This window comes from Thamnophis sirtalis, unplaced genomic scaffold (assembly GCF_051295495.1).
Source record: "Thamnophis sirtalis isolate CommonGarterSnake01/CBP01778 unplaced genomic scaffold, rThaSir2_p1.2 scaffold_1, whole genome shotgun sequence".
Taxonomy (NCBI): Eukaryota; Metazoa; Chordata; class Lepidosauria; order Squamata; family Natricidae; genus Thamnophis; species Thamnophis sirtalis.
The window spans coordinates 13,900,824-13,970,544 of record NW_028261381.1 but is presented as its reverse complement, the minus strand read 5'-3'; the positions used below and the strand labels follow the sequence as shown (position 1 = coordinate 13,970,544).

The 69,721-nt window shown below is 39.9% G+C and overlaps 2 protein-coding genes across 5 annotated transcripts; one reads left to right on the top strand and one right to left on the bottom strand.

Moving 5' to 3' along the window:
* Window positions 1-20,422: 20,422 nt before the first annotated feature.
* On the bottom strand, window positions 20,423-55,754 carry WDR75 (WD repeat domain 75). 2 transcript variants are annotated; one of them, XM_087707958.1, is made up of 21 exons: window positions 55,634-55,754; window positions 54,614-54,743; window positions 53,444-53,509; window positions 51,809-51,908; window positions 50,479-50,603; window positions 49,029-49,099; window positions 45,157-45,273; window positions 41,599-41,687; window positions 39,634-39,792; window positions 38,240-38,299; window positions 38,018-38,133; window positions 36,293-36,468; window positions 34,390-34,553; window positions 32,888-33,071; window positions 30,816-30,910; window positions 27,957-28,052; window positions 26,701-26,870; window positions 25,112-25,171; window positions 23,430-23,570; window positions 23,246-23,331; window positions 20,423-20,706 (listed from the first exon to the last, which is right to left on the bottom strand). In XM_087707958.1, the coding sequence occupies exons 1-21, from the start codon at window positions 55,717-55,719 to the stop codon at window positions 20,499-20,501; spliced, it is 2,499 nt and encodes an 832-aa protein (XP_087564084.1). In that variant the 5' UTR covers window positions 55,720-55,754; the 3' UTR covers window positions 20,423-20,498. The 2 variants fall into 2 exon arrangements, with proteins under 2 accessions (XP_087564084.1, XP_087564091.1); XM_087707965.1 differs by having other exon boundaries at window positions 32,888-33,068.
* A 324-nt stretch (window positions 55,755-56,078) lies between these two features.
* ASNSD1 (asparagine synthetase domain containing 1) lies at window positions 56,079-69,040 on the top strand. 3 transcript variants are annotated; one of them, XM_087707937.1, is made up of 8 exons: window positions 56,079-56,247; window positions 57,148-57,365; window positions 58,767-58,944; window positions 60,146-60,199; window positions 61,767-61,842; window positions 63,356-64,903; window positions 65,572-65,753; window positions 67,718-69,040. In XM_087707937.1, the coding sequence occupies exons 6-8, from the start codon at window positions 63,449-63,451 to the stop codon at window positions 67,971-67,973; spliced, it is 1,893 nt and encodes a 630-aa protein (XP_087564063.1). In that variant the 5' UTR covers window positions 56,079-56,247; window positions 57,148-57,365; window positions 58,767-58,944; window positions 60,146-60,199; window positions 61,767-61,842; window positions 63,356-63,448; the 3' UTR covers window positions 67,974-69,040. The 3 variants fall into 3 exon arrangements, with proteins under 3 accessions (XP_087564063.1, XP_087564076.1, XP_087564070.1); XM_087707950.1 differs by lacking the exon at window positions 57,148-57,365; XM_087707944.1 differs by lacking the exons at window positions 56,079-56,247; window positions 57,148-57,365 and adding an exon at window positions 57,725-57,901.
* The last annotated feature ends 681 nt before the right edge of the window (window positions 69,041-69,721 follow it).

Here is a 69,721-nt window from a genome sequence, read left to right as displayed (position 1 = left end):
GAACTTCTGCATGTGGACCTGGTTTTTTGTGCCTGACAAAAAGTTTGAGAAAGAACAACCCTTTTCCCCATCCTTCTTCTTTTGAGTTCATTTGGTGTGGGGAAGTTAGAAGCCACTACAAAACTTGTGGAAAGTCAAAGTACCTCTTGTGGATTCACAATCATTCTAAAAAATAACAGGAACGTTTGGTATATTCTTGCCAATATGCTATCTAATTGATAGGAGCAATATTTGGAAACAATTCTTCTCCTTTTTCTGTAATCAGTTTTAGTTGGTGTTGGGGGAAGAAAATCTAACCCCAGACCCCTGAAAGGTAGAGTGCCTCAGAATTCAGATCTGAATAAGATTGCTGATCCATTTTTTACTGATTGTCCAGCCTTGTCTATTATTGTCAGTAACTCTCAAAGATCTGAATTGATCTGCTACTTGTTGAAGATTAGAAACCTGATTAATTAATGCTAAAGATCAGAAACCTGAGAACTTTTGCATGCATACTAGTAAATATTTGTCCCAGAACATATGGCTGTAGCTACAGCATATTCAGCATTCATCCAAAAAGGCAGAAAACAGCTGTGGTATTCTGAAATGATCATAATGCAAAAAATAAATGTGAACATTGCACAATATATTGTTTTGCTTCATAATCCTCCTTCTGTGGGTAAGACAGATCACATTTTTGGTCACCTTCCCAGCCGCTTAAGTATTTGCTGCTCCAACTCTTCCTCTTGTGAATCCTGTTACTTTCTTAGGAAGCTACAACTAACTGATTAAAAATATTGCTGCTGAGGATGCATTTATTGGTGCTACAGAACAAGTCCTTCACTAGTTTAACTGACAATTAAAACTGACAATTAAAGACTGACAAAACTATTGAGTCAAATATTCTAGTAGTATACAGTTAAAATCTACAGGTAGTCCTCAATTTAAGACTACAACTGAGCCCAACATGTATGTTGTTAAGTGAGAAATTTTACAACTTTCCTTGCCACCTTTGTTAAGACAATCCCTGCAGTTGTTAAGTTAGTAAGACAATTGTTAAGTGAATCTGGCTTCCCCCATTGACTTTACCTGTCAGAAGGCTGCAAAAGGTAATCACATGACTCCAGTACACTGCAACTATCATAAATATGAACCAGTTGTCAAGCATCCAAACGTAAATCACATGATTAGGGGGATGCTGAAACAGTCATAAGTGTGAAAAATGGTTGTACGTCATATTTTTTCAGTGCTGTTGTGACTTTGAGCAGTTACAAAATGAACCGTTTTAAGTTGAGGACTATCTGTATTTTGAAAGTAACAATAGGTTAAAAAAAATCAGAATATTGATTTCATGTTTGAGTTTGAATTTTATTTAGCTTGTATGCTGCCCTACTCCCGGAAGACTCAGGGCGGCTAACAATAAGAAGGGAAGGGGGGTACAAAAATAAAAACAACAATTAAAAATTCAGCAACAGTCATAACATAGGATGGGGCTGGATAATTCAACAGCCCCAGGCCTGCCGGAACAGCCAGGTCTTAGTTGATTTGCGGAAGGCCGGAAGGGTAGTAAGGGTCCGGATCTCAACGGGGAGATCGTTCCATAGGGCCGGAGCAGCTACAGAGTTTAATCATATTGCAGTTTGATATCAGACTTTACTTGAGAGACCGCCTGCTGCCAATTACCTCCCACAGACCCATTAGATCTCACAGGGTTGGCCTCCTCCAGGTGCCATCTACCAGCCAATGCCACCTGGCTATTACCCGGGGGAGGGCCTTCTCTGTGGCAGCTCCGGCCCTCTGGAATGAACTCCCCGCAGGGATTCGGACCCTCACCTCTCTCCAGGCCTTCCGAAAAGCTGTCAAAACCTGGCTTTGCCGACAGGTCTGGGGGTGATGAGTTCCCTCCCCTCTCGACATGTATGGTTGTGCGACTGTTATTTACTTTTATTATTTGTATTTTGTTTTTTATGTTCCCCTTTTTTCCCCCTTGAATTGTTCGCCGCCCTGAGTCCTCCCAGAGAAGGGCGGCATACAAATAATAAAATTCTATTTTATTCTATTCTATCTGGACGTGGTTTTTAATTTTTTTAAAAGAAGCTTTATTAAACATGCTAACAAAAGTCATTACCGTATTTTCACCCATATAACCCGCGGGTTATATGCGTTTTTTACATGCACAGCGCCCCCCTGCGGGTTATATGCGTGGGCGGGGTATACAGAAAATATTTTACACGATCGGAGGCTTACACGATCGGAGGCTTGCTTCTTTCTCCGTTTCTTCCCCCACCCCGATCTCAGCTGTTTCCTTCTCCTCCGTTCCTTTCCTCTTCCCCAGCGTGCGCAGGCTTCTTTCTCCGTTCCTTCCCCCACCCCGATCTCAGCTGTTTCCTTCTCCTCCGTTCCTTTCCTCTTCCCCAGCGTGCGCAGGCTTCTTTCTCCGTTCCTTCCCCCACCCCGATCTCAGCTGTTTCCTTCTCCTCCGTTCCTTTCCTCTTCCCCAGCGTGCGCAGGCTTCTTTCTCCGTTTCTTCCCCCCCATCTCAGCTGTTTCCCTTCTCTTTTACTCGTCGCGGGTTATATGCGTGGGCGGGTTATATGCGTGGGCGGGTTATATGCGTGGGCGGGTTATACGGGAAATATTTTACACGATTCGGAAAACCCGCGGGTTATATGCGTGTGCGGGTTATTTGCGTGGGCGGGTTATATGGGTGAAAATACGGTAGTAATGTTGGAAGAAAAATCTGGTCCAGTTCCAAGCCGGGAGAAAAATGCTGAAAATAAAATGGAGGCCGGCTGCGTTTTGGAAGGGATGTTTATTTAGTAGCCAGAAACTTCAGTGACAGCAGCATGTTTCCGGGATGACTGACAAAATGGGATTGAGATAGGTGAGCTCTTTATACATTCTTTGGGCTTTGTGATTGAGATGCCTGTTCCTGTTTAAGAATGTATCCTTTTATATTTTAATGGTTGTTGGCAGATTCCTATGGGATCATGTAGGGGTTATGGCTGGCTACAAAGAAAATCAGAAAATCATAAGACTCAATATACACCTACACACAACACATATCTAGGACTCAAAGTTCAAGTCTTAAATCTTTTTCTTATCTGTTCTAACTGTATGCTATTCATTTTTTGACTGGGAGAACCAGCTAACATTTGTGCATGTTGTTACAAGGGGATTAGTCCACACTCAAGCCTTCTGATTCCAATATAGTCCAATCTAACATTTACTGATGCCCAGGGCCAGATTTAGATGAAAAGAGGCCCTAGGCTATTCCACTTATGAGGCCCTTTCACCTCCCATTTTTAAGTTTGTATATTACATGAGAGACAATAAAATACATCATTACTGTGATATATCAATATATATCAATATATATCAATATATATAGCTGGCCTCCCGACGAAGGGCGGCTCTGCTCTGCGGCAAAGGCAGCGAAGCCAGCCGCCTCCCCTGCTGCGCTCAGCTGCCCGGCTCGGCCCCCTCGCCCTCACCTGCCTGGCTGCTGGTTGGCTCCGCGTCGACGGGGTGGCTACTGGGAGCGGCTGCGCCTCTCGCTCGACCGCCGGTGCCAGGAACGTGGGCGGGCTCCCCAACTGCCGTGGCACTGGAATGATCTTAACCAATACATTTTTATGTTTGTTTATTAGTCATATGCGTAGAATTTCTCCTTATTTTCGGTTCAGTGTTTTAGTGTTCACTGTTTTTAGAATAGTGTAATTTTAATTTTGCTAACAATTTGAATGTAGGGCCCTCTTGATCTTGAGGCCCTAGGCTGAAGCCTAGTTAGCCTATAGGAAAATCCGGCCCTGCTGATGCCCTAGAACAACCTTTTTTTAGCAGGGGGATGATGGGGCTTGATTTCCAATGTATCTGGGAGACTTCAAGTCCCGTCATCCCCTTCACAGGGCAGTATTTACAGGAGCCAAAGCAAATGCACCTGGAAGATGGTGCTAGATCAGTGATGGGCAACCTTTTTGGCGTGATGTGTCAAAAATCGGCAAAAAATCGAGCATAACTCGCGTTGTGTGTCACTTCGACAAAAACATAATTTTGCGCAATTTATAGTTTAAACTACAAAAATGTATAATTGCAATATATAATTGTATTTAATAAACCAAAAACAAATTATTTAACATACCTGTTTAGTAACTTCTTTGTTCATCAGTCGATTTCGTATGTTGCCCTTGATATTATTGAACTTGTTTGGGGTGCCGTGAACCAGGGCTGTGGAGTCGGCTGCTTCCAGCTCCACGTCCTCATCAACATGCCGCTCCAGCCCACCCCTGCTATGAATATTCCTAGTGACGCGAGGGCGAAGAATATGAATATTCATAGCGGGGGCGGGCCGGAGCGGCATGTTGATGAGGACGTGGAGCTGGAAGCAGCAGACTCCACAGCCCTGCTGTGAACTGAGATAAGTGTGGTGCGGTCGTAACCGACAGTCCCAGGAGTAGACTCTCTGTGCCGGCCTGACTGGACAGAGGCGCGCACTGTTCCCGCGCTCCTCTCCTGCGGGTCCTCCCTCGCCACGCTGATGACGTGTGTGCGCACGGCACGCACGCCTTACCAGGAGCCCCTGTGCTCAGAAAGGGGCGGCGATACAGTAAGTGAGTGTGGGCGGGGGAGATCACATGTCCCGCCCCCCCCCCGTTCCTCCAGCACAGATTCTTTCATCCTCGGCGGCCGTGCAGGAGCCGAGGATGAATCGCATGAAATCCTGTGCGTGTCACCCCAAATGGCTTCGCGTGTCAGCACTGACACGCGTGTCATAGGTTCGCCATCACTGTGCTAGATCATATGCCATATGACAGGGGTGATTATGACATACTTTAAAAAGATACTATAAAAGATGGGTAGTAGATGGGTAGTAGAAAGGAATCAGTGGTGGGTTTCAAAAAATGTTGGAACCTCTTCTGTAGGTGTGGCCTGCTTTCCGGGTCCACTGGTGTAACCTCTTCTAACCGGTTCGGTAGATTTGACGAACCGGTTCTACCGAATAGGTGCGAACTGGTAGGAACCCACCTCTGAAAGGAACATTCCCCGATTTTGAGTTGGCATAATGCTAATGAAAAAATAGTGTATGGACAGAGGTTTTTCTTAGCCAGTGGCCTTAATCTTGAAATGGGATATGGATTCCCATTCTGGAACTGCAGGCTAATTTTTTGAAAGTTGGCACTTTCTTTTAGAAAAGGGGTCTAAAACTTTAAGAGTTGTGGACTTCCAACACCCAGAATTACTCAGCCAGCCAGGTTTGGAGAGCCCTGCTTTAGAACAGTGGCCCCCAACGTTTGGGCACCAGGGAATGATTCTGTAGAGAAAGTTTTTTTCATGGACAAAGAGGGAGCATGGTTTTGCATGCTGCCTGCATCCTACGGACGGGGCTTTGCCTGTTTGTGCAGCCCGGCTGACGGCATTCTGCAAACCAGTGCCGGTCTACGAACTGGGTTTTGGGTATCCCTGTTTTAGAAGATGTGTTTTAAAAAATCAGCCTGTTTTATTATGGAGAAACAGACCTTTTCTTGTCTTTTTGCATGTCAGGTTTAAGTTTTCCCTACCTTTTGTTAATCTTTCTAGAATTAGTTGGTTATATTGCAGTCACTGCTTTATTAATTCATTACATACAATTCATGTTCTGTGTTGGTATTACTATATCAGACCAGTTCGCACCTATTCGGTAGAACCGGTTCATCAAATCTACCGAACTGGTTAGAAGAGGTTCCACCAGTGGACCTGTAAAGCAGGCCACACCTACAGAAGAAGTTCCCAAAAATTTTTGAAACCCACCACTCACACACACACACACACACACACACACACACACAGAGACTGACAAAGAGAGAGAGAGAGAAAGAGAAAGAAAGGAAGAAATAAATAAAGAAAAAAGAAAGAAAAAGAGTGAGAGAGATGAAAGAAAAAAAGAAAAAAGGGACAGAGACAAAAGGAAGGAGAGAGAGAGAGAGAGAGAGGGGGGGGGGAGGGAGGGAGGGAGGAAACACATGACCGGCAAGCCACTCCCACCAGATCACATGGCCGGCAAGCCACTCCTACAAAGGAGGCCACACCCACAGAGTAGGTTCCAAAAATTTTTGAAACCCACCACTGTACTGTATTGCTATAAGCAGTGTAGGAAAATGTCTATTTGGAGAACGAGAGAGATTATTGGTCTTGTGAATTGTAACACAAAAAGGGGAGGGGATATTTTCTATATTATAGATAATCTTAGTTCTTACAGTCTTTTAAAAGAGAAAAAAATCTGTCATTAAAGAAATTAATTGAGTACCAGGTGCAAACTCAGAAAGAGAATGTGTTTCATGGCTGAGATCCCATCATGGGTCATTCTATCCTCTCATAGTTATTAGGCATTTTACGTGGGACCATTGGGGCTGTTGTTAATAGAGAGCAGGGATGTATTGGGGTTTCCATTTGAGGAAAAAAAAGCTGAGGCAGCAGGCCTAAAGGTCTGTAAATTTCCTTTCAAACCCAAATACAACATATTTTAATGTTGATGTTGCTTATTGTTCACCCTAGCACTTAACATAAATGACTTTAAGTGCTTCTCAAATAATTTTTAAAGATATTTGCTTGTTAAACGCCTTCTGTTGCACAATAGTGACTAAGATTACGCATTGAAAATTTTCAGATTCAAATCCAAGTTAAGCAATCCATTTTCTGAGACTGTAATCCTATACCAATTTACTTGGGAATAAGCACAATAGAGCTTAACTTTTTTTTCTTCTTTGGGGAAAGTTTACATTGTTTTTTATTACAATAAACTGCATTGTAGCTGATGACACAGCATTTCCTACTAATTCTTCTACATACTCATTCATTCTCCTAGCATTATCTGATATAGCCAAAACGCACTCTTCAACTTTATGAGAAGTTCTGGAGAAAGTACAAACATACTCCATACTTTCAGAATTGTATTTTTTTTAATAAATGTATTTTTATTAAGATATTAATAAACATCCTACTCCTGATATAGTGTCTCTTAAACTTTTATCTCTCTCTCAGGACCTCTTCCCACTTTTAAAAATTATGGAGGGCCTCAAAAGAGTTTTTGCTTGTGTATTTCTATCTATTTTCCATATTTAAAATTAAAATGGACATATTCACTGCCACTGCTTCTTATAATTCTTCGATGGGATTTAATATTGTTTTTCAACATAAACTGGCAAATAATTTTAACTTCACAGACCCCTGAGAGGATCTTGGGGAATCCCCAGGGATTCTAGAACCTTCCTTTAAAAACTTTGCTCTAACGCAGGGGTGTCAAACTCACATCATCACAGTGGTGTCATGTGACATATCAATACTTTTTCCCCTTTGCTAAACCGGACGTAGGTGTGGGCATGGCCAGTGCATGATGCATCCAGCCCACAGGCTGTGACTTTGACAGTCCTGCTCTAATGTGTTGCCCATCTGCAGATTTTAGAACCTGAAATGCCAAAATACAATATGAAACCTTAGTCTGAAATGTACAGTATGTCCAGGGATGGGTTTCTCGCCCCGTTCCAACCGGTTCGGTTGGAACGGGGCCAGCAGCGTCCTCGTGCACGCGCACGGTGCACGCATGCGTACTAGCATCTGCGCGACACTCCAGCTGTTCCTGGATGATCGCGCAGGCACTGTATGCGTCCTGCGCATGCGTGGAAGCACAGAACTCGTCAAAACCGGGTAAGGACTGCGGGCGGGCGGGCACACCCTTTGCCGTTCCCGGAAGTTACTTCCGGGTTCGGCGACCAACCGGTTTGCAGGGACCGCCGCGAACCGGTTGAAACCCACCCCTGGTGTGGGCATGGCCAGTGCATGATCCATCCAGCCCACAGGCTGTGGGCTGGATGGATCATGTGTGACTTTGACAGTCCTGCTCTAATGTGTTGCCCATCTGCAGATTTTAGAACCTGAAATGCCAAAATACAATATGAAACCTTAGTCTGAAATGTACAGTATGTCCAATGTCATAATTGATGGCTTTTTAGATTTGTCAGCCAGTGTGAATCTAGATGTGTCATCATAAAGCAGGTTATCAGACATTAAATGAAGAAAATATCATCATCCGTGTTTTATAAAATCGGTGCAGTGAAAAACAGTTGGAATTGTCTGTAAAGAAAATGACACCCTGTTTCTATTCTTGTTCTTATTATTCCATTGGATCAAAAACTCAGCATCTGATAACTGCATGGCCTAAAATACGGACACATAAATAGTGTATTAAAAGTTTGGTAATTGTGGGTTGTTAGCAATCCAGGCGCGACCAGTGTCCTCCACATGGTCATCCAAATATTGTTCCTGGCCAGTTTAGTAGAGAGCCTGAGAACCTCTTCGCAGAATTAGCTGATTCTTCTATTTCACTCACTGCTGAGTTTGCTGGGTGGGCACTTTCTAGTTTCATAACAGGAACTTGAGTCACAAGCCTTGCGATCTGTGAGCACCAACTCAGCGACTTGAATTTTTTAGGAAAGCATCGCCTAGAGAAAAAAAGAAAAGGAAAGGGAAAAAACCAGCACCATGTGCTTATACACCATGATATCAGGTTTTTTTTTCTGTTATGTGTATAACAGTTGTGTATTAACCGATCAATAAAAAGATGCATCTGCTGCTGAAACCCTTAGTTTTTATTCAGTTATTATAGTATCAAGGTCCTATACAATGCAGAGAGAAAGATGCTAAGGAGAACCAGATAGCAAGGCTACTATAAATTGTCATGGCATTTGCTGCCAAAACCTTCTTTTGCAAACTGTAATGAAGCTATGAGGTGGTGGATGGGATGAGTGAAAGCTGATATCTGCCAAAATGTCAGACTAACAGGTCATTGGCATAATGTTTTCCATACCTTTGTCCTGTCAGTGAGCTATTTCTAGGACGACAGTAGACCTGTTTTAGTCAGCTTATTCGTTTTCCGAAACAATAAATAAATCTGTGCCCAAAACTAGACTAGCTGAAAAGTCCCAGGCATGAAGGAGGAGTGCATGTTGAAGTGGGAGGTGGGGAAAAAATCTACACTGAGGAAGCTCCGTCCTCTGAACACTGAGGAAACTCTCTCCAGAGGAACCCAAATCCATCCAACTTGGATTCCTCTGGTCTGACAGTGAGTCCAGTTTTTCCTCACTTGATCAATTTTTATTCTATCATTTTCTTCAGTGTTTCTCAACATTTTCTTCATCACAGGTTTAGGTTTAGGTTTATTAGATTTATATGCCGCCCTTCTCCCAAGGACTCAGGGCGGCGTACAACATTAAAAGAAACACATAATACAAAAGTTTTAAAAAAACACAGACCCCCCTTTAAATATTTTTGTGGCCACGGACCATGGCCACAGACCACCAACACTTACGTAACTCAAGATTTAAATTATAACATTTTTTTCAAACCTTCCTGGACTCCCTGCGATGGCATTGCAGCCCCCCCCCCTCAGTGGTCCGCGGAGCACAGGTTGAGAACAGTGGTGGATTTCAATTTATTTTACTACCGTTTTGCTCGTGCATGTGCAACACTTCTGCACATGCACAGAAGTGTCCAGGCAGGTGGGCAGAGCCTCCCACTGCTGCCACTACCTGTTCACCCGATCTGGGCCAATTCCGCAGAAACCCACCTCTGGTTGAGAACCACTGGTTTACTTCATTTACTTTTATGTCGTTCAACTTTAGTTCCAATGAAGAAGTGTGAAAGGGGCTGATGAAGGAAAGTTTTGGCTAGACAGATCATAATGGTCTTGGGTGCAGAAAGGATAATTCAGAATCCACTGTGGCATTGGGTTAACCTAGAGAATCAGGTCTAGGAAATCCCATCCATCCAATAACAGACCCCTTTTCTTTTTAAACTCTTAAGCTTGAGAACCTAAAAATAAGGGGGAAATCTAGATGAGTGATGTCTTAGGGTCCCAATATCATAAAATGAAAATCCTAGTTCAGATTCCAGGTACAGTCTGATTCTTTTTCCAAAACAATGAGAGTTTTCAGCAGGAAGGATATAGAGGGGCACAAGAGCAACATGTTACCAAATACAGCAAGTTCTCCACTTGAATAAATTTGACATGCTTTCTCCCACACCTTTCTATGTTTAAATATGTACGTAGCTACTTCAGAGCTGCAATCACAAGTAGAGTAGTACAATGCATGGATTACAGGGAGGGATTAAGAAATGAAGCTAAGTGAGTGGCATCATTCACAAATTCAAACTTTTATGGTCAATGAACTGTTTCAACTTGTAAAATAGAGACATCACTAGTTAGAGTTCTTACATTCTCTGGTTTATGTTAAGTCTTGTGATACTTATAAATAATATTATGGAATACTTTTCCTCTTTTGAGTCAAATCCAGGAGAAACATGGCCTTTTCTGAATTTCAGCAAGAACATTTTCAGAACACACACAAAATACTCTTTAATTCATCTTAAAGAAGATAAATTGTCCAGCTGCAGAGGAAGACAGATATCTTATACTTCTAATTGCTGCGCAGGAGTTTTGGCAAATACAATTTGGCATGGGTAAAAAAAAAATATGCTGTAATTCCCTTTCCTGTCCTTTCAATAAAACTTGCATCTGATCTATCCAGATGAAAATCAGAGGTGGAATTCAGCAGGCTCTGACCAGTTCTGGAGAATTGGTAGCAGAAATTTTGACTAGTTGAGAGAGCCAGTAAATACCACCTCTGACTGGCCCCGTCCCCATCTATTCTCTGCCTCCCGAGTCCCAGCTGATTGGGAGGGAATGGGGACTTCAGTAACCTTCCCCTGGAGTGGGTGGGAATGGAGATTTTACAGTATCCTTCCCCTGCCATGCCCACCAAGCCACATCCACCAAGCCATGCCATGCCATACCCACCAAGCCATGCCCACAGAACTGGTAGAAAACATTTTTGAATCCCACCGCTGATGAAAATGTAGAAATTGTCACATCCAGAAGCAATTGTGACCAGTATTACCATCACTAATTGATTTGGTTATAAAATGCAACTCCTGAGACCATGGAAACTAGTGCACAGTGATGGAAAGTCCAGCACTTCTGTTTGCTGGGGTTTATTAGATAAATTGCTGTGGTTCGTTTAGCAAAGACATCATTGGCAACCTTCTTTCTTCTTCCCCATTGACTTTGCTTGTAGAAAACCAGCAGAAGTCACAAATGGCAACCCTGTGACTGCAGAATGTTGTGGCATTGTAATTATGCTGTGACACTGTAATTATTATGAGCCAGGTGTCAAGCACCCAGATCACAGTCACCTAACTGTGGGATGCTGCAACAAATTGAATGAGTGGTAGTTAAGCAAGGACCAACTGTATGGCATATATTTCTATTTGGAAACATTTTCAAATTTTGAATGTGTCTTTTTATGAATCTATATAAGAATGTAAAATCTGTGACCTTCCGAGTGTTATTGGACACCCAACCTCCCATTTTCTCTGACAAGAAGGGACCTAGAGAAATGCTTATAATGGTTGGGGGAAATTTACAGCATTGGTTGCTACAACACTTGTATAAATTTCCCTCTGGGTACAGTTGTCATTTAGAGTTGTGATACTTCACAACTTATGCAGAGAGGCAAAAGCTCTTGGGAATTTGAACATTAAATCTGAAGTGTACTATAGACAAATTTTATGGAGGACAGAGATAATTGAATTTGCACAAACACAGAACAATAAATAGTTGGATAAATATAATGCACACATGGGATATTTTTTAATATTGCCATCCAAAGAGATACTAAGTTAAATTTTGTTGTGTTCACAGCAGTTCATATAAACCTACCATTTGTGGCAAAATATATATAAGCAAACTGTGAGTTAAGGCAATGTATATCTAGACCAGGCGTCAGCAACTTTAAACACTCAAAGAACCATTTAGACCTGTTTCTCATAGAAAAGAAAACATTGTGAGCCACAAAAGTCCTAACTGGAAGCCCCTATTCAATTCTGGAGCTGATTGGAAGTTCAGTTCCCCCACCATAGAGTCTCCTCCTAGCGTGGTGTCCTTTTTTCTCTACTGTCCTGTGAAATCGAAAACCCTATCAACTGTGGAGTCGACCGTAAAACTCGCTTTTTGCCATAGAGTCTGATCCTGATGCACCATGCTTCTCCACACACACACACCCACAACCGGAAGGTCCTCCCAAAATTGTGATGCTGACCAGTGACAGGGAGCCACAGAGAGACAAAGAGCCACATGCAGCTCCAGAGCCGCGGGTTGCTGACCCCCGATTTAGACATACATAATGTGAGTTCCTAAGTATGTGATTCAGATTATATTACTGGTTCAAAGACATGCCACTTTTTTTGCATTCCGAGCTCACAACTTGCTTGCTGGAAATTTATATTGATTTTATTTTGTTTTATTTTTTCCCTGCAAAGTTATAGATGAATACAATATATTCAGCGTTCAACATGGCCTATGACTTCATGGAACAGCCTCCCAATTGAGAAGTCTAGTGTTCGGCTGAAATTTGGTCAATTATGAATGCATTCCAAGTGGAATATTTAAATCTGTCAATTACAATGAGAAATAGGTTTAGTTCTTGTTTAAAAGCATCACTGAATCACCTTTAAGTTTTGGATCATACTGTACCACTTCTTGTTTTCTTTACTGTTGGGTGTAAGTATTCAGGAACCTAATTCAGATTAGGACCACCATTCACAGGGAAGAGGAAGCTACACCTTGGCTATGAATTACTTTTGCATGCCCTGGCAAATTGTAATTTTTAATCATTCAATCAATCCCCACAACCATATAACATAAGGAATACATTTGCTACCTTGGGTGATCAACCTGAATTGGACCAAACATGATCTGAATCCTGAGTTATTTTGCCATCTCCTTTAGAGAAAGGCCCAGGAAGCTTTGATTTGATACTAGTCATAAGGAAGATTTAGTGGAGGAAGTGGAACAGCCAGGATGTTGAGGAAAAATAACCATATAATGCTAGAGTCAGTGGTGGGTTTCAAAAAAATTTTGGAACCTACTCTGTAGGTGTGGCCTCCTTTGTGGGAGTGGCTTGCCATGTGTTCTCTCTCTCTCTCTCTCTCTCTCTCTCTCTCTCTCTCTCTCTCTCCCCTTCCTTTTGTCTCTCTGTCCTTTTTCTTTTTTCTTTCATCTCTCACACTCTTTTTCTTTCTTTTTTATTTCTTTCTTTCTTTTTCTCTCTCTCTCTCTCTGTGTCAGTCTGTGTGTGTGTGTGTGTGTGTTTCTGTGTGTGTCAGTGGTGGGTTTCAAAAAATTTTGGAACCTCTTCTGTAGGTGTGGTCTGCTTTCCGGGTCCACTGGTGGAACCTCTTCTAACCGGTTCGGTAGATTTGACGAACCGGTTCTACTGAATAGGTGCGAACTGGTAGGAACCCACCTCTGGCTAGAGTTCTTCATTTTAAGGGAAACAAAAAGAAGTGCCTTTAAACACTTAACTTGGACTTCTACAGGTTTTGACATTAAATAGCTTCCCTTGTCAAGAGAAACTAATAGCTCCAGATTCATAAGCCTCTGTAAGGGAACAAGGAAGTGAAAATGCACACATAACGCCACAAGACAAATCCCATGACTGACATACTTGTCTCACATCAGGGTGTGAATGCAAAAGGGCAAGGTTTGCACTGTGATATTCTTTCAAGTCAGCCATTTTCTTCATTGTGAAGAAACTTGCAGATACCTACTGTATGTCCAAACTTGACCTAGAACATCAAGTGAACATTCTCTATGAAAGATTGATGGGTAAACTTTGAGGTGGACAGGTGACTAAATTACAGGAAGGCTTTCAAGCACTCCATCCTCTGTGAAGTGAAGTGATCCTGCTAAGACTGAGTCAGGATTCCTGAAGGGTGACATCTAAAGGGAGGCAAAATGATGAAAGCACCATCACAGTGGTGTATCACAAGCCTTGTCCCTTTTGTACCTGCAGACTTTCTAGTCACACATAAAGGAGGTGGAACGTGTAGGAAAATGTCAAAACTTCACTGCAAAATCCCGTGGATGCTGTGTGAGATATGCGAAGAACAGCAGAAGGAAATTATGAAAATTGCCAACCATCTTTTCAGTAGTGAAAAGCCAATTTTAACTGCAGTTCCAATTGCTCATTTTGATGAATGTTAGTGTTCTTAAACTCACATCTCTAGAGGTGACAGAAGTATGGGCAAAATGCCTTACCAGTTCCACACTTTTGATTGCTCCTTTCAGGACAACTTAGTTGTGAGTAATTGGAATGACCTGAGAAATTTTAAAAATATTATGTTCTTAGCAAGATACTGCTTTGGGAGAGTGATAGTGCAGGAACTAAGCATAGATTTGGCATGCAGAAATCCTCAGGTCCTGTCTTCATTGCAGGGAGTGATTTGTGTGGTAGGGTAGATGAACAAGCAGGAACAACCTCCTCTTGAAACGCAAAGAGACACGCCGAGTCCTGGAACACAGGAATGTAACTATACATAGATTTGATAAGTCTATAATACTATAGAAAAGTCAGTGTGGTGTAGCAATGAGGGCACCAGACACCTGGCACATTGCATCTCAATGCAAGGCTTGCCCCTTTTGTATTCACATCATGACCTTAGACTATGAATTCTACTTCTGCCTAACATACAAAACCAGAACTTTGGCTACAATATAGAACTGGAAAAGTTGGGGAAATTTTGGGGGACAAATTTAAGAATGACTATGTCTGTGGCATACGAGGAGAACCAGTATAAAATGTTTTACAGATGGCACTTACTGCCGGCAAGAGTAGCAAAAATATCACCAACAATATCTCCAAAATGCTGGAAAAGTGAAAAGGCGCATGGAACATACTATCATATATGGTGGACTTCCAAGGCGGCTAAAAAAATATTGAAAAAAAGTTAAAAGTTGGCTGGAATTAGTAACAGGAAATCAAATTGATTGGAAGCCTGAGACATTCCTATTAGGTATAACGATGACTAAATATAAAAAAGATACCCCATATCTGATTTTACATATAATTACAGCAGCTAGGATTGCATTCGCACAGTGATGGAAGAATAAGTCAACACCAAGTGAAGATGAAATAATAAGAAAGATTCTGGACTGTGCTGAGATGGACAAGTTAACAAAAGAAATCGAAGGAAAAGAAGAGACAGATTATTATTTGGTATGGGAAACATGGTACAGGTGGCTGGAGAAAAGAAACAAAGATTAATGATAAGTACCTAAGAAAGATAAACATTATAAATAAAGGATAAATGTTATATACATAAAAGAGGGATAAAGTTTGTCTGAGGTAATTAGCCAAAATATAAGTAGATAACAATGATGGGTTACAGGTGGTAACCCCCCCCCCAGTACAGGCGTACCAGTGCCTGCCGGGAGCACCGGGTACCATTCTGGTACGTGCTCCAGAGGGCCCCCCTGCCCCCCCGAGCTCCTTACCTGTATTTGAGCTCTTCCGCCCTTCCGTGGATGCGCATGGAGCGTACGTTGCCTGCGCGACACTCTGCCAAGCAGCTGGAGCGTCGCAGAGCCATCGCGGAGGCGTCATGGAGGTAAGGATGCATGCACGTGCTGTGCGCATGTGCTGCGTGTGTGCTGTGCGCTTGCATGTGGGGGACGCAGGGCCCCGTTGCACTGTATCAGTTGCATCAGGATCCGGAACCCACCACTGGTAGATAGGTAAATGATAGTGAAATAAGAGGGTTAAAAATGGTGAAACTCAATGGTAAGGTATTATGAGGGGAAATATTGTATATAAAAATACGTACTGATCTAAAACTGCTGTAAGAAGGAACATGAAATTCCGGTGTGTTGTATAAATGTAGTCTATCTTTTTGTATTTGTGTTTAAAATATTTTTTTTATTTTAAAAAAAACAGCTTGGGGTGGGGGGAGAAAGAGAGAAAAAGAGAGAATGTTATACAGAGTACTTAACACTTACTTCATTTATCTCCCAAAGTTGTTGATGTAGAAAGAATCAAAGATGAAAAAACTAGTAGCCGCATTTCTTGTCATTAACCATTACATACGGCCTTTCATCTAGTCTGAGAAAATCCTACCCGTAAGACAAATGCTTATTAAATTTCTAAATAATAGTTAATGAACAGGGAGACAAACTCTTGTATATTTTGAATGTCAAAGGCAGTAGTACAGTTGAAAAACATGCAGGTAATGACAGTCATTCTGCAATTAACTCAAAACACAACAGACGCTACCCAATAGCATTTCAATCACAGAACTTGATACACATAACAGTTTTGATAGCATCACACCATTGTCTTAATGCATACTATCCTAGTGTTGTATTTCCTAAATACTGACAAACAAATGAAGCAATCTAACAAACTGAAATTGTTTTATTGGTTTGTAATGTGCAAGGCCAACTACTACAGTATCATTATTTCCTGTGTCAGAAAACTAATTAGTTAATAATATGTTTGTTGAAGGGTAGGAGTCTTAAGAGAAAAGAATATACTGTATATTGCATATTCTATTTTGAAACTAGTCAGAAATTGCATCTTGTCCATCTATAATTCCAAACCCACCGATTAGGCATTCACCTTAATGGTTGAATGTTATTTGAACTCCTCACAAAGCAATCCTGTGCTGTCCATGGGCTTGATACCATATGATGCATCTGAGATTATAGCCCTGGTTGAAGAGCTTGATACCATATGATAAACTCAGATGAAAAGGTTTGGGTGTAATTACGAGTATCATGTCTTGGGACACAGTGGCTCAGACACTGAGCTTGTTGATCAGAAGTCAGTTCAGCAGTTTGACTCCCAAGCGCTGTGTAACGGAGTGAGTTCCTGTTACTTGTCCCAGCTTCTGCCAACCTAGCAGTTTGAAAGCATGTAAAAATGCAAATAATAAAATAGGGACCACCTTGGTGGGAAGGTAGTAGTGTTCTGTGCACCTTCAGCATTTAGTCATGCTGGCCACATGACCCCAGAGATATCTTCGGTCAGCGCTGGCTCTTCAGCTTTGAAAAGGAGATTAGCAATTTTTTTGTTCCAGATCAGTACTTGGGAGATCTGTAATGGAGTGTCTTGGGTGGCTAAAATGTTCTATTACTTTGTCTAACTTGATGTCAAACCTGCATCTGTCATGTTTTATTTAACTTATATCCTGCCCTTATTATTTTTATAAACAACTCAATGTGGCAAATATATCTAATAGGCTTCCTTCCTATTTTTACCACAAAAACTTTATGAGGTAAATTGGGCTGAGAGTGACTGGCCCAACATCATCAGCTAGCTTTCATGGCTAAGGCCAGACTTGAATTCATGGTTTCCTAGTTTCTAGCCTGGTGCCTTAAACCACTAGACTAGACCAAATGCTCTCTGCCTGGTTTGTCCTATAAGATTCCAGATGCAACTTGATGGTGGCATACATCACATTAAAAGAAAAAACATTTCTGGATGCTTCTAAACCTTTATGCAAACTTATTGAAGTGTGTAATAGAGAGAGTGATGTAAATTTTATGGAGGCAAAACAAATGTGACTTTCTTGGTCTATCTTAGCATCATCTTCCAGTTACTTCTGCTTGCTGTGAGAATCTGCTTCAGGTTGGATGGCTGTTTGTATGTAAGCATGGTGCCTGAGAAAGTGTAGATTGTAGATTGTAGATTTATTTATTTATAGGCCGCCCTTTTCCCTGAGGGGACTCAGGGCGGCTTACAATCAAAAAGGAAGGGGAGTGTAGGACAATACGAAAAAATGATATTACACAAGTGCAATATCATTATCCATTTTGGGTTGTAGCTTATTAATACTTTAGTATTTGAGTAGCCTGAGCTGTGATGTCAACACCATAGATCACGGGTGTCAAACTTGCCGCATCACGTTGCCATCACGGGATGTTTTTCCCCTTTGTGGAGCTGGGGTGGGCGTGGCCTGTGCATGACGCATCTGGGCCTTGGGCCACCAGTTTGACACCCCTGCCATAGATGCTACGAGAGTGGTGTATGCTCACCCATAACTGCTTAACTTTTGAAAACCTGAAAATCAGTAGCACAGCCCCCAATAAATCACTTTTATTGACATTATTGATTCACTGAAGACGTGTTTATCATCTGCATTTACTAAAAAGAATCACATTCAGTTTCATGAGACCCTCAACAGCTTCCACCTCGCCATTAACCTTAACTTCAACCTATCTACAGAACAAAGCCATTTCCTTTATGTCACAATAAAACTATATAATGGACATATAAACACATTATACAGTACATGAAACCTCAGATCACCATTCATACCTATAGTTCTAGCATCCATCAGGAACACAAACCAAATCTGTGAATATAGTCTGGCATAATAGGGACATGGTTTGCTTCAAAGCTTGATTCATTTCCATATAAAATTAATACAAAATTCAAACCCTGATTTTTTAGTAAATCATCTCAATAAGTGATAGGTAAAATGTTCAACAATGGAACGATACAATACAATACAATACAATAGCAGAGTTGGAAGGGACCTTGGAGGTCTTCTAGTTCAACCCCCTGCCTAGGCAAGAAACCCTATACTGTTCCAGACAAATGGCTATCTAACATCTTCTTAAAGACTTCCAGTGTTGGGGCATTCATAACTTCTGGAGGCAAGCTGTTCCACTGATTAATTGTTCTGTCAGGAAATTTCTCCTCAGTTCGAAGTTGCTTCTCTTCTTGATTAGTTTCCACCCACTGCTTCTTAGTCTGTCCTCAGGTCCCTTGGAGAAGTTTGACTCCCTCTTTTTTGTGGCATCCCCTGCGATATTGGAACACTGCTATCATGTCTCTTCTAGTCCTTCTTTTCATTAAACTAGACATACCCAGTTCCTGCAACCGTTCTTCATGTTTTAGTCTCCAGTCCTCCTTGTTGCTCTTCTCTGCACTCTATTTCTAGAGTCTCCACATCTTTTCTACATTGTGACAACCAAAACTGAATTCCAGTATTCCAAGTGGCTTTAGAACAAGTTCTTTCTGGTTAGCATTCCTCAAAATTATTTTTATCTAGCTCCAATCATGAACTCATTGGCTGCTTTAAGAAATTATCTTATGATGCAACATGGACTTTAAGTTCATTTTGAATTAGCTATCATCCACAAAGCAGTTTTAAGTCCTAGATTATGCCATGCGATTATCTTCAAACAGGAGACTCTCCTTTCATGTCTCAAGTTACTTTCAAGGCTATACTATTATTAGTGTCAATCACGGCATGTGGAGAAAAAAATTGTAGCTTTTTGGATTGTAGAAATGTTCTCATCTGTGGTATGCTTAAAAATGAGATAAATAAATAGTGGATCAATTATATTACAGGTAGTCAACTTATAATCACAATTGGGACCAGAGGTTCTATCCTAAGCAATGGGGTCATTAACTGAATCACACCCAATTTTTTGCCAGTTAATTGAATCATATGGTCATTAAGCAAATCTGGCTCCCCCCCCTTTGCTTGTCAAAAGCTCCCCTCCCCCCACCGTGCCCCTCTGGAAGGGTCAGAAATGGTAATTATGTGATCCTGGGACTCTGCAATAATTGTAAATACATGCCATTTACCAAGCACTCAAATTTTACGTCTACAGGGATGCCGCAACAATCATTAAGTGTGAAGACTGGTTGTAACATTGAACAAACATTAAGCAATTGGTCACAAGTTAAAAATATTTTTTATAAGAAACCTTTCCACGAGAAAAGGCTGATTAGGAGGAAAAAATGAGTTTGAAGCTTTGACACTAGAGAACTAGAAATAATTTTCCTCTTTTTCTTAAGCTTCTTCGCTTTATAACTGTGAACTTTAATACAAATTGTTTTAAAAACAGTTTTGTTGATGATTTATGCCACTTAGAAACATTCTTGGGCAATCATTTTTTTTGTTTCTAAAGTAGTTTACTGCAGGAAACAGTGATAAGGGGAAACCCATTGTGAACCAACATTGTGTTTACAGTATCAGATTCAGAGTCTCCCGTGTCTCTCTCCCTCTCTCTCCATCCTCCCTCCCTCTCCCTCTCAATGCTTGAATCAATTTTCTTTTCAGATCAACTTTTTTGCACAGGCTGATATTTTTTCAGCATCCTAAATGACCTCTTTTACTTAATTAGCTATTTCATTCCTACTGTCTGCATTTGACAAAAGTGGGTTTGTTTTGAACGTCTTAGATTTCCAAACTCTCCCTCAGGCATCTCTAAACATTTTAGGAATGCAGATTAGCACATACTTCTTCCAGCTCAGAACGTTGGCTGCTTTTCTTCCCAAGCAAAGATCCCCCATGTTATACCACAAGGTTTTTTTAAACACACAAGCACGTAAATGCATCCTATGTCTAAAATAAGATGCATTTACATAAACGCTTTGTAATGCCCTTGAATCTTGGCCGAAAGTAACACATAAAAAGGAAAGCTCTTCTTCTGAAAAAAGTCCTGTTTTCAACACAAAACTCTTTTTTCTAGACAAGCATTCTCAAGCCGATGAAGGATGGTGTCCAAGAATTCCCTGAAGATGTACTTTATATCGATGGCAAAAGTAACATAGAAAGCTAGCTTTTATTTGGCACTTTATTAAATTATTGGAAGAAATATGTAAAAAAGAAAAAAAGAAAGCCATGTCACATGTTCAGAGTCCTGAGGCCCAGCTATAGTCCAATTTCCTTAATTTACGAAGTTCTTTTTCCTTAAGTTTTGATAATTTAGATACACCCTCCCCAAAGCACTCTGTTGTCTGGGAAGCCTCTGGGAGAACTTCAATATCTTCAGATTCCTCCTCAGATCCCTTCTCTTCACTGTCACTCAGCATTTCTACTTCGTCAGCAATTTCACTGATGCTGTTTTAAAAAAGAAAACAGAATTATGTAAAGCGTCTTCTATTTGTCTCAAAAACACATCATTTGTTCAGAGATCCTAATAAATTGTTGTGGCCCGACAGCAGAGCTGGCAGCAGATTCAGACAATGAGGAGGTTGGGGAGGAACATGGGCCAGTCTGGGGAAGGCTCTGAGGAGGACTCTGTGTCCAAGGCAGAAATGGGGCCAGGGCCATCTGACAGTTATCAGCTGCCTTCAGAGTCAGACATCAGTGAGGTAGACAAACAGCTGGAGCCTGTTCCCAGTGTGCGCATGCACAGAGTTGCCAGACAAAGGGAACAGTTAAAGAACAGGGGTCGACTTGGGAGTAAAGCCACAGGTGGACGGTGAATGACCCCTCCCATAGGGAATAAAAGAGCAGCAAAAGGGGAGGGGTTTTGCAGGAGACAATTAGTTCATTCCTGCATTCTTGCCAAGTATTGCAGCTTCTGAAAGATATCGGCATGGCCACTCTCCAAGCCTGATAAAGGTCAGCAATTGTGAACTATCTTGAAAGACTGTAGCCTGGGACTTTGCTGGAGAAGAATTCATTGTAAATTAAATAAAAGGGGTTTATCAGGACAAGGACTCGGCTTCGTGGTGCTGTGGAAGCCTAGGTCAGAACAATCTCCTGGCAAGAGTACATTTATGCAGTGGGAGTTCCCTTGTGCCATTTGTAGTTTGCTAAGAGTTGAAATCGAGAGGGTTGGAGATTGGTGATCTCCTGGGACTTGGAGCAAAATGTCTGCAGAAAATGTGATCAACACGAGATTGATTTGATTACAACCAAATCCAGGGTATGGATCTTACTCTCTGAAGAATCCAACTACTAAATATGCCTAGCACTCCGGGACTACCTGTATTCCAAGAAATCCATGAATTCACATGTTCATTCACCAACCATCTTTAATGACATACTCAAATGATTGAATTCCCTCCTCCCTGAAAAAGCTCCAAAAAGTAAAGAACAATCTGGATGAAAGCAGAGAGAACAGCCCTGAAGGCATTATGGTTATTGGCAGAGATGTCCACTTATGTCCGCGAGCTGCACTGGCTACCCATTAGTCTCCGGACCCGCTTCAAGGTGCTGGTCGCTACCTATAAAGCCCTACATGGCATCGGACCTGGGTAGCTGAGAGACCGCCTCCTGCCGATTACCTCCCATAGACCGATTAGATCTCACAGGTTAGGTCTCCTCCGGATTCCATCTGCCAGCCAATGTCGGCTGGCGACTCCCCGGAGGAGAGCCTTCTCTGTTGCAGCTCCAGCCCTCTGGAATGATCTCCCCGTGGAGATCCGGACCCTTACTACCCTCCCGGCCTTCCGCAAAGCCGTTAAGTCCTGGCTGCTCCAGCAGGCCGGGGGGCTTGTGAAATATCCAGCCCCACGGAAAATGTGAATGTTGCGTATTTTTAAAGTGTTGTTTTGTCTATTTATCCCCCTCCCCTTGTTTATTGTGAGCCGCCCGGAGTCCTTTGGGAGTGGGCGGCATACAAGACAAATAAACTAAACTAAACTAAACTTATCAAAAAAATCAGCATAACAATCACCATGTGATCCAAACTCGAAAAGCAAGACTATTAAAAAAAAGGGAACACACTGACCTGAATGGTTGCATATCAGATTTGGGCCACCTTCCTGCAGATAATTGTTGCAGAGGGGCAGGGGTGGGTTTCGACCGGTTCACACCGGTCCCTGCGATCCGGTTGGTCACCGAACCCGGAAGTAAGTAACTTCCGGGAACGGCGAAGCCCCCCCCCCGCGCGCGCCCGCACACCCGCGCCCGCTCCTTACCCGGTTTTTACGAATTCTGCGCTTTCCACGCATGCGCAGACCGCATACAGCGCCTGCGCGATCCTCCAGGAGCAGCTGGAGCATCACGCAGACACTAGTATGCATGCGCGCACCGCGTGCGTGCACGCGTGTGCCGCGTGCGTGCATGCGCACACTGCGTGCATGCGCGAGGACGCCACGTGCGTGCGCGAGGACGCCGCGTGCGTGCGCGAGGACGCCGCATGCGTGCGCGAGGACGCCGCGTGCGTGCGCGAGGATGCCGCATGTGTGCGCGAGGACGCCACCGGCCTCGTTCCAACCGATCCGGTTGGAACGGGGCGAGAAACCCACCCCTGCAGAGGGGGGAAGGGAAGGGCTTTGGATCCTCAAATTTCTAAACTTTCTAAATGTACCCCAAACACAAGAGAAGCATCACTACCTTGAGCTGAGATTTCATTTACTTTCCATCATTCAGAACAGAAAGGGAAGTGACCAAAGAAGAAAGAAAAACATGGCAAAGGAAGGACATGCGGTGTTTCACATCCTGCACCTTGACTAATCCCAGCAAGGGATTGTTGGGGTTGATTGAGGGGTGACAATAGTTGTTTCATTTTTAGAACTCCTGACAGGTCAGCTGGGATGTCTCGTAAATCTCTGGACACATGCAGCCTATACGGGTATCTCATCCAAAACAGGGCAATACATTTTAGCATTTTATTTCTGGGGGACCTTTTAGGTTTCTTACTTACCTTGTTCGAGGCACCAGCAAAGAGTGAATAAAAAGAGGACATAAGAAAGAAGCTGAAGGTAATACATGTGCTGGAGTATGAAGCAGCTGGGGAGAAAACACAGGCAAGGTGAGATTACAGCACATTTCTTAAGAGGTCATTGTAAATGTATACATTTCTGAGTATGGATTAGATCCATTCTTACTTCTTTAACAGCAGGTGATTCTTGACCTAACAGGTTCTGCACAGGAACCTTCCCAATATCCATTCCCTCTTTCATTTGCTGCCGATGCTTCCCCAATAACAGGTAAAAAGGAGTCATGGAGATGCTCTCCTCAACTGCTAACTATAAAGAAAATATGGGGGGAAAATACACCTACATTAAGGCATTTGAAAGTAATTTTCAAGCAAGGCACAGACATTTACCAAAAGTAGTACAAAACAAGAAAACAGTAGTTTATCTTTGGAGCGCATGCTTCTTCAGCAATCAGGTGCAACAGGATGATAGGCAGTCTTTAAGTAGGTCAGCCTTTGTACGTTGGTGGAACTAGAATATCTATCTATAATATGCTGCTAGCAGAATGAACTACAGAGAGTATCCCTCAACTTGTTTGGGAGGTACCAGATTAGGAAAGCAAGGTTGAACTAGAAATACTTGACCAGAAGATTGGTGCAATTCATGACTGGCTTAGCGCCTCTTCCTTGTGAAAGACAGGTATCCTGTGACGAGGCATGAAAAATGACTTTTAAGAGCCCCAAAACGCCAAGAAAGGTACTGTAAGTCCTTAAGATGAAGGCCAATTGTCATTTGGGATTGCTTTATCTTAACAACCTGATTGTAAATTATAATATATGTTTCAGTGGTGGGATTCAGCCAGTTCGCACCTATTCAGGAGAACCGGTTGGTAACTTTCTAAGCAGTTCGGAGAACCGGTTGTTGGAAGAAATCTTTTGTTTTTTCCCACTTTACAGGGCTAATCCTGTAAGGAAGGCAGGAAGGAAACATTCTGGTGTTGTTTCTAGCCTAATCTTTATTGCCCTGCTTACAGAAACTGCCTCTCCAGTTAACCTTTATTACCATTGTAACAACTAAGGAGAAGTTCCCATCGACCTGAGTGACATTGACTTGGCCACACCCACATGATCACATGACCACCGAGCCCCGCCTACCCAGCTGGTCATTAGGGCAGATAACTGGTTGGTAAATTATTTGAATCCCACCACTGATATGTTTATACTATTTAAAATAGATTTTTAATTTGGAAAAACTAAATATAGTGCCCATCTTGACCATCCCTTCAATGCAGTATTTTCTTCTAGGCAACCTTCACGCTTTCAACTAAAACAAAGGTAAAATTATCTGCAGATATCATTTTTTACTTAAGCATTCAAAACTTAATTGGCAACTCTCACAATTCATCTTTATTGGCCTCCTCCATGTAGCAGTAGATGGGTGCCTCAACCTTTTCCCATAGTCAAGTAAAATAATAAATATAGGGTGAAAACTTAATTGGCAACTCTCACAATTCATCTTTATTGGCCTCCTCCATGTAGCAGTAGATGGGTGTCTCAACCTTTCCCATAGTCAAATAAAATAACAAATACAGGATGACTACACGTTTGCCATCTTTAAAAAAAAATTAATACTATCCTGGCCAAATAATGTGAAAGACAAGTATCCTGTGACGAGGCATGAAAAATTAAGAACAATAGGAAAGGAGGCAGTGTTGTAGATGAAGCTGGGGAAATTTTTGACACAACCTTTTGGATTCAGAGGCACTCACTGAGGTAGGCCTCACCTTAAGACGACGTTGCATTCTACTCTGAAATATAACTCAGCATTCAAACTGGATTTTCATAAAGTCATTTAGCTACAAAAATTAATACCTGTCTACTGGAAGGCGTAAGTCTCTCTTCTGGGGTCTTTGTGCTAAAAGTCATTAATTCCTACACAACCACAAGGGGAAGAAAAGCAAGATTACAGGTAAGTATCCTTCAAATTATGTTGAGTTCTTAAAGTGGCACACCACTCCAAAGTCCAGAAGCATATGGATATAGAACTAGTGAATTTAAATATGAGATGCGGCTGTGACTAAAACATGGGGGATAATGAAAAAAAATATTTGCTACTATTTGGAATAATGCCTTTCATTTCAAATGTTATCATAGGAAATTTCCTTTCTATCTAATAGTGACCAAATGACACATTTTTAGCGCTGTTGGGGAGAATACATTGCCAAAAAACCAAGTCCAAGCAATATTGGGATTCAGACAGGCCTAATTTCATGTCAGCATAGTTTTGCTGGCTGGAATTAAGATTGCAGGAAAATAACCTATATCTTGACACAGAAAGAGATATGCAAAATGCAGGATGCTCAGAGAAGCCCATAGATGTCAAAACATTTGACATAGCAAAACTTCTACAGCTGCCTCAATATACTTTAGCTAGGCTGCGATTCTAAATAGAGTAAGAGCCTCTGAACAAATAGGGCCTGTTTCTAAACAAGCATGCAGAATGTGTCATTAGTGCTTGAAGTAATATAAAAGGTAAAGGTTCCCCTCACACATATGTGCTAGTCATTCCCAACTCTGGGGAGGGGGGGGGGGTTGTGCTTATCTCCATTTCTAAGCCGAAGACCCAGCGCTGTCCAAAGACGTCTCCGTGGTCATGTGGTTAGCATAACTAAATGCCGAAGGCTCATGGAACACTGTTACCTTCCCACCAAAGTGGTCCCTATTTTTCTACTTGCATTTTTCTCTACACGCTTTCGAACTGCTAGGTTGGTAGAAGCTGGGATAAGTAAATGGGAGCTCACTCCATTACGTGGCACTTAGGGATTCAAACCGTTGAACTGCCAACCTTCTGATCGACAAGCTCAGCCACCGCGTCCCATGAAGTAATATGCATGTATGCAATTTCTATAGATATCCATCTCAGTCAATAATTCTGGGGAGGTTTTTAATTCAAACAAATACATTACAATTAAAAATATTAAAAAACATTTAAAATAAATAAAAAAACATCTGGATTAAATAGACATAGGAGTAGTCAGGAAACAGTGTCTTTCAGTTATTTATTTTTTCTTGCTTCTATCTCCCACTACCACTAAGACAATATTGTAATGAGAATCTATTGGGGAGATTGGGAATAAAATAGCAATAGCAATAGCAGTTAGACTTATATACCGCTTCATAGGGCTTTCAGCCCTCTTTAAGCGGTTTACGGAGTCAGCATATTGCCCACAACAACAATCCGGGTCCTCATTTTACCCACCTCGGAAGGATGGAAGGCTGAGTCAACCTTTGAGCCGGTGAGATTTGAACAGCCGAACTGCAGAACTAGCAGTCAGCTGAAGTAGCCTGCAGTGCTGCATTTAACCACTGCGCCGCCACGTGAACATGGTAGCCTCTTTTCAGATCTGTTAGTTATGCCTACCAATTTCCTTCTAAGTCGTTTTAATAAAGCCAGCACTTACGTGTGTTTCGGTCAGAAAATAAAACTGCGATTGGCTAAGCCACTGATATTTTTCGGAGGTAATACATTCAGGCACCTCTCTTGGAACAAAGACAGCCCATTGGACTTTCCCTCTGCAGACATTTCTTTGGATACACAAGGGCTTTGGTTCGCTGGGCTTGAACACAAACACTAAAGCAGAGAAGAATATTTTTAGCCTCTGAAAACAACCCCGTCTGTTTTTCTGACTCGGAGTTGAAGAGAAATTGAGTTACAAAGCCGCAACGATCCCAAGCATGGAGCCCCAGCCTCGATATTGCTCTTTGATCTTTTATGAAGGACAATTTAACAATTAATCTGGCAGTAAAGAGCCAAGCTGCATCATAATTTTAATGATATGAGAAAACCACAGCCAGATGACAACTCTTTGATGAGGAATAAGCTACAATGAGCCTTCCCCAACTAGTCCCGTTAATAGATTGGGACTAACAACTCCTTGAATTTCCAGCTACCATGCTGGTTCAAAATCCTAATCTCTTGATTTGGAGGAAATCAAGGTAGAGATGGTTATAGTTCAGGAAAAGGAACGGTAAAAAAAGATTCAAATTTTTTTATATACCCGTCACCTCAACCCATGACAGCTTTTTAACAATGGGATTCAAACATAGTACTCTGTACTTTTTCTGTTATTTCTTCAGACAAAATGGCTTGTTCCTAAAGTGACACAATATTATAATAAGACTGGTAGCTTTTCTTTAAAAACATATTTTCTTCCTCTGTAGTAAACATCTGAAAACCAGAAGCTTCAGGAAAAGGAACGCTAAAAAACGATTCAGATTTTTTAACAGTAAGATATTAAATAATTAATAACAGATAGATACCCCGAAAGGAAAATAACTCCTTTTATATGTAAGATACCTTTACTCTAAATACAGTGAGTAATTGGGTTTTGATTATCTTAGGATAATCAGAATATCCACCCTTAATCAATTTTTGGCAATTATCCACTTCTATCTCAGTGTCCCTCTGTACCTTTACTTATTATATTCAAGAGGACTCAGCTCTCTGCAGGATCAAAGCAAAGGAAAATCAAAAGAAAAGATTGAAAATCTAACTAATTTCCCTTACGTTTTTTGGTAGGATCTAAGTTTCCAGGTTCAGCCCAGTTAAAAAATTTGTTTTAAGTGGCATTAAATCTAAAATATTTTTCTAGGCATGGTAATACCACAGCTTGGATCAACCATTCTCCACAAAGTAGAAAGGCCTCTTTATTCTCACCATCTGAATATTCTGAGTGCTGAGAAATTGCGGCTATGTTCTCAGACAGATGATCAGGCTGAAGAATGTTGACATGTAACTGGGCACTCCATTCCACTGTAAAGAAAAAAAAATAGTCAGGCCAAGTAAAAGAACCACAGACTATGAAAACATTTTTTCTAGAAAAGGCACAACTTGCAAGAGGAGCAAATTCAATTAAAACACAACTTTTTGAGTAGGGTCTGCATAAGGAACGAGAGGACATTCCACAATGATGGCTGGCCTGAGGTTACCCAACAGGATCTCAAAAGGATCCTGAAATCCATCAATCACATTTTGGCCATCATCAGCTCTACAGATTCTGTTTCATTCATTTGGAAAGGAGAGACCATACATGTTACCAAAGTGGCATGGGGTAAGCAGATAGATTCACATTCTGAAATCATGAACTCTTAGAACGCAACTAAGTGTATAATTTACTATTAGTCTTCTTCGAGTTAATAACAAAATATATTAAAATATGCTCCAGTAGACAATTAAGGAAAAGGTAAAGGTTCCCTTCGCACATATGTGCTAGTAGTTCCCGACTCTAGGGAGTGGTGCTCATCTCCGTTTCAAAGCTGAAGACCCAGCATGATTAAACGCCGAAGGTGCATGGAACACTGTTACCTTCCCACCAAAGGTGGTTCCTATTTTTCTACTTGCATTTTTACATGCTTTCAAACTACTAGGTTGGCAGAAGCTGGGACAAGTAATGGAGCTCACTCCGTTACGCGGCACTAGGGATTTGAACCACTAAACTGCTGACCTTCTGATCGACAAGCTCAGCATCTTAGCCATTGAGCAACCACGTCCCTAGAAAACTAGACAATTAGTTTTTCTAGAGAAAACTAGACAATTGGTTTTTCCAGAGAAAACTAGACAATTAGTTTTTCCAGAGAAAACTAGACAATTAGTTTTTCTAGAAAAAAATTAGATAATTAGTTTTTCTAGAGAAAGCTAGACAATTAGTTTTTCTAGAGAAACCTAGGCAATTAGTTTTTCTAGAGAAAGCTAGACAATTAGTTTTTCTAGAGAAAGCTGGACAATTAGTTTTTCTAGAGAAAACTAGGCAAATTAGTTTTTCTAGAGAAAACTAGACAAATTAGTTTTTCCAGAGAAAACTAGACAATTAGTTTTTCCAGAGAAAACTAGATAATTAGTTTTTCTAGAGAAAACTAGACAATTAGTTTTTCCAGAGAAAACTAGATAATTAGTTTTTCTAGAGAAAGCTAGACAATTAGTTTTCCTAGAGAAAGCTGGACAATTAGTTTTTCTAGAGAAAACTAGGCAAATTAGTTTTTCTAGAGAAAACTAGACAAATTAGTTTTTCCAGAGAAAACTAGACAATTAGTTTTTCCAGAGAAAACTAGATAATTAGTTTTTCTAGAGAAAACTAGACAATTAGTTTTTCCAGAGAAAACTAGATAATTAGTTTTTCTAGAGAAAACTAGATAATTTGTTTTTCTAGAGAAAACTAGACAATTAGTTTTTCTAGAGAAAACTAGACAATTAGTTTACTCTAAATGTATAGGACAAAGACAGATGATACTTCGGCCAAGAGTAAAAACAAACCAAAATGCATAATTTTCATATTATTTAGATCACTGTCTAACACCACAGTCTTCTCCTCAAATAGTCAGGAGAGACCTGCTCAATGTTTCAGAGCTAGGAGATGATTGAGGCACCCAAATTATGCAGCTCGGCTAGTCCTCTTCTTGTTTCATTTTAGAATATTTTGTCTGGTGGCCTTTTGATTTGTTAGTTGCCTAGATTTCTGTAAATCTTTTATTTATTCCTAAAATAGGTCTTCCTTCCCACCTCTCCTGCAGCTTCTCAAAACTCCCCTGGGAGAACATCCAATTCTCTGAATTTATAGGAGAGCAATGAAAGGGGACAGGCGGTTATCCCTCTATGAGCTCCACTGCAGGCTATCCACTCTGTCACTGAGTTTCCCTCATGCAGGACTAGCAAAATAACTCTAACATGATTACTAACAGCATCCTAATTATGGAATAAGTTTGTTGGTGCTAAATTACCATATTTTTCGGAGTATAAGACGCATCCCCCCCCAAAAAAAAGTGGGTGAAAATTTTGACCCGTCTTATAGACCGAATATGAGCCTGTTTTTGGCCTCCCGAATCTTCCGCATGTCATGTTTTCACCCTCCCCGGTTCCCAGAAGCACTCTGCAGTGCTCCACATGTCCCGTTTTCGCCAAAAACGGGCTCATTTGTGGCTTCCCGAACCTTCCGCACATCCAGTTTTCGCCCTCCCCGGCCCCCAGAAACACTCTTCGGTGATCTGCACATCCCATTTTTGGCCTGCAAAGTGCTTCTGGGGGCTGGGGAGGGCAAAAACAGGACATGCGGAGGCAAAAAACTATTTTTTTCTTGTTTTCCTCCTCTAAATCTAGATGCGTCTTATAGTCCGAAAAATATGGTACTCATTTCAATTTCTATTTAATGGAAAAAAAAAATCATCTATTTTTAAATAGTGATCTAATAATTAGACTTAATTCCATTTTTTTAACAGCTAGTTTTAAGCTGAACAAAAATCCTGGCCATTTGTCAAAAACATACAGATTAACTCAGTATCTTTTGGCAATTGTACCACAATTAATAATAGCAAGCAGCTGGTAGTTAGCAAGAGTAATCCAGTGCATGTGCTAGTGGATTAACCTACCATTTATAGTTAAACATTTACTCAAAGGGTTTTCTTTACCCAGATGAAATCAAAACTGAAGGATTTTGTTTTCACTGACCGATTCTTTCAACTATGGTGTTCCTGTAGCATAAAATGCCGAGGAGGAAAGAAGACACGAGAAGTAAAAAAAACTTACATGAACAATTCAGCAGGTTCCAGCAGCACAAAAAGCCACTGCTGGTGGTGCCAAGGAGATATTTGGAACAAATGAGCTTTCCAAAGCACAGGCTCCTAAAGAAAGGAAAGGTCAGAATAGTTGCCCAACTCTAAATCGTGCCAGTAACATTTACTGCTATGTTCGTCAGCATCCAGGATTGAAAACTGGTGGGGAAAGAGCCGATCATTCCCTATTCCGTGAAGTATTTCATAATGTGCCCCCTCTACATTAACAAGGCTCTATCTCAGAAACTCATTTCTCAAATTTGGTTGTAAGACTCCTGTGCTGGCTAATGATATACTTCAAAACGATATACTGTATACTCAACAGCAACCTATCTATTACCTATCTAACACATGGTAAATAAAAAGGTCATCTAAATGATACAACATATTGAGCTGCTAGGAATTCTCCCTGAAATTTATAATAAGGAGAATATATATTTAATCATTCATGTATTAACCGCAGCTAGAATTGTATTTTCACAATATTGGAAAAGTGTAGAGATTCCTATTGATGAGAAAGCGATAAGGAAAATATTAGACTGTGCAGAAATGAACAGATTAACATTAGCAAGTAAGGAGAAAGAGCAAACTTTTTATGGTTATTATATTATATATAATATTATTATATGATTTGGGAAATATTTTACCAATGGTTGGAGAATAAAAAAGGAGTTTGGAAATGAAGAAAGCTAAAAAATAAGTAGACAATATACTTAGAGATATAAATAAGATGAAATCTGTTAGTATGTATATGATGGGAATAATGATGTTAATGTTAATATTATTAGTAGTAGTAATAGAAGATATTAAGAAGAAAAATTGAGAGTTTATAACGTTTAAATGCTCAATATATTATAATACTAAACTTGGGGAAATAATGTTAATATGAATGTGAAAGATGTAGCAAAAGAGGAACAATGTTGCACAGAGATGCTTGTACCCAGACGACACACTGCATAAGAAAAGATGGGATGTTTATTTTTGTAATTGAAAAATAATAAAACACTTTATAAAAAAAAGAAGGTCATCTAAAAAGTTCCTGCAAAAGGAAGGACGTCACTGATGTCCGAGCCAGCTGGACGTTCAGGGTTTAAGATTAGCCAAAGCCTTCCAATTTCACCACTGAGCAACTTTACTCTTTTTACCTACATCTCCTAGCAGTAACTATACGTGCAGACCTGGGAACAAATTCCATTTTACAACTGTACCATTCAAACCTCCCACAGCAATCAGGCAAATGTTTACACAAAGAGGGTCAAGGAAGTCATTTGAAAAAGAGCACCTTCCGAGCAAATGGTTCTGTTGAAACCATTTCAGATAACAATGTCCTTTGCAAATGCTGGCAGGCAGGCAGGTCATGATCAATTTTAGAAGTTTGCTGAAACCATCTTGCTGACGGGACAGTAAATTAGGAGGAACTGGTTTTTACTAGCAGGAAAAATGTGAGGCATTCAAGCAGACTTGAGGGCTCAGCTGCATTGAGAACTATAGTTGTTGTTAATTTGCCTATTTAAGAATATTGTATCACAAGCACACACACTTAAAAAGGGTGGTCTATTTACTAAGCCATGATCCTTAGTTATAATGAATAGTCAATTTAATCATCCCTGCTAATCAGGCTCCCTTTACTGGCTGCGGGAAGTTCAGAAATGAATACAAGGGAGGACCAATGACCTTGCTTGTTATTCCAATGCACATTTTAGTTTCATAGAAGAGCAATTTTACATTCCTTTAGCTCATTATCTCTTTTCCCTCATTTTATTCTTACTCAAAGGATTTGATCTTTTAAAGAAAAGATCCCAGCCTAAGCTAAAATTATACATACTGGATATGCTATTCCAAGCACAGAAAATGAGTTAATTTATGAAGACTTTTGACTCTGTTGTCAGATCTTGTTCTTAAAATTAATTAGAGGAGGTTGTAAACTGAGAAGAATATTTCAGACTGAAAACCGCAACACTACACTTCTCAAACCGAGTTTTTTAAAAAGTGATTTAAATACAAAACAAGCAAAACAATAAGATCCACAAGCATACAAGTACGTACATTATAGTTCCTGGAGGATGGCAAAAAGTGCATTTTAAATCCCACGTTTCAGAATCCCACACGGTGATTGTTTTGTCAAAGCTAACCGCAAGTAAAGAGCCATCTTCAGAGAAGCAGCAATGCGTAGCTTGATAATTATGATAACTTCCTACAAAATCACAGGTCCAAGTTATGCTTTCATCTGCTGGGGAAGAGGCACAGAGATTTAGGGAAAGAATATAAATGTTAGCTGTATGGGATGGAAAAAAAATCATGTGAGCATTTTAAGTTTTACAAATTTGGTCTGGTTTGCTTGTGAGGTTAACAATTGTATTCACTTGCTCCTTTCCTTGCACGAAAACTTTCCTTGCAATGGGACAGTGTCAAACTAATGTGGGACCAAGAAGGCCCCATTTTCTTTTTTTCACTGGAAGACAAAGAGAGCTTAGTCATCTTGGTAGTCCAGCAAGCAATTCCACATAAACCGCATACTACTCTCTCTTTTTTCTGAAGCAGGAAAACCCACACATTTCTGGGAAGATTTCTGTCCACTTGAAAGGAATCAAGAGACCGCTGTGTGGGAGTAATACTTGCATGGCAAGCAAAAAAGTGGGGGGGAAACCAAGCTATACGAGTTAAGATTTTTTTCCTACACAAAATGGAATCCTGCTAAAAGCACGTCCATGTTCAAGTTACCTATTTTTGCTGGCACTTTGGTTCAAGAGAAATCGTAGGTTATCATACACAAATGGGTAGGTTTGCCTGACACAAACATAAATCCACAGACTTCACTTTTAAATTCACTTCACTATTTACAATCATTAATTTGGGCCCACAGCTGCAGTTTTTCTTCAAATCCCTCTCCTTTCAGACCACGTGGAAGAGAGAATTTGGTGTCATGAAATGTACATTTAATATAACATCTGGATGTGCCACATCAAGAAACACACACACACATACACACAAAACCCCAAACACATCACTCAAAATTGCAAGATAGAAACTTCTCCATATAGGTGCTCCTACCTCCACTTTAAGTGCCCAGGTTATGAAAACCAGAAATAACTTTCAAGTATAAACAACACAACACAACATAACACTAGGATATCTTAAACAGGGAAAAGTGCAGAAGCTTAAAATTAAGGGGGGAGGGGGAGAGAGAATCTTATGTCTCCACAAAAATGGCCTTACAAAGATCACCAAGCTTTCATGACTGAATATAAAGGGGTAAGAAAATATAGCTACAGAGAATCTCAGGTTTAGTAGGAATTCCTATCCTAGTTGCCACTAACTAGGCGCAGGACAGAGAAACTCAATCATAGCTACACTAAAGTCTTTTTCTCTTGCACTATATATGATTGTATTCCAGTTGCAAAGTTCACAAATGGTCAAATTCCATTGTACATAGAAGTGCTAAGTGACGTAGACATGTCTCTCTATGTAGAGATAATTTCTAGATAGTTTAAAAAAAATATTTATTCATGTTGCAAATGAATGAAAGCTACCCTCCCCATTTTACTTACTTTCATTGTCTTTATCCACCAGCAGCATCCAGACCTTGAAATGCCCATCATTGCTGGTTGTTACCAGAACTGGGGTTTCATTTTCAGAACCATCTGTGCCACGGAAACACATTGCTGTTATGATGTCCTCGTGTGGCATATTTATTCGTGTGTTTAGAGTAAAGCTAACATCAAAAAGAAAGAAAGAAAATTATATTAAAGCATTCCCATGAAGTAAATAGGCTTCAAGGCACGTACTAGTATTATGCTGGGTTGATATATTAAACATTTAATTCACATTAAATGGATGGCATAATTATTGGATATTATAATTTCCAATTGATGGTGTGGTATTTTTATCCTCAAAATAAAAGTGGTACATTCTGTACTACTGTACCACTGGCAGAAGTAGTCTGTATAAAAACAGATCTGGTTTTAAGCCATCATGATATAAAATGAAGTAGTTGCCTCTGAGTTGGGCTTGGCTCCTGATGAATTACACCTAAATATCCATAAATTTGGGGGGATATGGCACCCAACTGCTTTGCCACTACCTTATTTTAAAGTCTTGTTTCAATGTTCTCATCTACATTAAATAGATCTGATAGAAGAGTGTATCTTTCCTACACAGTTAACACTCTTCAATCAAACCCAGTTGCTCAAACATTAGAAAGAGGATACAGTAATGTAATGCTTGTAAGACATCTCTCTACTTATTGAAACTAGGTGGTGACTTAAAGGTATCACTGGAATTATCCAAGTATCAGAAAACATATGTTGTATATAAATGGAATGGGAATGAGAAATAAGGTAGTTGCTACTAGTTCCAGAAATGTCATCATTTGGTTTCCTAAGTACTGATAATTAGTGTGGTCAACTTAGTGCAAATTATATACATTTATACTTGGACAAAAATATATGCCAGTGTATAAAAATAGCTGAAACACTGAGAACAAGGTTAATCTGCCTAACAAATCAGTAATGGAGTACACCAGCCTTCTTCAGATTGATGCCCATAGGATTAAGAGCTGCGGTGGCGCAGTGGTTAGAGTGCAGTACTGCAGGCTATTTGTGCTGATCACCAGCTGCCAGGAGTTTGAGAGATTGAATCTCACCAGGCTCAAGGTTGACTCAGCCTTCCATCTTTCCGAGATGGGTAAAATGAAGACCCAGATTGTTAGGGGCAATATGCTAACTCTGTAAACCATTTAGAGAGGGCTGTGAAGCACTGTGAAGTGGAATATAAGTTTAAGTGCTATTGTGCCGAGGTGGCGCAGTGGTTAGGGTGCAGTACTGCAGGCCACTTCAGCTGACTGTTATCTGCAGTTCAGCGGTTCTAATCTCACCGGCTCAAGGTTGACTCAGCCTTCCATCCTTCCGAGGTGGGTGAAATGAGGACCCAGACTGTGGGGGCGATATGCTGACTCTGTAAACCGCTTAGAGAGGGCTGAAAGCCCTATGAAGCGGTATATAAGTCTAACTGCTATTGCTATTGCTATTGCTATAGGTAAGTTGAACTTCAGCTCTTTGGCTGTCATACTGTAGATGGGAATGCAGAGGATGGAAATGTAAGATTAAATAATTCAGCACACTAACACAAATCACAGATTTCTTCCTGCAAAGCTAACTCTCCCAGAAAAAAAGCAATGTTACTGCCCACTTGCAATATGTCATGAAGTCACTGCTCTGCTTCCCTATGGCCTCTGTTCCCTGTGGCTCAAAATAACACTATAAAAAATGCCAATCATGAAAACGTTTCATGTCCCTGGGGTCATGAGGTCCTTGACGACTTGGCCTTCATTCTCCATGGCTAGAAGCAAAATCTAGGCTTTAAAATGACCACAGGATATGTTAGTGGCTCTGCAACATAGCAACTAGAGTAATATGACTCCCTTTGCCCAACATAAATTCAAACATGTTTAACCTTTGTGTCTGCTCATTGTAGGCCCAGAGCTTCAGCTGCATCTCAAGCTCGCTGTCACTTCCTTGCCGCTGTTCCACGGTAGCCAGCCAGTCGCCTTTGGCATCAAACACAGCTTTCACTAACTCAATCTGGTCAAGACCGGACTGATGAATATATTCCTGCTGCACAACATCCAGCTGTGTATTTCAAAGAGAGAGAGAGGGAGGGAGGGAGAGAGGGAGGGAGGGAGGGAGGGAGAGAAGCAAAAGAGTTGACTAAGTCCAAGTATCTTTGGAAGAAAGTCAAAAACAAATCAGGACAAAGGACTTTGCAGGTGGTATACTATCAATCTTCTCTAAACTGAGCAATATAGGTAGTCCTTGACTTACAACAGTTTGTTTTGTAACAGTTCAAAGTTACAGCATCATTGATCCGTGGATCATGTGGTCACCTTCTGCAACCTTCTGATAAGCAAAGTCAATGGGGAAGCCAGATTCACTTAATAACCATGTTACTAGCTTAACAACTGCAGTGATTCATTTAACAACTGTTGCAAGAAAGGTCGTAAAATGGAACCAAATTCATTTAGCAACAGAAGTTTTGCCTCAATTGTAGTTGTAAATTGAGGACACTTGTACAAGGAAGGAGGCATCCTAAAATTAGTATTGTATTACTTGTATTTCTTCCATTCAAAGCTTTTGCACACCTCCGGGCACAATTCAACCATCAACATCACTTTATATCACCATATTTCTTTGATTCCGTACAGAAACTCAGACGCTTTATTCTCTTTCAGCCCACTGACCTTTTATCCTAATGGCATCAATGACTTCTACTTATTCATGGCAGAGTGTACATTTTGCCCCCCATATCACGTAGCCTTTTCCAATGTCAGCAAAACTTACCTTGAAGTTCTTCACCTTCTTCCTTTTCGCTCTGCTTATTACATTCCCATCCCTACTCCCAATTCATGTCATCACACAACTCATGGCTATCCCTTACACAGACAACTCCCTTTAATTTTCACACACAAAAAGAACTTTCCCCCAGCACCAAGGCATTGTTCCCTCTACCTTGAGGATGGCATTGAAAAGACATATTTAACAACTTGTCTAGTAAATAACTAGAACAGGGGTATCAAACTCAAGGTCCACAATGTGGTTGGATATGGCCCGTGGGGCTGTCCTGGAAAATTTAAGGGGCCAGCCCTGTCGCTTCAACCCAGTCTACCCATATCACTTCAGCCCGGTCTACCCAATGCAAAGAGGAAACATTGGCCCAGCGTGGCTTCGGCCCGATCTACCCAATGCAAAGAGGAAACATGCCAACAGTTTGGGAAGTGGCATCAAGCTGGCCACACCCAACAGCCATGCCCAGTGAGTGGCTTCAAGCTGGCCACACCAACCCAGTCAGCCACGCCCGCCTGGTCCCGAGGTCAACCACAGCCCTGATGTGGCTTTCAATGAAATTGAGTTTGATACCCCTGAACTAGAACAATCCACTAGCAACCTTGAAGCTTCTTCCTTTCCATTATCTCCTTGACTAGATGAAGACAAACCTACTGCTATGTTCTAGTTCCCTGCTATTAGTTTACCTTGTAAAATACATTTTTTTTCCAGCCTGTTATGAGATCAATAATGGGTATTTTCCTTCTCTGCTGTTAGAATGGAAACAGAAGCTCTTTTGTAAGCTAATAACCTGCCTGGATTTACAAGGCTTTATCACATATTTGCTAGTTTAACTTACATTATACAATAGTTTATCATTTTGCAGTGAGTAGAACTGCAGATGTCCAGGCTTGCCGTTTAGAACTAAAGCTTTCGTTCTTGGATCAACTATCAAGCCAGTCTTGACATCACTGCCTGAAAAAAAGGAAAAGGGTTTGAAAAAGAATGGCATTTCTTCTTAAAACACAAACACAATTTCAACACCACTACCACCCCTAACCCCAAACATTACACTACGTACCTTTGATTAATCCTTGGATTACTGCAGAAACTTTCAAGTTGCTATGTATGATTACTATCTCTGTGTGTATTGAAAAAAAATAGTTAATAAACATCAGAAATAAGGCTCACCAAAAGTAAAGAAAAGTTATCATCTACAACTGGACAATTCAGAATATTTACTAGATCAGGGCTGTCAAACTCGATTTCATTGAGGGCTGTATCAGGGTTGTGTTTGAACTGGAGGGGGGGGCATGGCCAGCTCGACATCACTCATGTTGGGGGCGCCTGTGGTGGCCTAAGCACTCTGCCACTGAAAACGGCCTCCTGAGCTCCATTTTCGGCTGTGACAGCCTCCTGCAACCCTCTGCCAGTGAAAACGAAGCTCAGGAGGACCATGCATGGCCCTCTCAAGCTCTGTTTTTGCTGGCAGAAGCACCGCGGGCCGATCCTACACTGTTTCCAGGGTGCCCCTATGGGCCAGACCTAAGTACCCCATGGGGCAAATCCAGCCTGCAGGCCTTGAGTTTAACATCTCTGTACTATACAGTACGATACTTCTATTAGGAAAAAGAGCTTGCTTTTGATGGCACTTTAAATCTTGGGGTCATTTCTGTAGTCTTGGAACAGTTTGGTTGAAGCAGCAACCAACAGTACTGTTGAGCAGCTTTGACAGAGGCCAGCAAATCTCTTTCTAGAATAAGGCTTTGAAGTTAACCAAATGCCACCTGACCTCAAAGTAGACCTCTACAATGCAAAGCTATGCCCCCTGACCTCAAAGTAGACCTCTACAATGCAAAGCTATTCTTGAAGGCTGTTCAAAATCAAAATTAATTTAGAATAAGGCAATAGGACCATTTTCTATTGTAAGTCACTCTAAGTAGCTAACTCCCGCCTATACAACAGTGATGGGGTATATGTAGCTACCAGATCTTGATAGGATTTCAAGTTCTAGCTTGTCTAATCAGTACCATAAGTTATGGAAATTGGACTCCAAAATATCCCAAGACCCCCCCCCCCCAATAGCTCCCCATTCCAGAGTTGCAGCAGCCATAATTTTGGGACCAGGTCATGGGGGTTGGGGGGGGGGGGAGCTGCTGTAACTTCGAAGGGTTCTAAGCGACCATTTGAGGTCTGTGATTGGCTAGTGGTTAGAATGCAGTACTGCAGGCTAACTCACTGCTCACTCCAGGAGTTCGATTCTGAACAGCTCAAGGTTGATGCAGCCTTCCATCCTTCCAAGGTCGATAAAATGAGAAGCCAGATTGTTGGGGACAATATGCTGACTCTGTAAACCACTTAGAGAGGGTTGTAAAGCACTGTGAAGCGGCATATAAGTTTCAGTGCTATTGTGTTTATCATAAATGTCACATGTTAAACCAAAACCAATTACAAATCTTCCTGATTTGGTCTTACTGTTATCGGAATGTGAAGTACAAAAAAGAGTTCCATCAGGTGAGACAGAGATGTGCTGTATCGTAGCTCCTAAACGTGGCAAGAATTCCTTTTTAGCATCTGACCCATCTCGCCACTGAACCAGCACTGATTCAATCCCACCACTCAGGAGGCTAGTGCCTGTTGTTCCAAACGAAAGAAATAAATGAGTCAGAAGGCAGATGAATCAATTAACAACCAATAAGAGAATAACTTATAATAACTTACAGTAAGAATAACAAATAAGAAGCCAAGAACAACTGAGCAACGGTTCTTTTTTTCCCAATTTACTCAAGTGATTTAAATTATTTTACATTTATGTCATCTATATCTATATATAAAAATGGCTGTGTGTGTGTGTGTGTGTGCTTGTGTGTGTGTTCCAGCATAACTCTGGAATGCATCAAGCAATTTCAACTTGGTACACAGAAGACTTACCCTCTAGGAAAAAAAAATACTTTGGGGGTAAGATACTCCTAACACCCCTTGAGGTGTGTGTTCTGTTAAGATACAACCTGTTGTGCCGTAAAATGGCTTCTACTGTACATTGTAGTGGAGTTGCCATGGTAACGGCTTCACAGTACTCCACAAGGGGGCTCCCTCTGGTAAGGGGGAAAATCCGACATTAGAAATTACGTTTGGTCTGGACACTTTCCCTGTATAAATAAATACCCGGGCAACGCCGGGTTATTGGCAAGTAGCTAATAATAAAGCCAATGATTGCTTTGGCTGAGTAGTCTGTACAAGTATTTGGATCCTATGAGGATTTAATAACTTGTCATACTAAGTGGAATTAAAAAGGGCTCAGACCACAAACTTGCACAAACTGACTGAGGAATGAACTCAATGAACTGACTCCCTCCACACTGTGCAGCACTGTGTATGATAAAGGTTCTGCTGGAAAGGTGTATAATCATATATATTTTTATCTCTCTGTATATAATAGATCTCACAAACTGAAATTCAACTTCTATAATGCTATAGTTAACATTTACTTTAACAAGGGATTAAGGCTTTTCTTTTAACATAAGAAACAGGATTTTCCAAGCAAAGTCTTACATTTTGCTTACGTTAGCAGAAAAATATGTTCTGCTGCCACACAGCAAAATTCCTCCTGCTTCCTGTTCAAATAAGAAGCCAAGAATAAAATAAACACGCAGGGGCCACCTCAAGTGCTTGGCAAGGTCCAGAATTTTCCAACAGAGAGAGCTGATTTTCCCTCAGCTACTTAGGGAATTGCTCAACCTCCCTGTTTACATACACTGATATAAAACAGGCGTAACCATTTTATTACCTGGCTATTAATCAATCTGTAACCATGATTTACAAACTCTGTTTTTGCTGTTGGAACCATTTCTAAACCCTTTGATAGATTTACAGATATTCCTCGACTTATGACCACATTGAAGCCCAACATTTCTGTTACTAAGTGAGGCATTCGTCAAGTGAGTTTTGCCCCATGTTACGATCTTTCTTGCCAGTGATGGCAAGTGAATCTCTGCAGTTGTTAGCTCAGTAACCAGGTTGTTAAGTGAGTCTGGTTCCCCCCATTGAATTTGTTTGTCAGAATGTCGCAAAAGGGGATCACATGACCTCAGGACATTGTGATCGTCATAAATATGGGTCAGTTGCTAAGCGTCTGAATTTTGATCACATGACCATTGGGAATACTGCTATTGTTGTAAGTGTGAAAAACAGTCATGTCACTTTTCCATCGTTGGAAATTTGAACGGTCGCTATGTGAATGGTTATTATCCAAGGACTACCTGTATTTAGTATAGCAAACTGCTTTTCTTGTAGGAATACTTGATGCCTTTGTAGCACATTTTCAGCTGTCTGCATATTTATGGACCATTACAATATGTGTGCTTCAAAGATTGGTAGCATACAAGATACTTCAAAATATTCTCTCTTAAAACTGGACTTTCATAACTCAGGAAATTTTACCTTCTACAGAGAAAGCAAGATCGATAACTTCATTGTGATGCCAGTGCATTGTGGAAAATGTATATTCTCGCTTATGATTAAAATTTCTCCTATAGGAATAAAAAAAAAACCAGAGTTTGCAATCAACTTCTCAAGAGTTTAAAAGGAGCTATTGTACAAATCACTTTGGTCAAGTGTTAAATCAACCTTCCCCAAATCCAGTGGTGTGAATTTCTTTCTCTAGCCAGCCAGTGTGGTTAATATAGAGAACTGAAGACACTGAAGTCTGCACATCCAAAGACATTTTCGCTGAAGGCATCAGTGCTAAATATTTTGGATTCGTAAGCTTGCAAAATAAGAATATTTACTTCCCTTATATTATGCCTAGGCCCTACCAAAGAAAATGTAGGTGAAAACACATGTGCATCACTTGCCTGGCTGTAAACTAATGCAAAAGGATAATTAATAAGCATTACTCAAGCCCAAAGCCTTTACGTTTGACTAAGAGAAGAGTAAAGGTTTCCCTCGCATATATGTGCTAGTCGTTCCCGACTCTCGGGGGCGGTGCTCATCTCCGTTTCAAAGCCGAAGAGCCAGCGTTGTCCAAAGACGTCTCCGTAGTCATGTGGCTGGCATGACTAAACGCTGAAGGCACACAGAACACTGTTACCTTCCCACCGAAAGTGGTCCCTATTTTTCTACTTGCATTTTTATGTGCTTTTGAACTGCCAGGTTGGTAGAAGCTGGGACGAATAACGGGGGCTTACTCCATTATGGGGCACTAGGGATTCGAACTGCCAAACTGCCGACCTTTCTCATCGACAAACTCAGCATCTTAGCCACTGAGCCACTGTGTCCCCTATAGAGAGGAGTCCCAAAGACAGCAAGCCTCAATTTATACCATGGCCAAAAAAAAAGTTGGGAACCACTGATCTATACTTTTTTTACTATCCCATCCCAGTGAACTTTGTGGGTTCAAAGGCACTGTTGCAAATAAATGTGCTAGAACATGGTGCCTTGCAGCAAGCATACAAGCCTTCTATTTCATTCTCAAATTAGTATTTCAAATAAAGTGTGGAGCCCAAGGTACAATGAAATGTTTTTCTCTTTTTCAATGTTGTCAATAACTATTTGATTTTTTTCCCTTTACATATAGAAAACTGGATTAAGAACCGAAAACCTCCTACTGTCATTCATTGATTTATCAAGAGTAGATAGTTTAGTGTTGTGGCCCAGCAGGAGCCATTGGAGCTGCCACCAGACTCCGACAGCGAGGGACCCTATGAGTCGGCTCTGGAGGATGTGGAGGACCCTGGACAGGGTTCCGACTCCGAGCAGAGCGCAGAGAGGCTGGTTGGCTACCAGGAAGCGCCTGAGCATTGGAGCAGTGGGGAGGAGCCAAGGGAGTTGTTCCTGGATGCCCAGCACCAAAGAGCTGATAGGCGTAAGGAACAGTTGTGCAGTTACAGGAGATAATTGTACTCAGCTGGTGGTAATAAGGCTCCTCTCAAGACTATAAGAGGACTGCTTGTGCACTTGCCCTGTTGCAGGAGTCAACGCATTGACTAAAAGTTGGAGAACTTTTATGGCTAGCTTGGCAGGCTGGATTGCTGCCAAGGCTTGTCTGTGCTGGATTGCTGCCAAGACTTGTCTGTGCTGGTTTGCTGCCAAGGACCTGTCTGTCTGCTAATAAATTCCTTAAAGTAACTTTGGCTGGCGTGCTTTGGTGTGGGACGAGGGGGGTCAGAACAGCTTTGTATATGTACCGTGTTTCCCCGAAAATAAGACAGGGTCTTATTTTCTTTTGACCCCCGAAATAAGCACTTAGCCTTATTTTCAGGGAGGTCTTATTATTTTTGAGGTGCAGGAGGCAGCGAACGTTGTCAACTCATGGCTGCTGCTATGTTGCAATATTTTTGGAGAGGGCTTATTTTCAGGGGCGGGCTTATTTTAGAGTATTCACTCAAAAGCCCGATTGGGCTTATTATCTGGGGAGGTCTTATTTTTAGAAAAACGGGGTATTTTTTGTCATTAGCCCGAAGAATGACCGGAAGGCAAATCCCATCCCTTAAGATAAAATAGCTTTAGCTATAATATCCCTGCAAATCTGTATTATTTGCCCGAAGACTGTCCTCTAATTGTGAAAGCCTTCACCGTTGAAAAAAATTCTTTCTCCTTATGTTCTGAATGCCATATTATTAATCCATATTCCCATGAAGGGTAACCATGACCTCTGATTAAAATTTAGGAATTTTAATACATTTAAGCTACCACCAGAGGAAATATCTGCAACAAAACTCTTCCAAGAATGAGCACTGTGCTGGTTATTGTCAAGGCTCATTGGCTTAAAGGTTTTTAATTTCTCTGTACAACCCGGTCAGTGATGTGGTATTTCAAGGTGGGCATGACAGTATTAGCAATTTTATTTTTCATCTTGTGATCTGTAATGGATTGAATTCTCCCTCCAATCTCTAGAGTGAGATTTTTCTTATTATTTTGTAATAAATCATTGCCATCTTGCAATCTGCGTGGAACATATCCTCATCTGGAATTCGTCAATTCATTTGAAAACAGCTTTTTATCAAGCTCTAAAGCAGGCATGCCCAACCTGCAGACTGCAAACAGCCCTGGACAACTAGTAATGCAGCCCCACAAGATTGAAAAGGAGGTTTGTTATGTATATACATTAACTACACGTGGTTGGTGATAGGGACGTGGTGGCGCAGTGGCTAAGACACTGAGCTTGTTGATCAGAAAGGTCAGCCGTTCGAATCCCTAGCGCCACGTAACAGAGTGAGCTCCCGTTACTTGTCCCAGCTTCTACCAACCTAGCAGTTTGAAAGCACGTAAACAAAAATACAAGTAGAAAAATAGGAACCACTTTTGGTGGGAAGGTAACAGCATTCCGTGCGCCTTTGGCGTTTAGTCATGCCGGCCACATGATCACGGAGATGTCTTCGGGCAGCACTGGCTCTTCGGCTTTGAAATGGAGATGAGCACCACTCCCAACGACTAACACATATATGCAAGGGGAACCTTTACCTTTACCTAAACCACCTGCAGACTGCAAACAGCCCTGGACAACTTAGTAATGCAACCCCACAAGATCATAAAGGTTTGTTATGTATATACATTAACTATGTATGGTTTGTATGCAGCCCAAGACAATTCTTCTTCACTCAATGAAGCCCAGTCAAGCCAAAATGTTGGACTCCCTTGATCTAGACCAGTGGTAGTCAACCTGGTCCCTACCGCCCACTAATGGGCGTTCCAGCTTTCCTGGTGGGCGGTAGGAGTTTGCTGTAACTCTGCTTTATAAATTTTATACAATAAAGTTACTTCCCCCTACTTTATAAATCACCATTACTGTGGAACCGGTGGGCGGTTCGAAAATTTTACTACTAACAAAAGTGGGCGGTAGGTATAAAAAGGTTGACTACCCCTGATCTAGACAGTACAGTTTTGCCATACACTTAGGTATACTGGTGACAAGAGGTTTATGCTCAGCCCTTACACTCTTCAGGAAATATGTGCTTAGAAACAGCTGCCAATCCCAAGAATAACAAACGCTTGCCTCACCAAAGACGAATTTTGCCATCTTTGTGTCCGCTTGCTATGCAGTCTTCCTTTGGGTGACAGGCTATACAGGTGAAATGGCTGGTTGAAGCATTCCTAAGATTTTTACCTATAGAGAAGCTTCAAAAAGAAGGCGATATAGTTAGTGAGTGCAGCTGCTAAGCAGAATTATCCAAGAAATTAACAAAATTAAAACGCTAACTGCAAGAGCCACCTTCTCACAAGAATGCAGCACACATAACAACACAGAGACTGCAACATCCTCTATATGAGATTACCCTTTGAAGGCTACTGAAAAACTGAAACTGATTCAGAATATTTCTGCAGTCTCGGTATCTAATTTGGCATCCATTTCATTTGTTCGGTATTCAGCAGTCTCTCAACCTAATTCTTCAATAATTTTATGTCTAAAAAGTTTGGGAAGCGGGAATGAATTCTACGGAGACAAGCATAGATATTTTTTAAAAATTTCTCCTTTAATCTGTTTTCCTTTCTCTTTCACTGCCGTCACTGCATAGGATCAACTCCAGTAATTGAATGAGTTGGGGATTCTGGGACTTTTCAGGATGGAGTTTGAAAGATACTTGGCCTTTCCACATCTTTCTCTTCTAATAACAAATTCTTGGAAGCCAAAATAGAAAATGTTTAATCAATATCCACATAAACCTTTAAAGTCTGGGTCAACCACAATAGATGCGTTTTTCAAACAACGAATTGCAAGTTGTTATTTAAAACAAGTCATAACAACAACTTGCAACAGGGCAAGATGGGGTGGCGTAAATAAATGAACTCAAATTTGAAAAGAGGATGCATTTTGATCCCCAAATTTTAGTTTTATTTAAAAGTTTTATATAGATGGATATCTTATGAATCGCAATCTGGTTTCCAGCACACACATGCACACTCGCCAGCTGGTCTTCGCAGGCACAAGAACACTGGAAAACGCCCCAAAAGCACCGGAAAACAACTCAAAAAAGGCCAGAAAATGGTCCTGAAAACAGCCAAAAAAAGAGCCAAAAAATGTATGTGTGCCCGGTTCCACCACAAAACCGCGGTAGACAAAAGCGCGGTCGACGAAAGCGCGTATGTGACGTCATCACAGCGCGATGAAAAAGATCGAAAAATGTAAAAAGCGAAAACCTTACCCTAACCCCCCCAAACCTAACCCTAAACCTAACCCTAAACCTAACCCTAAACCTAACGAAAAACCTAACGCTAACCCTTAACCTAACGCTAAACGTAACGCTAACGCTCTAAACCTAACCCTAACCCTTAACCTAACCCTAAACCTAACCCTTACCTTTATGTGAATCGGCTTGCTGTAATTTAATTTTTATTTCAATTTTTCGATCTTTTTCGTCGCGCTGTGATGACGTCACATACGCGCTTTCGTCGACCGCGCTTTTGTGGAACGCGGTTTTGACGGGTCACGTGTGGGCCCTGGCCAGTTTGTCTTCATGGGCGCTGGAGCAGAGGTGGGTTCCTACCAGTTCGCATCTATTCGGTAGAACCGGGTCGTCAAATCTACCGAACTGGTTAGAAGAGGTTCCACCAGTGGACCCGGAAAGCAGGCCACACCTACAGAAGAGGTTCCAAAAAATTTTGAAACCCACCACTGGTCCTTGGATATGATTATTCTACACTATCATGCTCATATTTATAAAACTCAGTGCCTCTGTGAAAGGTAAGGATGACTACTGCGTTTGTGGTGCAATCAGAACATTGCGTGTGTTGAAGTTGTTTTAACGCAAACCAAAGATGCCTTTTAAAAAACAAGTTTACATCATATTCTTATGCATGCCAGGGCTGTGTGTGAGGTAATTTAAGGTGGCTCTGACAAGTGTCGTCGGCATCTTTATATCTGGTCACATGGGTGGCAAGCCACTCCCACAAGGGAGGCCACACCCACAGAGTAGGTTCGAACAATTTTTGAAACCCACCTGAAAACGGCCTGAAAAACAGCCTGAAAATGGTCTGAAAAATGGCCCAAAACAGCCCCAAACAGGCAAGCACCCACTGGCCAGCTGCCTTTGGATTTCCGGCTCTCTGGCGCACGCAAATGCATGTGCATGCACGAGCATTCTGGTTTGGGTACTCAGTGCCAAAAAGGTTCGCCATCACTGTCCTATTGCAGAATAAGGCTTCCTAGGTTTTCACAAGGTCAGCAGGAGAGTGGCCTTCCAAAAGGACCGTGTCAAGAAGGGACACCCCCTAGGTCCCACTGAGCAGAAATATTCAAGGGAAAGAATCTGGACTATGTTCACCCTATCCAACTTGCTGGAACAGGCAAAAGTCCTCCCAGAGAGGTGGTCCCACAACAGTGGTGGGTTTCAAAAATTGTTCAAACCTACTGTGGGTGTGGCCTCCTTTGTGGGAGTGGCTTGCTGCCCATGTGACCGGATGGGAGTGGCTTGCCACCCATGTGACTGGATATGAAGATGCCGACAACAATTGTCAGAACCACCTTAAATTACCTCACATACAGCACTGGCATGCATAAGAATATGATGTAAACTTGTTTTTTAAAAGGCATCTTTGGTTTGCGTTAAAACAACTTCAACACACGAAATGTTCTGATTGCGCCACAAACGCAGTAGTCATCCTTACCTTTCACAGAGGCACTGAGTTTTATAAATATGAGCATGATAGTGTAGAATAATCATATCCAAGGACCAGTGGTGGGTTTCAAAAAAATTTGGAACCTCTTCTGTAGGTGTGGCCTACTTTCCGGGTCCACTGGTGGAACCTCTTCTAACCGGTTCAGTAGATTTGACGAAACGGTTCTACCGAATAGGTGCGAACTGGTAGGAACCAACCTCTGTCCCACAAGTATCCTGCCCCTTGTCATTCATGGCTTTAAAGATGAAGTCAGAAACTTCAAAAAAGCACAGGTTGATAGATGGAAGAGTATAATTTAAAACTAGCTAAACTTAGTTAAATTTAGTGACAATAGGTATAGTTAAATAAAAATTGGTAATGATAGTAATGTATACAATGTTGAGCTGCTTTGATAAGTAATAATTGGATGTGAATATTGAATGTTACCCATGAAGGGAAGGTTAGAAATACTTTTGGACTCTATGTAAAGTCATTAATAACAATAACAATAAAAAAGAACAAAATTAGACACAGGTAAGTTTTAATTATTAGGGGGGAAATGTTATGATATAGGATATAGTTAAATAAAGAAAGGATAATGATAATAAATTATATACATGCTATGAGCATAATATAAGGGAATTGGATGTAAATGGTAAACAGGGATTTGGAAAGGAGGATTAGGAAATTTTGGTATTAAATATTATGGATGTTTAGCTAGAATAGGATATGAGGATTTAATGTTAATGGAGGATTTTATAAATAAGTAAATGAAATGCCAGTATGTGGTTATGTATTAAATCTTGGTATAATGTTGAAAGCCTTTTGTAACCAACTGATACACTTTCTACAGTATGTAAAGAAGGAGGATTTGTATGTTTGTTTTGATATATATATATATATATATATATATATATATATATATATATATATATATATATATATATATATATATATATATATATATATATATATATATATATATATATATATGTTTTATTTGTGCTGTTGCCTTTGTACATACATACATACATATTTTTAAAAAAGCACTTTCATTATTGGTTTATAAATGGTTTTTATTTGCAGTAGCCAAACGTCCTTTCAGAAAATCAATTAACTGGTTAAACCCAAACTGGATATTCTTTTTTTTTTTTAATCAAATTAACTGATTCATCTCTCGACATCCACATTGGTAAAAGAGGAAATAAAGAAGAATAACTGATCGACATATTGCCTTGGATATCACACGGTAGTCAACTTACACTTTTAATTCTCACCTGTAAGTCTTATTCTTCTTGAAGAAACAAACAACAAGGCAAAGCTTCCAGACTGATACTACATATTCACCCTGTCATAATGAAAATATAGTTGGAAACTTCAACCAGCTTCAACTTAAGTCTTACTTTGCTTAAGCAATTTGTTGAATATATCACCTTAAGTTGCAAACCAGGGCTTTAGAATATATGGGTGCGTGCATAAATTACAATAAGCCAAAATCAAGGAAAAAAATATAACTTGGTGCAACGTATGAACCTCGATTTCCTTTTTGACAAGATCTTAAATCTTTAAGTCAACATTTCTGTCAAAATCAAAACATTTATTTGATTACAAAAATAATTAGAAGAGTTGTGCATGTGATAACAAATAGGGGACTCCAAGAGAAACCCATTAATTTAAAGCAACCCAAAAAAAGGTGAACTCATGCACTGGTAGGCGATCTGGTGCCTCGCACATATTTTGCATCAGCCTCAGTCATTATGACACATGACAATGGATTGTAGAAGTTGTAGAAAAAGACATCTGAAAATCATTAGGCTGCCCATTCCCTTGTTAAAAACACCAAGAAATTACATGTTTGATTATGTGACCCAGCTGTCACTGAAATGAACCGTTTCCACATCACGAACTGGATGGAGAGCATTCAGTGAAGCCTCCTGAAGGCTCCGGAGGGTGAAAAACAGCCCTACAGACAAACCGAAAGTCACAGTTCCCTAATTTCTGGGTTGACCATAGGCCTGTTTTTCACCCTCCGGAGGCTTCAGGGAAGCTCCTGAAGTCTCCGGAGGACCTCCGAGGAGGGCAGGGGAGGCTGTTTTTGCCTTCCCCAGGCTCCTAGAAAGCCTCCGGAGCCTGGGTAGGGCGAAAACAGAGTGCCAAAAGCGGGAGGGTGCATGTGCATCCGTGCTGGGGTCATGCACATAGCATTATGGAGCCAAGGTGGCGTAGTGGTTAGGGTGCAGTACTGCAGGCCACTTCAGCTGACTGCTATCTGCAGTTCGGCAGTTCACATCTCACCGGCTCAGGGTTGACTCAGCCCTCCATCCTTCTGAGGTGGGTAAAATGAGGACCCGGATTGTTGTTGGGGGCAATATGCTGACTCTGTAAACCGCTTAGAGAGGGCTGAAAGCCCTATGAAGCGGTATATAAGTCTAACTGCTATTGCTATTGCTATGCATGACCCCCCCCCTGCCTTCCCCCCGCTTTTGGCACGCGATCCAAAAAATGTTAGCCATCACTGATCAAAAAATTTTGTTTTAAAAAAAATATTTTTAATTTTTGATCATTTAATCATCAAAAAAAAAAAGGCAGCACAAATTTGGGGAAAGAGTGGAATGACTGATGGTGTCCTCCCATCAGTGACAGCAGAGGGGATTGCCAAGTCCCTATCCCATCCCCACAGGATCAGCCATTTTTGCTACAGCTTAAGAGTAAAGAAAGTATACATACATCTCTTCCAAATGCAGTACATTTGGGTGACTGGCTTACATCATCTAAAACCATTTCTAGGCCATTGGCTTCCACTTCTTGATTAGGTGTTTTTGGAAGTTTCACAGTCATGAGCTGAAACTTATCTGGTGAAAGAAATATTTCTTATTAATAAATTGGTGCATATATAATATTGAATCAAAATTAAACAGCATTTTATGACTTGGTACAATGCATAAATCAGGCTACTTTTTCCCATGCCTTGAATTATAGAACACGTTCATTGAACTCACAAGATAATTTTTTTTCGTAACCCGCCTTCCCCATCTCCAAATTCTCTCTGGAGAGATAAAGAATTGGAGCTAAATCTAGAAAAATCTACTTTGGTTTCCGTTTTGGGATAAACTCATGATGCTTCTTCACTTCATCTGTCAATATGCTGACTCTGACTCTGTAAACCGCTTAGAGAGGGCTGAACGCCCTATGAAGCGGTATATAAGTCTAACTGCTATTGCTATTGGAAGGCAGTCAACATTACCCTAACCATAAACGCTTATCAACCAGTTCACAAACAGGTCTTCAAGTTCCAAGAGCCATATGATTATATTATTCTAATTCTCCCAGAAGAATGACATTGTCATAGGTTGCCTTTTAGGTCACTGATTTACAAAAACCTACATCACAATAAAACTATTAGCATTCCATGAACCGCAGTATTTCACATTGTTTTTGCAAATGGTATAGAACAAGTCTAAAAGGTAAAGGTTCCCCCACACATGCATGGTAGTCGTTTCCAGCTCTAGGGGATGGTGCTCATCTCAGTTTCTAAGCCGAGGAGCCAGTGCTGTCCAAAGACCTCTCTGTGGTCATGTGGCTGGCATGACTAAACGCCAAAGGCTCACGGAGTGCTACTTCATGGTTCTTATTTTTCTACTTGCATTTTTACATGCTTTCAAACTGCTAGATTGGCAGATGCTGGGACAAGCAATGGGAGCTCAGTCCATTATGCGGCTCTAGGGGTTCGAACCGTTGAACTGCCAACCTTTCTGATCAACAAGCTCAGCGTCTTAGCCACTGAGCCACCGTGTCCCTCATAGAACAAGTATACATCTGTCAAATACAAATTAACAATCCTAAAATAGAGAGGGGAGAATAACCTTAAAATAAAGTAAATAATTCTGAGACTGTAGGAGCTTATGCATGCCTACTTTTATTTTTCATAATAAAAGGCAGAGTATCCCAAGCAGTGAATTGTTTTACCCCAAACTTCCATTCTTTAACCAAAGTTTTAAAGAGATTCATGAGAACATTAGATCTACGGAAGAAAAAGGACATGGGTTATATAACGTACCTGATTTTTCATCGTTTTGCTTTGAAATGATGATAAATGCAGAATTCTCAGAACTTGCAAGGGTGTAAAATGCAAAGAGCTTAGACCCAACAACAAATGTCTGGAAGGAAAGAACAAAGCAACACAAAATCTCTATTACATTTCAGCCAATCTCAAGGTGAAATCCTGGCAAGAAATATAATTTGTCCTAAGTTCCAAGCAGCTTCTTAAAGCAAAACAAGAAAAAATACCCCCTGCCCCAAATTCCAAAAGTGTTTGTTCTTTTGGTTTGACTTGATTAAAACATAGTTGCTCTTATGCCCAACAACTGAACGTGTTCCTAATTATATTAAAATCTTTCTAAGATTGTTACACACATTATTCAAACTGATTATTTCTTTTCATTATTAAGCAGCCTAAAGCTCACGTGATGAAAATGGATAACCCTTCCACCCGAATTATTTTTTAAAAATACATAAATCTGCAAAATTACAGGTAGTCCTCAGTTAACAGCCATTGGGCCTGGAATTTCTGTAACTAAACAATGTAGTCGTAAATGTTATGACATGTGACCCACGTTGCTTTGCAATGTTCTGGCACTTCCTCGTTGCTGTCATTAAGCAAATCACTATGGGTCATTAAATGAGGACATCACGTGGTCATCATTTGCCACCTCCTGCCAGTTTCCCTATTGACATTGCTAGTAGAAAATCAACAAAAAAGCCCGTGGAGGTTGCTGAACAAATGGTCATTTAGGGACAACCAGTGTATCAGAACAAACTGAAATTATAATAGACTATATATTAAGAAACTTCTGTTCACATCCTGGCCTTGTGCATAACAAGGTACATTGTACTTGCTACATATAGTAAGTAGAGAAAACCTATTTATTCCATTTATTCCACTGTCAAATGTACAGGAATTGCTATAGCTGTAAACAGCGACAGTAAAACATTTTTTTAAAAGCCCTAAAATATCCACAGTAGTCAACTTAATACTAACAAAAATTACTCCAAGAAAATAGTAATAATAACAATCATACTGAACAATCATAACCAAATATAATACAATATACTATTTTTCCTAGTCTTATAAGCCAGTCCAATCACTTGGGGAACATAAAACTTGGCATCTGTACATCAGGTTAAAACAGTAATGAGATAATAAAATAAAAATAATACCTGCTAATATGAACGTATATCCAAATATATAAATTTGACAACATTAATGACATTAAGCAATACTTCAATATTGGAAAGAAAATCCACATCATCTCAAATCCCCCAGATCTCCTAAATGGCCAGGTTTTCATGTCTTTCACAATCATTGGGAGCCATTTGAATTTCTGGATAAATTTTGTTTGCTATTTTGAATGATGTCTTGGATCACATTTCATGTGCAGTAAATGATTTACATTAACTAACATATGAGATGCCTAAAAGCATCAGATTATAACTACACCAACATACAAAAATCACAGCCAAAATCATCCACTATACATAATGCATATTACTTAATTTAATTGCTGAATTCAAAATAATATTTCTGGCTTCATTAGGTACAAATCTAATTACAAATTTATGGTTTGATATCTTTGTGAGCATAAATTATGAAAATGCTATATAAAAGATTAAAGGAAAAGAAAACTGAACAAACCTTGATAAGAATTCCATCCATAAAATCCCAGAGTTTAATAGTGCCATCTAGAGACCATGAATAAAGCTAGTAAGAGGGGGAAAAGAAGTGATTTGTAAGTTTCAATTTTGATACATATAGAAAAAATGTTGAGTTTCAGTACTCTTAATGGTTCCTGCTTTATTTATGACATTATAGTATATGGTATTTTAATATATTTGGTAAAATCATTCATTTAACTAAAAATCATGTGCACATATTTATTCCTGGTCCCTGTCAAAACATAGGCTCATAAAGAGCCGAGGTGGCGCAGTGGTTAGGGTGCAGTACTGCAGCCACTTCAGCTGACTGCTAATTCTGCAGCTCGGCGGTTCAAATCTCACCGGCTCAGGGTTGACTCAGCCTTCCATCCTTCCGAGGTGGGTAAAATGAGGACCCAGATTGTGGAGGCAATATGCCGATTCTGTAAACCGCTTAGAGAGGGCTGAAAGCCCTATGAAGCGGTATATAAGTCTAACTGCTATTGCTATTGCTAGCATGAACATAGAAGTTTTTTAAAAATTATAATAAAAACTTGCCTGAAACCCAGTAACAATTAAACCCAACCAACATGATAGAATTTGAAGGACCATTTTAGGTCCCACGGATACATACAAACTTCAAGTGTCCTTATCTACCAAGATACCCAAGATACACTGAGTGGGTACAACAGATGCAAAAGGTACTTCTGAGCCTAACCAATTCTCTTTTCCATATAAGGATAGAGTTGAGAAGCAGCATTTATTCCTGAAGCCCTTTCAGTCCTAACTGAATGCCCAATAATCAGAGATAATGGAAATTGAGATCCAATAAATCTAGAAAGCAAATGCTTCCCTAATTTGCTTTAAACTACGCAGGCATCAAATGATATGGAACTTTTAAGCTGTACAAGAAACTAGTAAATCAATGCTGCTGGCTCAGAAGAGAAGTGTCAAACTCAAATCATGCTACACTTGGACAGATATATGCCCAGCAATTTGATCCAGAAGTAAGCACAGCTTTCTAGACAGTGAAAAGTAAAAACCATACACAGCCTTCACAAGTTTAGAGTGATAGCTAATCCAATTTTCAATCATAAAATCTTTATATGCTCCTCTACCCCAATGATGTGTGAATGAAATGACATGCAAGACTTAAGTTAAAAATGATAACCTGTAAATGATTTTGAGGGTTCAACTGGATTCCTGTCACTAGATTGCTGTGACCTTGTAGGATATGTAGACATTCTTCTGTAAGCGTACTGTAGACTTTAATGTAGTCACCTGAAGCACATAGGAGATACCTGTAAATGATTTTTTAAAAAGTTAATGTTAAAGGGATCTACGTAATTCTAACAACATATGTATGTTAACTAGAATCAGAAAACATGATTCCTCAGATCTTTAATATTAAACCTAAAAGCTAAAATAAAAAGTGGTCAAAATCCACTAAGCTATGTGATTTATCCACTAAATCTCTGTGCTAACCCAGGGTGTTCAAAAGCAGATATGGGATAATGTTTTTTCAATAAATATGAAGCGATAACACACTTATTAAGATCCATATACGTGCATCATTTTACATTTCACATCCATATGGAACATAGACCCACCACCAGAAATTTACAAGCCACAATCCCAGAGAAATGTCTACAAGAAAAAAAAAAAGGGATACACCTCTATTTTTACATGGCTTAAACATACTGATCTGAGAACTAAATCTAGACTCTCTATTCAGAAAGACTAAAGATTACAGCAAGAATCATTAAGAGGGAAGTCGCATTCTAAATACAGATCCTATGGCACTTTCCCCATTTTAAGTGACATTACGGACTGCAAATTCATCTAAAGTAATTTTTTTGGAGTAAACTTTTGGAGCTCGAAAGCAGTTGCTTAAGATATTGACAGCCTAACCCAGAAAAAAAACCATCACCACTACAATTAGGTGAATATCCTCGCTTATATAACTTCAACTTATTTCTCAGTGCACAATATATGTACAACGAGGTTGATTGAGCTCCGCGTCTACCGATGCATCAGTGCAAGCGTTTTATCTACAAGTGCATTGCACACGCGCGAAGTACATGTCAATGAAATCAACGCCGTCCTCCTTGCAATTGCAGCTTTCCCGCGTAATGGAAGCTCGCCGCCGGAGAGAAAAGAAAAGCGCTTTCAACTCTCCAATTCTACTAACTTCGAATCTGCAGAAAACACCGCGCGGCTCCCGCTCAGCCAGCTCCCCCCGCAGCGAACCACGCGGAGCTCCTCGCGGGCCACCATTTTTCCCACATGAGCCAACCTCCAACCTCCGTGCCCCTCCCCTCCGGGAAATCCAGGAAGGAACAATCACTTCTCTAGCCGAAGTATTTCCTGGAGCTCTATGGTACTGGGTCATCTTTTCCTATAAAAGGAAGTAAAAAAAGGGGGGGGGGTTCCGTTTTCTTGCTTTCGCGTTTTAATATCTTCAATGAAAGTACTGAGACATAGAGAGGGGTTGGATAGAGTGTCTTTTGTCTTGCCCGGGTTAGGATTTCTTAAGCAAATCCATTTCGCTTTCAACATGAAGCCACGCCCACCCTGGCTTCGTATTGAAAGTGGAATGGGTTTGCTTAAAGTTGAGCAATTCGAGTTTGGGCAGCAAGAAATTTGCCTAGGACAATCCAGCTGCGGCGTCTTTGCCGTAACTTCCATGTGATTCCCCCACTTGCCATTTAAGATGTATAGAGGCTTTAAATATGGATATACAGGAGTGCAGAGCGAAATCGTTGAATTGCAAATGAGTTAGTCTGAGATGACTTCTGGAGAAAAGTGAGCAGAGTGGAGTGTACATTCTGTGTCAAATTTCCCTGTGCTGCCTTTTTTTTTTTTGATGATTAAATGTTCAAAAATTAAAGATATTTTTTATTTAAAAAACGCAACTTTTCGATCAGGTAGTGTATAGGCAAGTGATTAGAGTTTTCCGGCTTTTGTTCCCTCCTTGGGAGGTAAACCAATTTCATTTAAAAAAAAAACATAAGAACACCCTGTGTCAAATTTCCTATTTGAGCCGAGGCTGCTGTATTTTTTCGTGATTGGGGTACAATAGTTCCGGGCTCAGTTGAATACACCAGCTAACTGAAACCTAAGTAGAAATAATGCTTTGTTATTCATTTTGCCGATTGTATGAATTGCTTCGAAATACACTCAATGCATTTAAGAGCCAGTTTGGTGTAATGATTAAAAGGCACAAAAAAAGCCAGGTTGACGACCCTGGGTCAGTCTCTCAGCCCTGAGAAGCAGGCAAAAAGCAAACTGCTTCGGGAATATTGCAGGGATGTGTCGTCAATACACACCCACCCCAAAACATTTAAGTTAGAGTAAAGATGGAAAATACAAAAGGATTGCAAAAATGGGGTCCCCACAAGAAAGATAAGCAATTCGCCCAATACAAAGATACAATTATTCTCCAGATTTTATAGTTTGAATGTCATTCTTAAACAGCCTTTTTGATTTGCTGACTTCCTCCAAGCCCTCTGGTCCTAAATGCAATGCAAGTCTTAAAGCAAAAGAATCCAGATAAATTGCTCCTCTGATTCCAATCAATCACTCAATGGCGTGTAGAAGCTTTATATTCTGTGGCGCACATTGGATTTACTGGATGAGCAAAAAAAAAAAAATCAAGTAGTATACTGTATCAATTAGGATATGCGTTAATCTTGTTTTTAATAGATCTATGATCAAGGTAACAAGCCCCTCCTCCACTGGCTTTTTCTCATAAGTCCTTTTCGCACCTCGGGCTGCGTTTTCCGCCAGCTTCACTTCATTGGTTGCAATGCGTGCTCGTCATATCGCGCACCCAATCAAAACCAGAGTGGTCGTTCAATGGCTTCTGCTTCAAAGTCCCAAGGAGAAACAGACGAGAGTGGCAGGAGGGTGGACTTAAAATTGTACGTATGGCTACCAGAATTAAATAACCAGATTATAATATGTTACAGATTTTTAAGAACGGGTAGCGGGGCGGAAGCGTGTTTTGGGGAGGTTAGGTCTGAGGATAATCTAGAGCAGGAGTTTCGACTTGTGGACTTCAACTCCCAGAATTCCCGAGTCAGCCATGCTTGAGATCCCCAAACCATAAAGGATCCATCGTTCCCCAGCTCTCCATTATAGAGCAGGGGTCTCCAACCTTAGCAACTTGAAGCCTGGCGGACTTCAACTCCCAGAATTCCTCAGCCAGCTTTTGCCATGCTTAAAGTTGCCAAGGTTGGAGACCCCTGCTGTGAGGTGAGTTGGGCTGAGAGAGAGAGAGATTGACTGGCCCAAAGACACCCAGACTTAGGCTTTCATGGCGAAACTAGAATTTGGGGATCAGTTCATATTGCTGGGCTGGAGAATATAAAGAATATATAGAAAAAGAAGAGGGGGAATGCTCACCTATGTTGTGCCCAAAATTTGGCTCCCATAACGCATCTACATCACTCTGAAGGTGCAACATAATTTTATTAGCCTGTGGTCACTAAAACAATATTTCCTGGATTCCCAGCTAAAACTTGGCAGCATGTTGGCAGCCCTGAGCAAAGGCAGAATATACAATATACAGGCTTATACCGTACATACTGTAACTAGTGGCAATAGCTGTTATTAGTAACAGCCCGCTACATTGCAAAGGCAGGACAAAGGAAAAAGTAGACATGGTGTAAATTACAGTATGATATTCGAATGAGTAGGATAAACATATCTGGCTGGCCGTATTATTTATCCCTTCCAAATAGGGCAGGTGCCAGCTAGCCATACTACTAACTCTTTGGGATGTGGTCATTGAATAGTAACAATGTGGTTTCCTCAGCCACAGATTATAGCAATAGCAATAGTTAGACTTATATACCGCTTCATAGGGCTTTCAGCTCTCTCTAAGCGGTTTACAGAGTCAGCATATTGCCCCCAATAACAATCCGGGTCCTCATTTTACCCACCTCGGAAGGATGGAAGGCTGAGTCAACCTTGAGCCTAGTGGGATTTGAACAGCCAAACTGCTGAACTGCAGTCAGCTGAAGTAGCCTGCAGTGCTGCATTTAACCACTGCGCCACCTGCACATCCGTCCTCCTGGCACCTCTAGGGGTGAACTCAGCTTGTTGTGAATGTTTTCTTACCAGGCCCCCTCCAAACAGTTCATAAGAATTGGGATGGGGGGCATTTTGGAGGTTTGGTTGTGAAAGCATCTCAGATGCTTTTATCTCTACACCTATTCACAAAAAAATATGCAGCTTTCTCCTTTTACAGAGAGATTTTGCATTGGGTACTGGCTGTGAATGCAATTGGAGAATTACTCTGGTTTCTTGTTTTTCTTCAGGTCTTGAGATCCTGTCATCTTTAACCTGACAAAGGAGCAGTAAATGATTATATCTGCCACTGGAAAAGAACCTGGGCTGCTTCTGACCACTCAACAGGAGCAGATGTCAAGCCAAGCACTACTAAGGGAAGGAGGGGAAGGGTCAAAGTTGCCTGATAAAGAAGAGCTGAACAGAAAGGTCAGTGGAAAAACAATGAAATTAATAGAATGAGAGATACTAATATGGACAATTTACATCTGTAACTTCTAATGGTAGAATATTGATAAAATAGTACTAAAATCTGCTTTCAGGAGATTCAACGGAGTAACTTTCAGAAAGGAATCCTGTCTAGTGATACCCGCAGTTTAATAGCCCAGACTATGCTAAACACACAGGCTTCATTGGATTTGGGGCTTATATGCAGCCTAATGTAGTGCACTTTGTTGAAATAATAACTTCTCTTTGAAAAATATAATCGTCTTTTAAAAAGAACAATTTCCACTGAAGATGGAGATGCTTCTTTTAATATAGAAATTTAGTTTGGATTATATTGAATTTGACAAAAATGTACATGTTTTTGCTCCTTGCTGAAGCTGGAGTGCTAAATAGCTTCAATTCGGCATGTTGCAAAAATTATAGGTGAATGTAAAAAAAAATTGCTGGTGGGGGGGGAGAAATAGATTTGTCATATGAATCCATATGATGATAGTAAATGTCTTAAAATCTGAGCTTTAGAATTTATTTGTAATTATAGTGGATGCGATCTCTAACCCTAACAGTCCAAGTTTTCTTATTTACTGAATCATTTAACCACGTTTGGGATAGAAGTTTATGCGATACTATTTACTGACATGGCTTGAATGTATATTTTATCTGAACTGAATTCTGTGCTTCTACTCATCTGAGTACTGTGGGGAGTTTTTTTTAAAAAATAAAACAATTCAAAAATTTAAAACAGAAATTAAAACAAATGCTTGAATTATAAGGCAATTGAACGTTAAATGTCTGGTAAAAAGATGGGCTTTTAAATATTTTCTGAATGGAGTGGAGACTAAGCAAAAACTCCTGGAGAAGTAAATTCTGTAGGCTGCAAGTGATATAAAAGAATTGTTCTTGCCCATCAGATAGCTCAGTCTGTAATAGTAGGACCCTCTCTTACTTGCATGTTGGTTGACACTTCTGTGTGAAGATGCTACACAAGAGTTTCTAAATAGACATCACTGTCAGTTTTTATAATGGAATAAACTTGATGCATGTAAATAAGATATGTTTATTTTAGTTTTAAAAAGTATATTTATATATGTTAGGAAAATTTAAAAAGCTAATTTACAAATCATGCTTGGAAATCTTGGGCTTGTTTCTCGTGGAAGTGAGATCTTTTTCTATCATTTAATTTCAGATTAAAGAGCAAAAAATTGTAGTTGATGAAATTTCCAACTTGAAGAAGAACCGGGTAAGTGCCTATAACAGTCTTATAATAGATTATTCATAATTATAAAGGAATTTATAACTGATATGTGTACTTATTTGAGCATTATGCCAATATAGAATGAGCAGATGTAACTATGCTGACACTCTAAAATATATTATTTTATTAAGTTGGTTGAATTGCAATGGTCTTATATGATTTGGTAACAGGTTCTGATCCAATTCCATCTGCTCATCACCCATTTGTTGGTATTGTTACAGTATTCCATAAAGCTAATACTATATATATCTAGTGATAATGACTATTATTGATAAACCAGAATTAATCTGCTTGGAGCAGCAGTCAAAATAATACATAAATGTGTAAATCACAGTATGCAACATTGAGCACTTCCACATGTATGCATTCTTACAGCATAGCTTCTGTGCAAAACAGAAACCATACTGTAAAAAAATTAGCATTCGGTTGATATGAACATTTTGTTAAATTTCACATGTAAAGTGAGAATTTGTAAATCGATCTGTAATAAACACACTGTACCATGAAAGTCATATGCAAGGTGAATGCATTTTTAGATTACAAAGCTGTGAGTAGGAACTGATTTTTTTTTGGCAAATTCCTCTGAATACTATTTCCATGATTACAGAGGACAGTTAAACCTGTTACTAAAGGTTACTAAACAGAGAAAGGGGGTGGGGTAGGGTGGTGTGGGGGAGAGAGTCATATTTTTGATGTAATCCAGCTAGGAATTAATTTTTAACCTCAGAAAGGATGATGTATTGAGAATTTAACCCCCAAAAGTTGTATGGACCAGGACTACTTAATGTATGCCTACTATTGAGGATAACACAGAAATTATATCTGCTGCCAAATGTGGCTGGGATGGTAGCATCTTTGGAACCTTCTTTGCTTCTTTGAAACCACACTTGCATTGCTGTTATTCATTGGCTGGCAGTAGTCTTTTAGCTTCAATTGAAAATACTATTGCCTATGAAGCCCTATGCACTACAGCTATTGAGCTCAATAGAAACTGTTTTCATCACTATCATTGTCATGTTGTGCTCAAGCATCTAAGGAGGATCTGCTAAGGATCCTACATATATGGATATATAGACCAGGAAGCAGGCCTTCTCTTTTACATATTTTATAAAATGTGTTACACTCAGCAGTACATCTGGTCCCATTATTTCTGGCACTATGGAAAGTGGTAAAATATTTTGCAATGGCCTTTTGTTTCTTACCGTTTTCTACTACCCAATAGTTATGTTTAATGATTTTCAGATTTTGCTTTACTGTGAGAGATTGTGTATTTTCTTGGCATTTATTACTTATTTAGCACCCTAAACTGATACCATCTTAACAAGTGTCTAAAAAATGAAAGATAGATGATATTATATGATTCCAAAAATAGAGCTAGCTTGCAGATTTTTTTTAAAATGGGGAGTTTGAAGCAAGCTTTGTTTTGGTTGAAGAAGAGAATTTCACATCTGTTTCTATAGATTTTGTGCTTTCAATCTCAGTGGGAGATAACTCAGAAATGGAAAGGTAAAACTAGAAAAAGTCTTTAACGTTGAACCTTTTTAATTTGCAGAAAGTATACAGACAACAACCAAACAGCAACATATTCTTCCTAGCAGACAAAACTCAAACTCTCTCCGAATGCAAAAGTATGTTCCTCAGATATATTTATATTTTAGACATTTTAGAATATATCACTTAATATTAAATATTGTTCAGTGAGATGAATTGACATTTTTGTTTTCACACAGTGGGGTTGTAGTATAAAAGGTTGGCATTTTTGTATGCTCAATGGATTATTTTTATCTGAAGTGATAAAATCATGCTACATGTTCAGAAACATAATATGTGCATCAGAGGTGGGTTGCTACCGGTTCGGGCAAATCAGTAGTAGAAATTGGGACTGTGTTGCAAACCGGTAGGGACCGGTAGAGTCACGTATGCCGTTGCTGGCATGTTTTTAGTCATTTTCTAATGTTCTGTGCATGCGCAGAACAACTTACAGGCAACTGCGTATGCGCAAGCAACGTGCGGTGCATGCAAGCGAAGTAAGCAGTAACACCGGCAGCAACCTACCCCTGATGTGCATATGCAGGTAGTCTTCATTTAACAGTGGTAATTAAGACTGGAATTTTGATTGCTAAATAGTGCAGTCCTAAAACACAATTCTAAATATATTTAAAAAATAGTTCTGTAATAACTGGAAGGTGATGTATTGCTCATCCCTTCCCTTTGGGAATGATCCTCAGTTCTGTAATGCTACAGCAAAGAAGACTCTTTCCTTTATCACCATGTAACTATGGAAATACATATCCAAAAGCCTCCCTGAAAATCTTCAGGAACATATCTCGAGCTTTTTGGAACATGAAAGTTACATACTATTGTTTAAGTTAATAATGTTAATTAGGCAACTCCAGAACTCAGTATAATAACTTTCCATCTACCTACACAGTTGTAATTCTGTCAATTTGATTTTGAGCTAATTGAGGATATCGCAATCAAGGTTATAGATCAAAATTTTAATTACCGTATATTTGTTTGGCATTTACATGGAACCAAAAGATTAATGTTTAAGTAGACTAAAAAAATCAGCTAAATAATATATAACGGGGGGATGTTTCATTATTAAATATGGTTTTTATACAGATAAGGATCTGATATTTTATTTCAGTTATACATGAGGCAGTAAATATTCTGAAGGGAGTTACTGTCATTAAAAAAGGACTGCTTTCAAACATTTGAATTAAATAGTAGTACATTATCTCTAGGGAGAGTTTATTTCATAAGCCATGTTGACAGTTTGTTCCAGTAATAATGCTTTTTCTTACAGCTATATTTTCCATGTCTATCAAAGGCAGTGACAGTGAAGAAGACTTCTTCCATTCTGTGCTTTGGTTGAGGTGTCCCTGAATAACTGACCAGATCAATGGTCTCGCTAGGGAGTGAAACATATCCAGCTGATATTTGTTCGTGCACTGGATTAGTATAATTGAAAGGACTGTAAGGCAGATTCTTATGTATGGATTATGGTAAACGTGTACACTGGAGATGCATTGAACTTAATTGTATTTGTATTTATAAGCTACTTTAAATATTTGCATGATTCTCTACACCTTTTAATTAATACGTTAAAAGCAAGATATTCTCTCCCCCCCCCCCCAGTTACTTTAGATGAACTAAAGAAGGCTCATCAAGAAATAGAGAACCCAGAAAAGACCAAGACCAAGAAATAAATAAGTCCAGTACAAGTTTACAATGTGTGGAATTTGCTGTGTGATCAGCTTATCTGCTTATGCCCCTGGAAGTAGCATCTTGGAAGAAGATATCCTAAATAATCTTAAAAGAAGGGGGCCCGATAGAAGCCAACAACTGGAAAAGGCTGTATTTCATATTCCATATTGGTGCTTATTTTCTGGCCATGTACTTCATTTAAGGGGGCCAATGACTTCACAGCCATTGGAAGACTCTGGTAATATATTCCTTTGGAATGGAGAAATCTTCAGTGGGATTTCTATGGAAAGGGAAGAGAATGACACTCAAGTTATTTTTCGCCGTCTCTGCTCTTGCAATAGTGACTCTGATTTTTTGTCAGCCCTGTCCTCCGTTCAAGGTCCATGGTCTTTCATTTTTTATCAGGCATCCAGGCATTGCTTATGGTTTGGCAGGGACTATTTTGGCCGTCGAAGTCTGCTGTGGCAGTTTAATAAAGAGGATAATGCTGTTCTTGCACTGAGTTCTGTTAGTTCTGCCTCTCATCATCCGTGGCTGGAAGTTCCAGCATCAGGGATTTTTCAGATGAATCTGCAGGATTGTGTTGCTCATAAATCTATTACTTTAATGTTGCATCCTTGGAGATTTCCTCCCAGACAAAATGTAGTTGGAGAAGTAGCCCCTGGAGATTTAAGCATGGTTTCTAAATCTTTACCTGCTTATGTGTCTCTTGTGATGAAGATATCCACTTCTTTGATAGCTCCTGTCATTCCTTTAAATAAGGAATTTTCTGACATGACAGTAGAATCCCAATCATTTAGTTTTCCCTCGACTATAGCCGATGTGGAAGTTCTTCAAAAATTTCTTACAGAGCCTCACAGGAAGGAAAGAGTCCATCAGTTTATTGATGTATTGAGTAGAGCTGTAAAGAAACGGGTTTTATGCCTAATGAGAAACAGTCATCCAATCAGAGAAGAAACATCAGAGAAAGACCTGAAGAAATCGTATATTGCCATACTTTTTTCTGGTGGCCTTGATTCCATGATGATAGCTGCCCTTGCTGACAGGTATGTCCCCTTGGAGGAACCAATTGATCTTCTCAACGTGGCCTTTGAAGTTACAGGCCAAGGTACCCAACACAATTCCATTAAGAAATACAGCAAAGACAAGAAACAATTTCCCCCTTGTCAGGAATGTTTAAATGTCAAGAATACTGCGACCAGTGACTCTTCTTCTTTTAATGCTCCTGATAGAATTACTGGCAAGGCAGGATTAGAAGAATTAAAGATAATTAATCCTTCAAGAACTTGGAATTTTGTGGAAATCAACGTTACGCTCGAGGATTTAAAAGCAATGAGAGTGAAACATATAAGACACTTAATTTATCCACTGGATACTGTTTTGGATGACAGTATAGGTTGTGCCGTATGGTTTGCTTCCAGAGGAGAGGGTCTGCTTACCAATCAGGGAGCCGTTCAACCATATAAAAGCCCTGCAAAGGTATGAAATTATTGACCATCTCCATTTTTTCAATTCAAATTGCATAAAACTGTTTAAACTCCATAACTGGCATTATAAGCCTAATGCTACTTAATAGGGACTAATCTCATTGGTGTCTAATGGTACCAATCTCCAACATACTAAAACTCACACTACACACAGCTTACACACTACATGCATAACCCCATAACTGTAAAATTAAGAGTGTTTTGTGGTAAAATAATGCTACCAATGATGAAAGAGGTTTAGAGAATGTTTGTAGTATACAAGGAAGTAGATACATGCAGCTACATTGAATTTAGCATTGGAAATTGTGGCAGAGAAACAAAAAAAAAGTCCATTTTGGGCCCATACTATTATGCACAATTTGCTTTTTAAGTTTACAATTTTAATTTCTTTTGTTATATTTCTTGATGATCAGGCTTAAAAAACAAATCCTTTCTTTTTTGCTTTTTTGTATTAAGGAAGTCTTAGTAAATATTTTTCATTGTGGCTTTTATATAGCCATGCTACATCTTGTAGCTATGGCTAGATTTTCATCCATTAAACAACTTGTATAAATTGGATTCTCCATTGTAAATTACTTTTAGATTTATTTGGAATATAATGATGATGTCTGTGTTAGTATTCTCTGCTCATTACAGGTGGTATTTCTATATTCATTACAGGTTGTCCTTACAGGAATTGGAGCAGATGAACAACTTGCAGGGTATTCCAGGCACCGAGTTTGCTTCAAAAAAAGTGGTTTTGAGGGTTTGACTGAAGAATTAAGAATGGAACTAAGTCGTATTTCTTCTAGGAATCTGGGTCGAGATGATAGAGTTATTGGAGATCATGGCAAAGAAGCTAGGTAAGCAGGTGTGCAACAGATAAGTCTGTCCTTGACTGGACATATTAAAATTCAGATAATAATAAGGAATAAAGGCAGCAAAATCTAATAGATAAATGGGAGAAACAGTTCACATGTTATGGTAAAAAAAGGCAGAGTCTACTTTCAAAAGTCCTTTTTTGTCATGCATAATACAATATTTTCTCCTGGTAGATAATATCCAAGTTCAATAGCATTTTTAACTATTAATTCAGTACTAATAATTGCCATATCAGAAAAAAAAAATGTTTGGAATGGGAATCCAACTTCACAAACATATCCATGAGATTTGTTTGTGAAGTTCTTACAGATGTGAACTATGATGCATTTCTCTCTTGGGGTGGAGGAGAACATAGAACAATATTTAATATTTTTTATCATCGATTTTCTTTTCTTTATGCAAACAAACTCAGTGGCTCAGATCCAAGAAATTCTGTGAAATAGCATTAGCAAAAGAGTGCTGAGACTAAAGTAGCATTATCCGGGTCCTTAAGGAGGCTTTTCATTAAAAAAAAAAAAAACAACAACACACCTGTTGAAATGGGTGATTATAAAAATAAATTTACAATATTTCAATGTATTGTAAGCAGATTACAGATTAACAGAGTTGGAAGGGACCTTGTAGGTCATCTAGTCCAATCCCTCGCCCAAGCAGGAGACCCTACACCATTTCTGACAAATGGCAGTCCATTATCTTCTTGAAAGCTTCCAGTGATGGAAGCTCCCACAACTTCTGAAGACAAGCTGTTCCATTGGTTGATTGCTCTCACTGTCAGAAAATTTCTCCTTATTTCCAGGTTGAATCTCCCCTTGTTCAATTTCCATTCATTATTCCTTGTCTGGCCTTCAGATACTTTGGAAAATAGGTTGACTCTATGGGAATCTATGGGAATCTATATAGGAATCTATGGCAGCTCCTCAAATATTGGAAGACTGCTATCATGTCTCTTCTCTTCACTAGAATAGCCATGCCCAGTTCATTGTATGTTTTAGCCTCCAGTCCCCTAATCACCCTGGTTGCTCTTCTCTGCACTTTTTCTAGAGTCTCAACATCTTTTTTTATAGGGTGGTGACCAAAACTGGATGCAGTACTCTAGGTGTAGTCTAACTAAGGCTTTATAGAGTGGTATTAATACCTAATTTGATCTTGATTGTATCCCTCTGTTAATGCAATTTAGGGTTGCATTGGCTTTTTTGGCTGCCACCGCACATTGTTAGCTCATATTTAATTGGTTGTCCACTAAGACTCTTAAGATCCCTCTCTCTGTTACTGCTATTAAGCCTGGTTTCACCCAGTCTATATGTGTACTTTTGGTTTTTCTTGCCTACTCTAAGTGTAAGACTTTACTTTTCTCTACATTGATCTGGACTAAAGCATTGAAATTAACTATAGTTGTTATAGTATTCAGGATCGTAGCTGCCAACCGTGGCATGACAAAACCGCGAAGCCCTTATCCGCGGAGACATAAGCGCGTCGCTAAAGCCGCGACGTCATCATTGCGCGTCATCACCGCCGCGGCAACAGAAGGGCGCTTTAAAACGGTGCCGCAGCAGAAAGCCGATTTCCATTAAGGTAAGGGTTAGGATTAGGTTTAGGAGTTTGTTTTAGGGTTAGGGTTAGGTTTAGGGTACTGAGTGCTTGGGAATGCGCGGATTTGCCCTCCGTGATTATGTCTTCGCGGTAGGGTCCCGTTTTTCCTTAGCGCTTTGAACGGTGCGAATTAGTCTTCGCGCTTATATCTCCGCGGATAAGGGCTTCGCGGATTTGTGGTGGAACCGCTGCCAACAGTTTTGCACTAATGCCTTTTTGTACACGAATGTATTAAAAATGGGCCTTTTTTAAAAAATATACAATTAATTTATCAAACAGTTCATTAAAGAAAGCTTTGTTTACATTTGTTTATAAAACTTGATTTTATCTTTCTTGCTATAATTTTCCCTTTCAGATTTCCCTTTCTTGATGAAAAGGTTGTGTCATTTCTTAACTCGCTTCCTGTATGGGAAAAAGCAAACTTGGCTCTACCTCGTGGGATCGGAGAGAAATTGCTCTTGCGTCTAGTAGCTGCTGAGCTTGGTTTGACGGCCTCTGCTGTTTTGCCAAAACGGGCCATGCAATTTGGTTCTCGAATTGCAAAAATGGAAAATACCAGTGAAAAGGCATCGGACAAATGTACAAGACTTCAGACAGCTTCAAGAGAATAATTTTAGATATATAGATATATATAGTCCACAGCTACTTTTTCAAGAGATATATTTTTTTGCTTAACAAACTTCAAAGACCTTGGATACAGTTACACTAGGATAGGATTCTGCACATTTAATTGGAAATAAACACCAGAGTCTTTCTATTATTTCTTAAAATGTTATACATAGGAGCAGAGGCTTCCCATTGAGGTAAGAATTATAGAAATAATCACTAAAATAAGTGTTATAGTTACATCATAACTATTTGGATTACCTGCAATAAATTTTATCCTATATGTTTTTGTCACAGATTTATTTATTAATATATTGGATGCTAGTCAAAGAAATGTTAATCAAAACAGTTTCTTTGCTTGTTGAGGTTCCACAATAGAAACTTGAAGCTACTCAAGGGATTAAGAGTTAGTGGCCCTCAACTCTCAGTAGGAATAAAGAACTGGGATATATTGTAATATTTTATTTATGATTTATTTGTAATACTATATTCCTACTCAGATCCAATACCCAGACAGTCATATATTAGCAAAACAATCTGTTGTTTTGTTTCTCTAAATAAAATAAAATAGAGAGGGCTGAAAGCCCTATGAAGCGGTATATAAGTCAAATAAATAAATAAATAAAATATTCATAAAATATTCATGGTACAAAAACTGTCTCTAACCCTATACAGATTGCTGTTATTCTGTATCTGGATAAGAAACATAAAAGACATAATGGCATGTTTGTAAGCTACAATCCACTTTACCATTTAGTAGACTTTTCTCTTACGCTTAGGTTTTTTAAATGATGCTAACTTTTATTTAATTCAATAACAATTCAGTAATTTTATTTAATTCAATAACAATAGAGGAATTCAAACTACAAAGAGCAATGCTTTTGTCATTTTTATTCTCATTGTTTATTTTCATTGTCTATCCAGTATTCAGCAGTAGAGTCCTCAGAATCCCAGCTATTGTTTTGAGAGAATGTTTATCAATGGATAGTTCTAAATCTGTTAGTTTTTTTTTTTTTTACTCTTCCTTTTTGGATTGTAAATGAAATTTTAATGTATAAAAATCTCATGCATCTTTTATCTCGTGTCTTTGACAAAGTGCGACCGCTAGGTATTTCTTATCTGTTCCAGATAAGAACAAAGTAATGAACAACAATATGTGATGCCAGCTCTGTAGCAATCTATTTGGTCATCTTGAAGGTGCCCGTATTTTGTTTTTCTAAAAAACCTTATGCCACATGCTACTACTGAGAAAGCTCAGCGCTCTTTGCTCCCCAAAAACTGTAAATTCACCAATAGTAGGAATTCTTTTACTGTTCTATGGTATCCATAGTGACAGCCCTTCCTTTCTACTCCCTTCTTCACCATGTAATAGCTGAGGATGTGAGCTGGAGGCTCTCTAGTCTTGGGACAAAAGGCAAGCCTGTCACTTATTCATAGATTTATAGATGCGTAGATTTGTGTTTCAGTCACCTTGCTTATCTGGGATTGAATTTCCGGAGACCTACCGTATTAGAATTCTTCTCTTTTTCTGGTCTCTGATAGTTTTATTCCCTGATTTGGCAGAGGTAACCTTTAAATGGTTAGGTGCCTTACTGCTTTTTCTCTTTTCAGTCAGGATGCTTAAAGAACATGAAGAAAGTAGGTTTCTCTTTTCACCCTCCTCCCTTCCCTCAGGCTGAAGTAAAAACGTTATGTAAAAATGTTTGACGACTTCTAATCAGACCAAGGACTGAAGGAATGGCTTGACTATGGT

What these genes read in the sequence shown, in the direction of transcription:
- WDR75 (XM_087707958.1), bottom strand. Translation starts at nt 55,719, where the DNA reads ATGGTGGCCCGCGAGGAGCTCCGCGTGGTTCGCTGCGGGGGGAGCTGG. An exon ending in TACTTCACATTCCGATAACA is followed by an intron (nt 38,300 to 39,633) that starts GTAAGACCAAAT and finishes CAATACACACAG; the next exon opens with AGATAGTAATCATACATAGC. An exon ending in GAACCTGCTGAATTGTTCAT is followed by an intron (nt 28,053 to 30,815) that starts GTAAGTTTTTTT and finishes TTTTCTTTACAG; the next exon opens with TGGAATGGAGTGCCCAGTTA.
- ASNSD1 (XM_087707950.1), top strand. Translation starts at nt 63,449, where the DNA reads ATGTGTGGAATTTGCTGTGTGATCAGCTTATCTGCTTATGCCCCTGGA. An exon ending in CATATAAAAGCCCTGCAAAG is followed by an intron (nt 64,904 to 65,571) that starts GTATGAAATTAT and finishes TATTCATTACAG; the next exon opens with GTTGTCCTTACAGGAATTGG. An exon ending in GATCATGGCAAAGAAGCTAG is followed by an intron (nt 65,754 to 67,717) that starts GTAAGCAGGTGT and finishes TTTCCCTTTCAG; the next exon opens with ATTTCCCTTTCTTGATGAAA.